Genomic DNA, 72089 nt, shown 5'->3' with positions numbered 1-72089 from the left:
AGTTTAATGTCTTTAACCATCCTTTCTTATTTTCAACTCATCACTAAAGTTAATGCTTGAAGTATCTAACCACTTTTGTTCGTTTTACTTTTTAAACTCATTGTTATGGATTTAATTTCACAATTATAATAATTAATTTCTCCACCACGGATATTTTTAATTTCACTTAAGTTAATTTTGTCACTCATCCAAAGGAAACATTAGTATTTAATTTAAAAAATTTTGAATAAAAATAGTAGATTTAAAAAGTAAAATTAAATGCATTTAAAATTATAAAAAATCATTGAAAGAAAACATTAAAATTTTAAAGTTAAATGCTAAATTTGGACTTAAACTTTGCTTGTTAAATCTTTCAAAATAATTAAATAAAAATCAAATCTTTAGAACATGCTTAAATTATTCTAAATATAATGACTCATAATATATATAACAATACTATTCAGTTCAATAACCATGAAGCTAAGGTAAAGTGTACATTGTTGATTTTTCACACCATTACAACTAAAACAATACAACATAATTACAATCAATATTAGAACAAGTTTAAAAAAGTTTGGCCCTTATTTGATCACTTTAAAAGATTTGATCTTTATGTGAACAATGTTTTGAATATTTATACTTAAATTGAGTAATTAGTAAAAATTAAAAAAAAGATAAATTTATTAAAAAGTAAATGTAAATAATATATATATATTAGAAAAAGTAACGTGAGCAAGCCTAAACAAGTTTTATACCATACATTTATAAATATAAATGATTCAACCCAAGTTGAGTAGTGTTAATAGTATGGACGTAATGCCAACTTAATCTAATTAACTAACCCAACTTTGTAAACATGTTGTGACATTTGTTCTTTTCAATGGCAGCTTCAATGTAATTGTCAATGGCATCGATCATTGGTCCCAAAGCAATAATTTTGGATGTAAATGTGTTAGGCAACTAATTATCTTACTGTCTGGTAGCTAACCAATGATCCTCATTCAATTATCATAAAGCACAACACGTTTTTGTTAGCCATTATAGTTCAAATTCATATTCTATATAGTTACCAAGTGCGGTCTAATTCAACTTCATTTTCATAATTTAGTACCCAAAGAATGAATCTTCTTCATGCCATATTGATAGCAAAGGAATATTAGAATGGACCAGCAAAATGAGTCGACACACGGTAACTAACATGTATTCTTTGGTAGGCTTCACCTTCATTAATTTGCAGGGGATCCTTAATTAGTTCAGAGATAAAATGTACAAAATCATTTGTTCATATTGAAGTTATAGTAAAAGTCAAAGTCTGCTAGCCTTAAGGATGAAATTATAAATTGATTGCGCCGTTATACGCTTGTTTATGAATTTATTTAATTATACTTTTTTCTTATGGGAGCATGTGAAGAGATTTGAGATTATCGTTTGGCAACATGCAGGCTGGAAGTTGAGTTTTAAAATAGGAGTCATAAAATTTATTAAAAAATAGTAGAGGTTATATAGTGGCCTCGTGCATGGTTTAAATTCCTTGAGTAAAAGATTCAATATATTCCCAAACATGTCTGCGATAAGTTAGATAGCATGTGAGAAGCAAAAGCATGAAATTAATTATTCAAATTGTAACATGATTTGTGGGTGTGTCAACTGCCTAAAAACAATATTTTAAGGATCGACTTTTGGGTTATTTAATGGAAACAAGTAGATTAGGAAAGCTATCTATGTCTAGCTATAGGCAACAAATTAAGTAAACAATTTCTTTATTTATATGGACTAGTATACCGAAGGTCGAGGTTGATACTGATTTCATGCATATATGATCTCCTGTTCAGATTAAACTGTATAATTTAAGTTCAATTATGTAATTAGAGAATGATTACTTTTCATACATGTGTGTTTCAAACATTGAAAACAGTGTCATTTGGGAATCGAGCGATGACCCACAAGGGCCAACCAACAATTTTGGTAGGTTAACTGTAATGTGTGTGTGTTTTTTAAATTTTACAATACTAATTTTTTTTACATTATCTTCAAATTTTACAATTTTCATACTAATTTTTTTTACATTAGTCTTCAAAATTTGCTAAATTTAATTCATATTATAACATGATATTTTGATATTGTGTCACATCATGACATAAAAATATATTTTTTCTTAAAAATTTTAGGTGATAACATAATACGATCTTAAAATGTCGTATCATCATAGGAACCAAAATTGATAAAAGCTAAAAGATAATTCTTAACACAGAAAAGATAGAGATAAACTTGAGGAATTCATCTAAAAAATAACTTCAACACCTGAGCCTTTATACAAGCTTACTTAGAAGGGAAAATGTGAACATAAAACCCACTAACTGACCATTGAAAAATAGAATAATCCCATGAAAGATTGAACAAACTATTTTTAACTGACTGACTTCCTAAAAAAAGGGACCAACAATAACAAACCAAACAAAACACTTAACGTAGTGTGGACATTGTCAACAATCCCTCCCTTAAACTGAAAGCAGAAATCCAAAACTTTCAATTTAAGCAACTCCATTGTGCAACCCCTCCTTCAATGTGCAAACACCCAGCAGCTTTTTCAACTTTATAAACCTCTCAACCTTGAGGGGCTTAGTGAAAATATAAGTAACTTAATCCTCACTTCTACAATAAACAACTTTGATAATTCACTTCTTCATAAGATCTCTCAAGAAATGAAACTTCACATCTATGTGCTTCGTCCTTCCATTCAAGACAGGATCCTTTGACAATTTTATGGTTGAGTTGTTATCACAATAAATTGGAGTAGGTCCTTCCTGTGGAAAATAAACATCTACAAGAACATTCCTTAGCCAAATTGCATGACAAGCACATGTAGTGGTTGCAACAAACTCTGCTTCAGTGGTTGACAAAGCAACAATTGGTTTTTTCTTAGATGACCAAGAAATAGCCCCAGATCTCAACATGAACAAATACTCCGAAGTGCTCTTTCGATCATTTATATCCCCTGCAAAGTCACTGTCAGTGAACCCAATAAGATCAAACTCTACTCCTTTCTTGTATAAAATCCCATAACTCGACATCCCTTGGGAGTATTTGAGGATTATTTTAGCAACAATAAAATGAATCTCTTTTGGATGTTCCATGAATCTGCTAAAAAGACTGACAAAGTACATAATATCAGGTAGAGTGGTTGTTAAATACATCAAGCTTCTCATGAGCTATTTGTACAGAGTGTTGTCAATCTTATTTCCTGCAGGTCTTTTCTCCAATTTCAACCCCAGCTCAGTAGATGTGGCCTCAGAATTGCAATTCTTCATCCCAAACCTATCCAAAATCTCCCCAACATACTTCTTTTGTGAAATAAAAATTCCACAATCTAATTGATATACTTCAATACCGAGAAAATAATGCATTAACCCAAGATCAAACATATCAAACTCATTCATTATTGATTGCTTAAATTTATCAAGCATTGTCTGATTATTCCCAGTATAAATCAAATCATCCACGTACAAGCACATGATAACCATCTTCTCCTCTTCAACGTTGCAGTAAAGAGTATGTTCATACAAACATTTCTTAAAACCTGCCAAACTGAAACAAGCATTTATTTGACTATACCAGGCTTTTAATCTATATATTTTATGTTCACTTCCGCATTTCACATAACCAAAGGGTTGATCGATGAATACTTGCTATTCTAACTCTTTGTGTAGGAAAGTTGACTTCACGTTGAGTTGTAAAATCAGCCACGAGTTTTGTGCTGCTAATGCCACCACTGATCTGATTGTCTCAAGCCGAGCCATTGGAGCAAATACTTCTTTGTAGCCAACACCAAATTGTTGCTTGTAGCCTTTAGCTACCAAACGTGCTTTATACTTGTCAACCTCGCCATTCTTCAAGCTTTTCCTTTTGGAAAACTATCCCGAGGCATCTTTCCAACAACACAATCTTCACATACTTCTGAAGGAGTATCAAATGCAATGAGACCAGCACCATCTTCTTTCATTATAATGTTGGCAGTCCTCCAAAACTCAAATGTCTATACCTGTAATGCAAAAGCCATGCCGAATTAGTCTCTCGTATTGAAAAGCAAGAGTGACCAGGTTCAATATCCTGAACATGCAGTGGAAAGAGCTTATTGGTTATCATGGCGGCTTTAGCGATCAACCCAAGATTGCAATCTTGAATCTTGCTCACTCCATGCTTGATAATCACCTTATAATCCTTCTTTTGGAGTTGACCCACATTAAGTAAATTTGACTTTAGACCTGGAACATAGAAGACATCTGAAACACTCTGGACAGATGTGAACTTTGTTTGGATCTTCACCTTCCCTCGTCCCTAGATAAAAACAAAAGAGTTTTTACCAAACTTTATTGTTGTTTGGAATGTCTCCTCTAGCTTAGATAATGTTGATTGGTTTTCCACACATATGCTTGTTACAACCTGTATCAAGATACCAAACATTCTTTTGGGTCTCCTCCTTCGGGTCACACACCATCAAAAGAGTAACTTCCTCCTCTTCCTTAGTTACGTTTGTAAAATTTATCCTTTCTCCTCACAGCCTCTCACACGACCTCTGTTCAGATTGACATATCATTCACTACGATAATGACTATATTTGTGGCATCGAAAGCATTCAATATGTATTTTTCTACAGCTTTCGACTTCCCATCAAATACGTGATGATCCCAACCACTCTTTCCCGTATTTTTCTCTTCAGCACCATTCAAGTTTCTTCCTTTCCAATTGCTGTTACTACACCCAAAATCTTTTAGAGTAAATACTGCCTGCAAAGCTTGCTTCTCCTTCTCCTTCAGAGTGAATTTTGACTCATAAATCATCAACGAGTTCTTCAACTCATCAAGGGAAAGTGTATCCAGGTCTTTTGCTTCTCCAATTGAACAACCAACAAAATTATATTTTGACAACAAGGATCAAAAAATCTTCTTAATAACAGCAACATCTTCAAGCTTGTCCCCATGAGTCTACATCATATTTACGATTTCCATCGTCCTGGAGAAATAGTCTGGAATAGTCTCTCCTGGCTTCATACGCAAGGTTTCAGAATCACCTCGTAAAGTCTGAAGCAATGCACGCTTTGCCATTGCATTAACTTGATACTTATTCTTCATGGAATCCTAAATATGCTTTATCGTATCCTTGCAAAGAATCGTTTCAAGGATTGAACGACTAGTTGCTTGGAACAGACAGTTCTTAGCCTTCAAGCCTTTTAGTTTCTATGCTTCCATATCCATCTTTTGTGCATCCGACAAATGGGTTCCAGCTTCCGGCTCCTAACTTCCACCCTCAACGATTGGCCAATATTCTTTTGACCTTAATAAAATTTCCATCAGCATGCTCCAATGATCATAATAACCATCAAAGCGAGGAATAATGGCTGGACGAATTTATCAAAATCATTCTGATGTTGCGACATTGTATTCGAAACAGGCTGCACAAACTCTCTCAACCTGACTCTGATACCACCAATAAAAGCTAGATGATAATTCTTAACGCAGAGAAGATAAAGATAAACTTGAAGAATTCATCCAAAAAATTACTTCAACACCTAAACCTTTATACAGGCTTACATATAAAAATTGGAAAAAATTTATCAAATTTAGAGACTAACGTGAACCAAAATTTTTTTAGAGACCAAATAAGAAAATATTATCAAATTTAAGAACTAAATGTTGGTTTATCACTTCTACAATTTCTAAATGGATATATTGAAATTTTTTCATTTTGGAAGTGGAGGCCCTAGGCAACTGTTGACCCACTCGAAGTTCAATGCATTTTTTTCTTTAGGTAAATTATATAAATGATCATTAAATTAGGTTAAAAGTACTTCTATAAGTTACATACACTACACCAAGATAGGCTTTTAGCGGCACTTTTAGTGGCGTTTTGTGGAAGAACGTCGGTAAAAATCGGGCATTAGTGGCGTTTGTGAGAAAGCGCCACAAAAAATAGGCCTTTAGCGGCGCTTATAAAAACACACCGCTAATAATATGCATTAGCGGCGCTTTTGCTAAAACGCCACAAAAACTCCAAACCCAACGGCATTGTTTGGTGACCTTCAGAGGGCTTTAGTGGCGTTTTTAAACAAACGCCGCTAATGTTATGGTTTTCAGTGGCATTTTTTTCTGAGCGCCGCTAATTTTAGGGCTTTTAGCGGTGTTTTTGATAATGCGCAGCTAAAGTTAAGGTTTTTAGTGGCGTTTTTTTATAAAGCACCGCTAATGTTGGAGTTTTAGCGGCGTTTTGATGGAAACGCCGCAAAATACATTTTATCTTAATTGATTTAATATTATTTAGATTAATTAAATAAAATTTAACTTAATTCTAGAATATGTAAAATATTCAATGGATAATATTATTTAATTTAAATTCAAGGTTGGAATAGTAATACTTTAATAATTCATGACAAACATTTAATTAAATACTTAAATAAATTTGTGAATTTGAATTGAAATCAATATTCAAATTAAAATATATGCATATACCTAACTCGCTATGATTCCTTTTGTTATCACTTCAATATTAAAAAAATGCCATATATATATATAGTTGTTCGTCCTTCTTGTTTTCATTTATCTAATTGAGAAATTAAGAATATAATAAATTTGTTAATCAGAGAAATTTATTCATTTATCAATAAAATAAAATATTAAAAATTCCATACTTTATATAAAAAATAAATTTTATAAAGATTAATATTGTTTATTGCTACTTTATGCAAAATTTTTAACTATTAATTATTGTTTAATCGATTTAAACTATATTTTATGATTATTAAAGATTTAGGGAATTTTTTGGAAGGTATTTTAAGGAGTAAGGGGTATGGATTAGGGTTTGGGATTAAGGTTTAAGGGTTAGGGGTTAGGAATTTAGGGGTTAGGGGTTAAGGGTTAGTGATTTAAGAGGTTAGGGTTTAGAGGGATTTAGGGGTTAGGGGTTAGGGGTTAGGGGTTAGGGGTTAGGGTGTCAAGGGTACTCAAGTTAGGGTTGGTTGCTTAGATTAATTAGTTTAATTAATTTATATATTAAATATGTTCTTATATGTTTGTAAAATATATAATGATAAATTTAATATATTTAAATTATGAGTATATATTACATCTTATCGGCCTTGAGTATGTGCTAGCAGTCGAGTAAGTATTGACTGCCCAGTTTTGTTTCTCCAATTTTTTGTCAGTACTCTACAAAATCTAGTTCACCCTTATTTATAGTAGAAAGGATTGTTCTAAATATATTTATTGATGAACGACGGGATTTGGATTGTTGGAAGCTAGAAGCCCCCTTTCGGTTTTTTGGCAGTGTTCCTAGGGCACCGATAGCACATGTTAAGAATCTTACAATTGGTACGTGGAGGCTCAGTGATCATTTAAGATATTTCAAATATGTATAGTTAATTTATATTATTTAGTTAAGAGATATAATATATATATTAGGGTTTAAGATATTTCAAAGATGTATATTGAATGGTTAAATTAGGGTTTAAGGTTTGTTTGAGACTTGTTAAATGATACAATTAATTAACTAATACTTTTATATTTAAAAATATTTAACCTTAACAATTCGATATTTTTTACATGGATATATATATAGGTAATTAATTATTGAATTTGGATAGAATCAAAATATTAGAAAAAACTAACAAAATATAAAAATGAAATAAAAAAACAAAATTTTATATTTTTATCAAAAACTTTTAAATATTACTTAAAATTTTAATAATTATTTAATTAAAATTTTAATGAAACATAGAAGAAATAAATAAATAAATAAAATATGTGAGATTTAGCGGCGTTTTTGCTGAAAACGCCGCAAAAGTTTTTAATAATTTGGAGAAAACGGTGTAGTTTTTGGCTGGGAATTTAACGGCCTTCACGGCATAACGTCGAAAACGCCAATAAATATGGGAATTAGCGGCAATAGGAAGAAAACGCCGCAACGTTGCTCTGTAGTCTATAATTAAAATGTTGACGTTTTGTGTGGCATATTAACGGTATTAGCGGCGCTCAGGTGAAAATGCCGCAATTTTTAATTTTATATATATATTTTAAATATTAATTAAAAAACAATGTTTTAAAATTTCTGAAAACGATGGCATTTCAATAAAAGAAATTAATGTACTAGTGGCGTTTTTGTATAAAACGCCACGAAAATTTGATTTAGCGGCGTTTTATTCATAAACGCCGGAAAATATTATTAGTTTGGGCAAAACGATGTAATTTTTGTTTGGAAACTTTTTTTCGGCTTTAGCGGCGCAACGCCTAAAACGCCACTGAAGGTAGGTTTTAGCGGCGCTATCAAATAAAACGCCGTAAATTTTCCGCCCATTTTAGAGAAATGCTGTCGTTTTACATGACACCTTAAAGGCATTAGTGGCGTTATATTAGAAACGCCACAAATGTTCATTCTGGTAAGACGCTGTCATTTTATAGTGTTTGTATTTCATCCCAAATAGTCTCATCCCTTAGCCGACAAATCACTTTTCCCCCCAAAAATTCCCCCCAAATTTTCCCCAAAAATCCCCCAAATCTAGAACCCTAGTCTGCTGTGCCTCAACCATCACTGCTACATTACCGTTTACTGACCCTTCTGTTGTTGCTCGTCGACCGTCGACCGTGACAGTCGTGTACCACCGCACTCTGCCGTCGCTTGGGTAAAACGATCGGTAAGGTTTTCCTCTTTCTCTTCTGCACGCAAATAGTTTTGCACCTGGTATAGGGTTTAGGTTACAACCTCACATACATTATTTTACACCTAATAATGTTAACTAAATGCACAAATTGTTGATGGGTTTCAGACAATTTTACAGTATCCTGTTTGGGACAGAAAAGACCGGGAATTTGTTCTTAGAATTTTATCTATAGCCTTTGCATAATTTAGTTCATGCTTTGTTTATTTCTTGCTTGTAGTTCCAAATAGTTTGGAACTGTTCATAATTTTTTTCATCATTTTCACTCTCCTGTTTGTATTATAGGAAATGATAATATTTGGTCCCATAATTGCTCTTACTGAAACCAAAAGTACCATATCTCATGTCATACGCATGAAAAAAAATTATTATTTTTAAACAAAAATCAAAGCAAACTAAGCAGTATATTCCGTCTTGTTGTACATTGTTATCCTGCTAATCATGAAAAATTTTGTTCATACAATTAATATAGTTGCAAGAAGGGACATACCATATAAGGATCCATTGTTGTCTGGAAGAATGGCAATGAGTAATTCAAGTTATTTTCCTTCAAGCTTGTTTGCAGCAGCATGGTATACGTATTTCAGTGCCTTGTTAACTTGATCTGGTCTAGCTGAATAGATAGGAATTACGGGGTCTCGATCGAATTCCTGCATTTAAAAGACCAAATTGATCAAAGGTTCAGGCACCAAACGACATCCATTGGAAGTTGTTATATAGATAAATTAGTTGGTTAGTGAAAGCAAAGGTTAGGAAAATTCACCATGCCAGAAATTTGGCACATTTGAACCAACTCTTGACAAAAACCTTGAGCAGTGCTCTCTTGAACACTTCGTTGGAATATACCTTATCAAATAATTGTTGTATTTGGTCCCATAGGCTGTCAAGTAATGCATTTCTAATAACATTTCTCGTTGCATAATAATTCTCACTCTATAGCTTATCAAATAATTCTTACTCTATAGCTTATAAAATAATATAAATCTAATAACATTTCTCGTTGCAAATTTTTGTTCATAATTTGTTTATATCCTGTTTGTAGTTTACAGTAGTTAGTAACCGTTCATAATTGCTGTTTGCGTTGTTGTGCTTAGCTTGCTGGGTTGGAAGGATAACGCTATTCTTTGGCGTGAAAGGTCAATTTTTTGCCGCTAGCTTGCTGCGTATTTCGCTGCAGAACTTGTCTACTTTTTTGCGTGGAAGGTAAATATTTATTCTTCTGTTGTAATGTATCAGCCTTAGTTTGATTGAAAGAACAGAATTTTCTGAAGCTAAATTTTCTGTTGCAAACAAAAGGTTTGGTAGTTAATCATCTTGCTGTTCGAGGTACTGCTATAGCCATTGCATTTAGTCACCGTCTTGACATGTATTATGCAAATCCCCAAATGGTTTTAAGCAAGTGGACTTTGTTTATGTGCTAATAGTTCTTTTAGCCAATGCAAATAGTATTATTTAATACTAGTATTATTTAATATGGTTCCATAAACAATACAATTTCACTATCTTTGAAATACATAAAAAATATTAAGATATAATTACTTGTTGTTCATAGTAATATATATGATTTACAATTGTAATTACACTTTGAAAATCAATGATTAGTTATAAAAGAAAGAAATGCTAGTATGAAACTGATATACTGTTATTTATAGTTTGAAGATAAATAAATTTAAAAATGATGAAAAGACCTTAGTGCTAAACTTGTAGAAATAAAAAAGAAAAGCATGCAACTTTAGAATCCACGGGTTTTATGCTTTTATATTAGATTTGCTTTTATCTTTTCTCTGCAAACAAAATCAGCAAACATATATTGCAGAAAGTAGTGTTTATTTTGTTGTCAAATCAGTAACACATACACCTTTCCATCCCTAATTCAGTGCAAGATTAGTTTAAAAGCAAAGATTGCTTGTAATATTATATTTTAACCTCTAATATGCCAGTTGATCTCGTTCTTTTTGGCTTAACCCTATTTTATTTTTCACATATATAACCTAATTTTCTAAAAAATTTTGAGAAGATTTTTAAAAAATCACGCAATAAATTTTCCGAGAAAACGTAATCAATTTGGGACATAAATTGATAACTTACATATGTATTACTATATTTTTAATATTATACATATATTAATTTACGTATATAAGCTATATTTAAATTTTATTGATAATAAATTTTTAATTTTAAAAATAATTGTAAATGTTATTTTTTAAATAATAAAACCTATATTTTCAATAATAATTTTTATAATTTTAGAAATAATTGTAAATGCTATTTTCTAAATATTAACATAATACATAACTTACATTAATATTATACATAACTTACATAATACATAACTTACATTAATAGTATACATAACTTACACAACTTACATAACTTAAATAACTTATATAATACATAACTTACATTAATATGATACGTAACGTACATAACTAAATTAATTCTTGGCGGACATTAAGTTGTCGGACTTACATAAATATTTAACTTACATAACTTACATAACTTACATAATACACAACTTACATAATACATAACCTTCATAACTCATATATACTTATAACTGAACAACTTACCCTTGTAATTTCTGGTGAAAAGCAGATTGCAAGAATTTAGAAATGGACCGTTCTTGGATGAATTTGTCAAGGGTAAGCAACGGTTATCGAAATGGAGTACACTATTTTCTAAATTTTGCATTTCAACATGCAAGTCAAGAGAAAATGATTCTTTGCCCGTGTAACAACTGTGTCAACACAAACTGGCATTGTCGTGAAGTTGTATATAAGCATCTAATTGTGGATGGGTTTGTTCGGGGTTATAAAAAATGGCTTTTTCATGGAGAATGGCCGCCTAGTACCTCCTCTTCAACGATGGATGTATCTTATCCTGGTACTGCTTACCATCAGTCCGTTGTGAGGGATGACATGGAAGGTATGTTGCGGGATGCATTTAATATGCACAATCATCGTTAGTAGTCGTTCTCAGCCGACTTTGTGGCATATGATGGTAGTAATCTTGGTGGAAATACTTTTACCAAACCGGGAACAAGTGTACCTCATGAAGAGCCGAATAGAGAAGCGGCGAAGTTCTACGCGCTACTTAATGACATGAACGAAGAACTGTATGAGGGATTAAAATTTTCAAAAATGTCATTCTGCGTTCATCTTTTTCAGTTAAAATGTTTGGGAGGGTGGAGCGGAAACTCATTAACAATGCTGTTAGAGTTTTTAAGAGAAATGTTTCCGTTTGCAAAAATCCCTCAGTCATGCAAAGATATGAAGAAAATGATAAAAGATTTAGGCCTTGGGTACAACAAAATCCATAGTTGCCCAAATGACTATATGTTGTATTGGGGCGATTGAAAAAACCAACAGTGCTGTCATGTATGCGGCCAATCCCGTTGGATTAGTAGAAACACAGAAGATGGGAATGACGATGTAAATGATGCACAGTCGAGAAAGAAGCCAGTAAAGATTTTGCTGTATTTTCCCCTGATACCAAGGCTTCAAAGGCTATTCATGTCGTCCAAGACAGCAGAGTCAATGACGTGGCACCATGATGGACGAACCGATGATGGATTACTAAGGCATCCAATAGATTCTTTATCTTGGAAATCATTTGATAATAAATTTCCAGGCTTTGCAAGCGATCCTAAGAGTGTGAGGCTTGAGCTAGCATCTAATGGATTTAATCCTTTCAAGATCATGAGCACTGCGTACAGTACTTGGCCAATAGTGCTTGTTCCTTACAATCTGCCTCCGTGGATTTGCATGAAGCAATCTTCCCTTATCTTATCTATGATTATCCCTGGTGAGAAAGGGCCCGGGAATGATATCGACATTTATTTACAGCCACTTATTGAAGAGTTAAAACAATTATGGGCTGGTGTAGAGACATACGATGTGGTGAGAAAGGAGAACTTTAATTTACATGCGGCTTTGATGTGGACCATTAATGACTTTCCCGCTTATGCCAATTTATCTGGTTGGAGTACCAAGGGTCGTTATGCGTGTCCTTGTTGTGCTACACAAACATGTTCGCAATGGTTGTACAATGGGAAGAAGTTTTCTTACATGGGGCATCGTCGGTGGTTACCAGAAAATCATAGATTTAGATTTTAGAGTTCTGTATTTGACGGCACTGAAGAGTTCAGAGAAGCTCCTTCCCAGACCAATGGCTTTGAAATCTTGTTCATGTTGGAAGATATGAATTTCATTTATGGGAAGATGAACCAACTGCCAAACACGCAAAGAAACAGAAGATCAAATGATGAAGCTGATGAAAGCTCCGACGAAGAGGACGATCCTAATGAGGCGGACTTGTGGAAAAAAAGAAGTATTTTTTTTGAGTTGCCTTATTGGGAGCATCACCTTTTACGACACAATCTTGATGTTATGCACATTGAGAAAAATGTCTGCGAGAACATTATGGGTACAATTTTGAATGTCGACGGAAAATCAAAAGACAATCTTCAGAGTCGACTTAATTTAGTCCAAATGGGAATTCGGCCTGATCTTCATCCCAATCCACTTCCGAACGGGAAATATCGGTTGCCGCCTTCTATTTTCTCAATGTCCAAGACGGAGAAAGAACTGTTCTGTATGGTGCTGAAGGATATGAAGGTTCCAGATGCGTATGCATTAAATATATCTCGATGTGTTAGTGTTAAAGATCGAAGATTATATTCGCTAAAATCACATGACTATCACATCTTGATGCAAGATTTACTGCCAGTTGCTCTACGATGTTGTATGTCCAAGAAGGTGACGTCTTGTATAATTGAACTATCCAACATAATAAAAGCCATTTGTGGCAAAGTTTTGGATGTTCAAGAACTTCAGAAGTTACAGGATCGAGCCGCTTTGACTTTATGCAACATGGAGAAAATCTTCCCACCTTCCTTCTTCACCATTATGGTTCACTTGATAATTCATCTCCCGCACGAAGTAATTCTTGGCGCACCCGTTTTCTATCGATGGATGTATCCCATAGAAAGGTGTTAGTTAAAATTTTTAAAATTTTCCTTCATTCACCTCTATGCCTTTAGTTACAACTTTTGATAATGTTGTATATTGTGTTTAGGTTCCTATCCAAATTAAAGTCTTACTGTCGCAACAAGCGATATCCAGAAGGATCAATTGCTGAAGGCTACTTAGCAGAGGAATGTATGACCTTCTGCTCAAAATATTTGGAAGATGTTGAAACAAGGTTGAACTGACCAAATAGGAATGCTGGACTCGTGGATCATAACTTAGCCGATACTTATTTGTTCCAAAGTTTTAGAGAACCAATCGGCAAATTTGAAATTGCAGCATTAGATCATTTATCGTGGGTACAAGCATATCGATATGTTCTGTTTCACCACGAATCATTGGAACCTTTACGGAAGTAAGTTCTACAAATTTGATAAATATTTATCAAACTAATAATTGTTTATCTTCTAACAAAGTGAACATTTTTTTTAACACAGTGAGTACAAACAAATATTGAGATCTCGTTCGTGCTCCCGAAGAACACAACATCGAGATATCAATAAGTTGTTTACAGAATCTTTTTATGAATGGTTAAGCCAAACGGTATGCAGTTGGAGCTTCCGCTTACAAATAATAATGTTTTTTCATAACATTTTTAATTACTCAGTTTACTTTCCATTCAATAGGTTTGGAGTGGGAAGAACGTAGACGACGAAGTTAAATGGCTCTCCCAAGGTCCAATTCGAGTGGTTAAAAGATATAGTGCGTTCCTCATCAACGGATTCAGATTTCATACAAAATATCGCGAGAGGTTGAGGAGAACGCAAAATTGTGGAATAGTTGTTAATTCTGCAATTACAAGTTATGCTAGTGCTAGGGACAATAATCCTGTCGAGGGAAATGTGGAATATTTCGGACATCTTACTGACATAATTGAGTTGGATTACTACGGCAAATGGAAAGTTGTCTTATTTCGAGGTGATTGGGCCGATGTTAATACAGCTCGTGGAATCAAGCAAGATCAATTTGGTTTTACAATGGTGAACTTTGACCGATTGATTCACACAGGAGAACAACTGATAGATGAGCCGTATGTATTCTCATCTCAAGTCAAACAAGTTTTTTACTCAAAAGATCCAACTGATGAGGGTTGGTATGTTGTACTCCGTAACATCCCTAGAGACTTGTTTGACATGGGCAGTGGAAGTAGAGATAACATCGACGACAGATCAGAAACTTTGCCATTTCCAGAACAAAACTTAAACGATAATATCCCTAGTACTAGTGCACAATTTTAATGGGTTCGTCAGGATACAGATGAAGATATTTACGAATAATGATGTAGTAGGATTTTACGATTGTTTAATTATATGTAACTTACATTAGTATTAAATCTTGGTCTTATTATATATTTCAACTATTTTATATGTGTTGTTATTGCTGTAATTAGTTACTAAGTTTAATTACATTTTATGTGTATTGCAGATAAAATGCCTAGAAGAAAAATTATAAGGGAAAGCATTGTTGAAAACGATCCAAACTCGACAGAAACAAATAATACTGAACAACAGACAGCAATTGGATCTTCGAATGTTCTGATTACACCTGAGGATCATACGGAAGTTCAAAGTAATTTTACATTTAATTTACATGCGTGTTGACTTATAATTGATTTATTTTTCAAATTCTTATATTATAATATACCATTTGTAGCTGAAAATTGTGGGATGCGCAGAGGTCGAGGACGTACGCTACTTAGAGAGTTATACGAGTTAGATCCAGTCGAGCGTGTCAAGGTATGCAGAAACAGTTTTGGTCAGCCTGTTGGATCAGAAGCTCGACTTTTAGCAGGATACATGGGTATTTTAGCATGAAATGCGAATATGTTGCCTATCAACTACGAGTCATGGCGTCAAATGCCCGATAGCAACAAAAACCAAGCCCTCGATAATATTAAGGTAACAAAATGTTAATGTCATCTGTAATGCTTGGGAAATAGTTTCATTTATATTTACTTTATTAACTTGTGTTTTTTGTAGGCGAGGTTTGCTTTAGAGGTCTCGGATGCTTATGTAAAGAAGGCATTGGGAAAAAGATGAAGAGACAATAAAAGTACTTTGAAGAAAAATTATTATAAGACAAAAACAACCCTCGATGAGAAATTGCAAAATGTCCCGCCGGGTATGTTGAGGTACCAATGGGAAGATGCGGTTAGGTTTTGGCATTCTCAGAAAGGCAAGGTACGACATACTTCCAAACTATTGTAATTATTTTGGTTTATAGTATTTACTATTTACATACTAAAAATTTTATAACGTAGGATCGTGAACGAGTTGGAAAAAGCAGTCGGCAGCAACAAAAATTCACTCACACAGCTGGGTCGAGAAGTTTTGCATGTGTAGCTGAGGCGAAGGTATTTTTAATTTTTTAATATTCTCAAATATGTATAACTTTCTATTAAATAATATTTTTACTACTATATTGTAGGAACGGTCGTCCGATCAAAAAGTTGGACGCCTTCAACTTTTTGAAATTACACATAAGAAGAAAGATGGATCTACTATGACTCCTGAAGCTGGTGAAATTATGGTACGTTTACTTAATACGATTTGACTTGTCTTAGTTATTTATAGTGTTTATTTTCTAATGGTTTAATTCATTGCTTGTAATGCGACTATTGTTATATTGCATTTGTTTTTTTTAATATATATTGCGTTCCTAACTATGTGATTTATTTATTAGGAAAAACTAAAGGAAAAAAAGACGGAGTACGAAGCGATTGCTTCTAGTGATAGTTCTGTTCATCTTGAAGACATTGATAACCGGATTATTACTGAAGTTTTGGGTCTTGAAAAGTATGGTCGGGTTCGATTTCAAGGATCTTTTATCAGCCCAACCCAATATTTTGGATCCAGCTTGCACCAATACATGGCTTCGGGGAGTCAATCTCAAGCTGAAGTTCAGAGGTTAAAAGACCAGATGGCTCAGATGCAAGCGACCACATTTGAGGTTCAAAGGAAATATGAAGAACTTCAGCAACAACTTAAAGCAGAGGCGGCAGCGAGGGAAGCAGAGGCTACAGCGAAAGAAGCAGAGGCCGCAGCGAGAGAAGCAACGATAGAAGCATAGGTTCAAAAGAAATATGAAGAACTACAGCTACGACTTCAAAAAGATACGGCATCGAGAGAAGCAGAGCAGAGCAAAAAGTACGACGAACTTCAACAGCAGCTTCAGATTATGATGAAGATGTTTCAGCAGTCGCAACTCCCGCCGTCATAGTGTATGTTGCATAAATATTTTTATCATTTTAACTTTTAACGTTTTTGTAAAGAAAAGTATGAATTCACTTTTATTTATATCAATTAATATTATTTGTCATTTAATTTGAAATATTATATAAATTTATTGTTTTTGGTTAGTTTAGATCTGGTTGTTTTTGATTTGTTATTGCATGAGGGCTGAAAAAAATAGAAAATTTTATTTTAAAAAAATCCCAAAATTAGTGGTGTTTTTTAAAAAAGCGCCGCTAAAAGTCATATCAAATAGTGGTGTTTGTGAAATAAGCACCGCTAAAGAACACTACTTTTAGCGGCATTTTTGACCAAGCGCCGCTACAGAACATTACTTTTAGCGGCGTTTTCTTCCTAAGCGCCGCTAAAGAACATGATCTTTAGCGGCGTTTTTTCCCAAGCGCCGCAAATGCCTTTAGTGGCATTAAAAAGCGCCGCTAAAGGCCTAAAAAACGCCGCTAAAAACCTGTTCTGGTGTAGTGATAATAATCATCAATGTTATCTAGTCGTAACAGTTTAGTCACTCATCCATTAACTTTTATTATCTCTTAACGAAATGATAGTGTGACATGTTGACTTAAAGAGTTAATAATTAATTTAACTATTGAATTATAGGTAAAATATTAATTTTGCACTTTTCAATTATTTAACGATAATTATAAAAAAAATAAAAAATAAAATGTATAATGTATAAAAAATAATTTATAATTTAATTTCTACAATTATAAAAAAATACTTTAAATTATAATTATGTGAAAATTTAAAAAATTATAAAAAAAATTAATCAAATTCTTAACATTTATTATTAGGCATAATAATAAACTTCACCCTTAATATATTTTTTACATTGTGGTCCTTTGTTTTCACAATGTAAAACCTTACTCTTTCAATTTTTGTCAAATATATCCAATTTCAACAGAAAAATTGATTTGATCGTTGCTCAACTAGAGGTGTCCATGGGCCGGGCCGGGCCCAAAAAAATTTTCAACCCGAGCCCGAAATATGGGCCTGAGATTTTGTCCAGGCCCGGCCCAGAGAAAAAATATGAAACCCAAGCCCGGCCCGTTTTTTAATTAAAATTAAAATTATATTTTTATTAAAATTGTATCAAATTATATTTTTTTTGTACCAGTCAACTTTTTGTAAAATCTAACATTTTACTAGTAAAATTATTAATTGTTAATTGTATTAATTGTTACTAAAATTATCAAATTATATCAAATTATTAATTATTAATTGTTACTAACATTTTTTTAGTAAAATTATTAATTGTTAATTGTATTAATTGTTAGTAAAATTATCAAATTATATCAAATTATTAATTGTTAATTGTATTAATTGTTGTAACAAAATCTAACATTTTGTAACTTAAAACTTAAAATAAAACTAAACCTAGTATATTTTAAAAATAAAAAAATATATTTAATATATTTTCGGGCCGGGTCGGGCCTAGGCAAAAAAAAATTTACTCGAGGCCTGGCCCATTTTTTAAACAGGCCTCATTTTTTACCCAAGCTTATATTTCGGGTCTATATTTTTACCCGAATCCTCCTATATTTCGGGCGGGCCGTCGGGATAGGCCAGGCCGCCCGGCCCATGGACACCTCTATGCTCAACTAATGGTAAACCATTTCCATAATGTGGCATGACACCTTATTGATGACTCCGATGACGTGACATAATATGACATTATATATAATTTTTTAAAAATTACAAATTTAAATTTTATAAGAATTAAAAAAATAATGAAAATATAAAAAATCTGACTAAAAAATTTTTAATATCGTGTTTTAGATCCAAACTCAAATTTGTTCTTTCTTTTTCTTTTTGCGCGCGCGTGGGGGGCGGGGGGAGTCTTGTCTAAAACTTTGGAGCTGACAACATTGAAACCAACATTGAAATTGTCAAAGCTTCAAAACCAAAAACACACTTGGAGATATGCACTCCTAAGGATTTACAGTGTTGATGGTAGCAAGGCCTTTAAGTTATAATTAGCTTCTTTGTCTTCCTTACGTAACCATGTTGTTTCAGGTCTAGCATTAACTTTTAGTAGGTGGTTTTTACCTTGCCAAAATTGTATTCCATGTCTTCTTATTAATAAACTTTGTAAATGTTCTTCTATATGTCTTCTAGTATGCATAGCTTGAGCCGTCAAGCATAAGAAGCTTGGAAAATGAGATCCTCTATGATTCAACAACTAACAATAGGATCTCTCCAAGTCCGTCTAGTATTTAGTTTAATACCAGTTGAAAATATTGAACTTGTTAAGTAGTTGTTTGTCAAGTTGTAACTTAAGGAACAACTAGAACAGAAATCAATAAACAAAGAAAACAAGCAAATGTTTATGTAGTTTTGGTTCAGTTTTACATATACGAGCTTTGTTCGGAGAGAATTTAACAACTCAACTAATTTCACTCATATTCAAACTTTACTGCTAAATATACTCTCCAAAATAAAAATTTTCAAAAAAAACTTTAGAAATAATAGAAAATTTTAATACAATAAATAGAATTTGTGCTTGTGGCATCCAATACGAACGGGATAATCGAAAGGCCAATATATAGAAATCGTAGTCCCAAAATTGCCTGCATGAAAAGGATCAACTCTTATCTCCACGACATCATAGATTTTTATAACTGTTATCATGTTGAATGAAGGTCAAAGTGTTGACTTGTTTTGGGCCTAACGAGTCGGAAGCCCAAGAGAAAAGGAGAAGATAAGGCCTGTATAAAGTTACTGAACTACGTGTGTGGGGCTAAGAATTAGACTTTGATTAGAGCAATGCTGGCCCATATACTTACCAGTGAAACAGAAAAGAAGGCCTGTTAAGTTTAACTATATTTTGTAAATAGATAGTTTAAAATTCGTTTTAAGTTGGTGCATATTTTTAATTAAAAATTAATTTCCGTTCTTTTTAATTTAATATTTGATTATTATATATTTTTTCTGTTATTAAAATTTTAACATATACAACTTAACATATTTTTTTAATATTTATATTATATTATTATATATTAAAGATTTAATTTTTTATTTAAATTACACAAATAATAAAAAATATAACAATATTAAGTTGGGTCCGTATTTTAAACGAACCTATATGTTATGTCTAAACTAATTTTCTAAACCTAATATTTTTATACAAACTATCTTATATATCAGGTATAATCACAAGTGACACAGTGACATCGACATTAAGATGAGCTCAATACTTAAGCTTCAAAGTAAAATATGATATCTTGTTATTTCATGATATTATGACTTTCTATTTTAAACCTCTTCAAACATACATTTTGAAAATGGTAAGATTTATTTGTCGTGGGTTATTATTGTAGCTCTAAATGATGAACTCCTCTTTAAAATTGTTGAATGCGATCTGGCTGTTGCTGAAGTTGGTACACAACTTACACTAAATCCTTCAAAACCGACACTTTATTTCTAGATCTAGGCCAAACGACAATTGCCCTTCTTACAGGTGATCGGAGAATCAGCAAGTACTCAATAGTCGTATCCCCAATATTCATGGACATCATTGTTTATGTTGATACCTTAACTGGAACGGCATACTTAAGCTACAACCACACCCTTCCCTTTATTCCAACTACCATGACCACCATACCTCCTATAAACACCACTTGGATGACATCAGTTTCTACCAAATCTCTTCGAAACCTGAATTCCAAAGAATATCTTGCCAATGTCCCTTTAACGATTGATCATTCACTGTTTTTCACCGTTGGTGTTGGGATTAACCCTTGTGTTACATGCTCTAATGGTTTCAAGGATGCTGCAGCTATTAACAATGTCACTTTTGACATGCCAACCACTACTATCCTTGAAGCACATTACTGTGGCATAAAAGGGGGGTTTTACAAATGATTGTCCTAGGAAACCCTTGATGCCTTATGATTATACCAGTGTTCCACCAACCAATCTACGAAAAATGCATGGCATCAGGGTTTACAATTTGGTCTATAATTCAACAGTTGAGTTAGTGATTCAAGGGAATTCTATATTAGAGCTAGAGAGCCATCCAACCTATTTGCATGGATTCAACTTCTTTTACAGTTGGAAGAGGGTTAGGAAATTTCAATGCAATGAAAAATCTCAAGAAATACAATTTAGTTAATCATATTAAAAAGAACACAATCACTACACCAGAACAGGTTTTTAGCGGCATTTTTTTAGGCCTTTAGCGGCGCTTCTTAATGACACTAAAGGCAAAGCGCCACAAAAAATGCCGCTAACGACAACGTTGCAAACTTTTGCGGTGCTTACAGAAAAAAACGCCGCTAAAGATCATGTTCTTTAGCGGCGCTTAGGAAGAAAACGCCGCTAAAAGTAATGTTCTATAGCGGCGCTTGGTCAAAAATGCCGCTAAAAGTAGTGTTCTTTAGCGGTGCTTATTTCACAAACGCCACTATTTGATATGACTTTTAGCGGCGCTTTTTTAAAAAACGCCACTAATTTTGGGATTTTTTTAAAATAAAATTTTCTATTTTTTTCAGCCCTCCTGCAATAACAAATCAAAAACAACCAGATCTAAACTAACCAAAAACAATAAATTTATATAATATTTCAAATTAAATGACAAATAATATTAATTGATATAAATAAAAGTGAATTCATACTTTTCTTTACAAAAACGTTAAAAGTTAAAATGATAAAAATATTTATGCAACATACACTATGACGGCGGGAGTTGCGACTGCTGAAACATCTTCATCATAATCTGAAGCTGCTGTTGAAGTTCGTCGTACTTTTTGCTCTGCTCTGCTTCTCTCGATGCCGCATCTTTTTGAAGTCGTAGCTGTAGTTTTTCATATTTCTTTTGAACCTCTGCTTCTAACGCTGCTTCTCTCGCTGCTTCTCTTGCTGCAGCTCTGCTTCTCTTGCTGTAGCCTCTGCTTCCCTCGCTGCCGCCTCTGCTTTAAGTTGTTGCTGAAGTTCTTCATATTTCCTTTGAACCTCAAATGTGGTCGCTTGCATCTGAGCCATCTGGTCTTTTAACCTTTGAACTTCAGCTTGAGATTGACTCCCCGAAGCCATGTATTGGTGCGAGCTGGATCCAAAATATTGGGTTGGGCTGATAAATATCCTTGAAATCGAACCCGACCATACTTTTCAGGACCCAAAACTTCAGTAATAATCCGGTTATTAATGTCTTCAAGATGAACAGAACTATCACTAGAAGCAATCGCTTCGTACTCCGTCTTTTTTTTCCTTTAGTTTTTCCTAAAGGAACGCAATATATATTAAAAAAAACAAATGTAATATAACAATAGTCGCATTACAAGCAATGAATTAAACCATTAGAAAATAAAGACTATAAATAACTAAAACAAGTCAAATCGTATTAAGTAAACGTACCATAATTTCACCAGCTTCAAGAGTCATAGCAGATCCATCTTTCTTCTTATGTGTAATTTCAAAAAGTTGAAGGCGTCCAACTTTTGACCAGACGACCGTTCCTACAATATAGTAGTAAAAATATTATTTAATAGAAAGTTATACATATTTGAGAATATTAAAAAATTAAAAATACCTCCGCCTCAGCTACACATGCAAAACTTCTCGACCCGGCTGTGTGAGTGAATTTTTGTTGCTGCCGGCTGCTTTTTCCAACTCGTTCACGATCCTACGTTATAAAATTTTTAGTACGTAAATAGTAAATACTATAAACCAAAATAATTACTATAGTTTGGAAGTACGTCGTACCTCGCCTTTCTGAGAATGCCAAAATCTAACCGCATCTTCCCATTGGTACCTCAACATACCCGGCGGGACATTTTGCAATTTCTCATCGAGAGTTGTTTTTGTCTTATAATAATTTTTCTTCAAAGCACTTTTATTTTCTCTCCATCTTTTTCCCAATGCCTTCTTTACATAAGCATCCGAGACCTCTAAAGCAAACCTCGCCTACAAAAAATACAAGTTAATAAAGTAAATATAAATGAAACTATTTCCCAAGCATTACAGATGACATTAACATTTTGTTACCTTAATATTATCGAGGACTTGGTTTTTGTTGCTATCGGGCATTTGATGCCATGACTCGTAGTTGATAGGCAACATATTCACATTTCGTGCTAAAATGTCCATGTATCCTACTAAAAGTCGAGCTTCAGACCCAACAGGCTGACCAAAACTGTTTCTGCATACCTTGACACGCTCGACTAGATCTAACTCGTATAACTCTCTAAGTAGCGTACGTCCTCGACCTCTACGCGTCTCACCATTTTCAGCTACAAATGGTATATTATAATATAAGAATTTGAAAAATAAATCAATTATAAGTCAATACGCATGTAAATTAAATGTAAAATTACTTTGAACTTCCGTAGGATCCTCAGGTATAATCGGAACATTCGAAGATCCAATTGCTATCTGTTGTTCAGTACTATTTGTTTCTGTCGAGTTTGGATCATTTTGAACAATGCTTTCCCTTATAATTTTTCTTCTAGGCATTTTATCTGCAATACACATAAAATGTAATTAAACTTAATAACTAATTACAACAATAACAGCACATATAAAATAGTTGAAATATATAATAAGACCTAGATTTAATACTAATGCAAGTTATATAAGTTTAAAAAATCGTAAAATCTTACTACATCATTATTCGTAAATATCTTCATCGGTATCCTGATGAACCCATTGAAATTGTACACTAGTACTAGGGATATTATCGTTTAAGTTTTGTTCTGGAAAGGGCAAAGTTTCTAATCTGTCGTCGATGTTATCTCTACTTCCACTGCCCATGTCAAACAAGTCTCTAGGGATGTTACGGAGTACAACATACCAACCCTCATCAGTTGGATCTTTTGAGTAAAAAACTTGTTTGACTTGAGATGAGAATACATACGGCTCATCTATCAGTTGCTGTCCTGTGTGAATCAATCGGTCAAAGTTCACCATTGTAAAACCAAATTGATCTTGCTTAATTCCACGAGCTGTATTAACATCGTCTCAATCACCTCGAAATAAGACAACTTTCCATTTGCCGTAGTAATCCAACTCAATTATGTCAGTAAGATGTTCGAAATATTCCACATTTCCCTCGACAGGATTATTGTCCCTAGCACTAGCATAACTTGTAATTGCAGAATTAAAACTATTCCAAAATTTTGCGTTCTCCTCAACCTCTCGCGATATTTTGTATGAAATCTGAATCCGTTGATGAGGAACGTACTATATCTTTTAACCACCCGATTTGGACCTTGGGAGAGCCATTTAACTTCATCGTTTACGTTCTTCCCACTCCAAACCTATTGAATGGAAAGTAAACTGAGTAATTAAAAATGTTATGAGAAAACATTATTATTTGTAAGCGGAAGCTCCAACTGCATATCATTTGGCTTAACCATTCATAAAAAGATTCTGTAAACAACTTATTGATATCTCGATGTTGTGTTCTTCGGGAGCGCGAACGAGATCTCAATATTTGTTTGTAGTCACTATGTTAAAAAAATGTTCACTTTGTTAGAAGATAAACAATTATTAGTTTGATAAATATTTAACAAATTTGTAGAACTTACTTCCGTAAAGGTTCCAATGATTCGTGGTGAAACAGAACATGTCGAAGTGCTTGTACCCACGCTAAATGATCTAATTCTGCAATTTCAACTTTGCCGATTGGTTCTCCAAAACTTTGGAACAAATAAGTATCGGCTAAGTTATGGTCCGTGAGTCCAGCATTCCTATTTGGTCTGTTTAACCTTGTTTCAACATCTTCCAAATATCTTGAGCAGAAGGTCATACATTCCTCTGCCAAGTAGCCTTTAGCAATTGATCCTTCTGGATATCGCTTGTTGCGGCAGTAAGACTTTAATTTGGATAGGAACCTAAACACAATATAAAACATTATCAAAAGTTGTAACTAAAGGTATAGAGGTGAATGAAGGAAAATTTTAAAAATTTTAATTAACACATTTCTATGGGATACATCCATCGATAGAAAACGGGTTCGCCAAGAATTGCTTCGTGCGGGAGATGGATTATCAAGTGAACCATAATGGTGAAGAAGGAAGGTGGGAAGATTTTTTCCATATTGCATAAAGTCAAAGCGGCTCGATCCTGTACCTTCTGAAGTTCTTGAACATCCAAAACTTTGCCACAAATGGCTTTCATTATGTTGGATAGTTCAATTATACAAGACGTCACCTTCTTGGACATACAACATCGTAGAGCCACTGGCAGTAAATCTTGCATCAAGATGTGATAGTCATGTGATTTTAGCGAATATAATCTTCGATCTTTAACACTAACACATCAAGATATATTTGATGCATACGCATCTGGAACCTTTATATCCTTCAACACCGTGCAGAACACTTCTTTTTCCGTCTTCGACATTGAAAAAATAGAAGGCGGCAACCGATATTTCCCATTTGGAAGTGGATTGGGATGAAGATCAGGTCGGATTCCCATTTGGACTAAATCAAGTCGAGTCTGAAGATTGTCTTTTGATTTTCCGTCGACATTCAAAATTGTACCCACAATGTTCTCGTAGACATTTTTCTCAATGTGCATAACATCAAGATTGTGTCGTAAAAGGTGATGCTCCCAATAAGGCAACTCAAAAAAAATACTTTTTTTTCTACAAGTCCGCCTCATTAGGATCGTCCTCTTCATCAGAGTCATCATCAGCTTCATCATTTGATCTTCTATTTCTTTGCGTGTTTGGCGGTTGGTTCATCTTCCCATAAATGAAATTCATATCTTCCAACATGAACAAGATTTCAGAGCCAGTGGTCTGCAAAGGAGCTTCTCTGAACTCTTCAGTACCGTCAAATACAGAACTCTGAAATCTAAATCTATGATTTTCCGGTAACCACCGATGATGCCCCATGTAAGAGAACTTCTTCCCATTGTACAACCATTGCGAACATGTTTGTGCAGCACAACAAGGACACACATAACGGCCCTTGGTACTCCAACCGGATAAATTGGCATAAGCGGGAAAGTCATTAATGGTCCACATCAAAGCTGCACGTAAATTAAAGTTCTCCTTTCTCAGCACATCGTATGTCTCGACACCAGCCCACAATTGTTTTAACTCTTCAATAAGTGGCTGTAAATAAATGTCGATATCATTCCCAGGCCCTTTCTCTCTAGGGATAATCATAGATAAGATAAGGGAAGATTGCTTCATGCAAATCCACGGAGGCAGATTGTAAGGAACAAGCACTACTGGCCAAGTACTGTAGGCAGTGCTCATGATCTTGAAAGGATTAAATCCATCAGCTGCTAGCCCAACCCTTACACTCCTAGGATCGCTTGCGAAGCTTGGAAATTTATTGGCAAATGATTTCCAAGCTAAAGAATCTACCGGATGCCTTAGTAATCCATCATCGGTTCGTCCATCATGATGCCACGTCATTGACTCGCTGTCTTCGACGACATGAAAAGCCTTTGAAGCCTTGGTATCAACGGAAAATACCGCAAAATCTTGACTGGCTTCTTCTGTGACTGTGCATCATTTTCATCATCGTTCACATCTTCTGTGTTTCTACTTATCCAACGGGAGTGACCGCATACATGACAGCACTGTTGGCTTCTCCGATCGCCCCAATACAACATGCAGTCATTTAGGCAACTATGAATTTTGTTATACCCAAGGCCTAAATTTTTTATCATTTTCTTCATATCTTTGCATGATCGAGGGATTTTTGCAAACAGAAACATTTCTCTCAAAAACTCTAACAGCATTGTCAACGAGTTTTCGGTCCACCCTCCCAAACACTTTAATTGAAAAAAACAAACACAGAAGAACATTTTTGAAAATTTTGATCCCTCATACAGTTCTTCGTTCATGTCATTAAGTAGCGCGTAGAACTTCGCCGCTTCTCCATTCGGCTCTTCATGACGTACACTACTTCCCTGTTCGGTAAAAGCATTTCCACCAATATTACAATCATCAGAGGCCACAAAGTCCGCTGGGAACGACTGGACACCATGATTGTGCATATTAAATACATCCCACAACATACTTTCCATGTCATCCCCTCTATCAGACTGATTGTAAGCAGTATCAGGATAAGTTACATCCATCCTTGAAGAGGAAGTACTAGGCGGGCATTCTCCATGAAATAACCATTGTTTATAACCCCGAACAAACCCATCAACATTTAGATGCTCATATACAACCTCACGATAATGCCAGTTTATGTTGACACAATTTTTACAGGGGCAAAGAATCATGTTCTCTTGGCTTGCGTATTGAAATGCAAAATTTAGAAACGTCTGTACTCCATTTCGATAGCCGTTGTTTACCCTTGAAAAATTCATCCAAGACCGGTCCATTTCTTAATTATTGAAGTCTGGCGTTGACAAAAAATTGCACGGGTTTAGGATTTAGGATTTAGGGATAAGTATAACTAAGTTATGTAAGTTATTATGTAAGTTAATATTTTTCTCAATGTAAGTTATGTATTAAGTAAATTATGTAAGTTATGTATATAGTATAAAAGATATGTAAGTTATGTAGTATGTAAGTTATGTAAGTTATGTAGGTTATTATAAGCTATGTAAGTTATTATGTAAGTTAAGATTAATATATGTTGATTATGTATTAAGTAAATTATGTAAGTTATGGAGTATGTAAGTTATATAAGTTATGTAAGTTATATAAGCTATGTAAGTTATTATGTAAGTAATGTATTAAATAAGTTATGTATTTATTTAAGTTATGTATTATGTAAGTTATATAAGCTATGTACCATTTATTAAGTTATGTATGTATGTGACTTTTTAAAGTTATGTGAGTTATGTAAATTATGTATTAAATTAAAATACAAGTTTTGATATGATATATTTTTGAGCTTTTATTAATTCAAAGATCAAAATAAGTTAAAATTTATCAAAAAGACTTTGACTTGGCATTTATATTTACAATTAATTTTTTTATATTTATCAAAACAACTTTTGTTATTAAAGAAATAATACTTTGATTTGGCATTACAAAATAAATATATTTGGACCAAGTATATATATTTTACTAGCATATATAGCTTAAAATTTAGGGTTAATCTGCCTTTAATGCTTTTAATTTAACAACAATTACTGTCATTTCACAAATTGTTTCCTTTGGAATGGGAGAGTTAATTTGTTAAATAAATTATTTAATTAGTATTTATAATGATTGATTTTAATTATGCTAGTTCATATAGTTGTAAACTGAAATTAAAAAAGTGAATATAACAGTGCTAGTGAGGTGTGCCTTTGACATTCGCACAACATGGTATTATCCCTAAATATTTGATTTAGATGATCACTATTGAATATAATTATTTTTAAAAAGTATGTAGCCGAAATTGCCATCACATTATCAACTAAAGAAGTCTCAATGAAATGTGACCTTATCTTGTATAATGTAAAAAAGATTTCGATTTACAAGGTACATGGAAAAAGATGTCTCAACATCTGAAATTATATTGCAAAGCACACCATCTATTGTTGCACCAACAAAATGTATAATTTAATTTTTACAAGAATGACAGCAATTTGATAATACATGACAGTCCATTTGGGTTCTCTTAAAATAAGCCATTACCTATAAGCTCAACTGTGTCATTACATAACAATGTTCAAAACACTCATATTTTACAATGAACCACTAGCAATGGCTACTACTATCAACAAACAAGGCTCATCTTTTTTTTAACAGTAGGCCGTATTTTTTTCTTAACCATTTGCCTAAAGCTTCATGTTTTTTTAAAAACCACATCCCCTTAATTTGCAACTTTTATCATAAAGCAAAGCTCAAATTTATCATAAAATGATGCTCAAATTATGCAAGTTATGAAAAACGATATTGCATAATGTAAGAACAAAAAGCAGAAAATTGATATTATACTTGATAACTTGTTATTAGAATCTAACCGCAGCTTCGAAAGTGGTCAATTTTTCAATATTTGATGGGCTTTCACCTAGAAATATAAATAAATTGGTCAAAATAGCCCCATTCTATTGCTTTCTGTCCAACCTAATTCTAAGCTTATTCTGGCTAAATTTTAACAACACTAAATTCAAATGGCAATTTTAGGTAAAATTCCAATTTTAATCCCTCTGCAGTGTTTAACATTGATATTTAATATTTAATATAATTATTTGTATTGCTAAAATAAATAATTAACACCGTAAAATACCGATTAAAATACTTTGGCTATGATTTTCATCGAAAGCCATGAAATTACTGCCATGTAAATGCAACTGAAAAAAATCGTCAGAAACTAATGTATCATTTTTTACGGATGCAAGAGTTATACATAGTTTATCTGTTACATAATGCACACTTTAAAATTAATTAAATTAAATTACAACAATTTAAAATATCGTAATTGGGGCAGGAAGAAGAAAAAGCAAGTACGGATGGATATTTTGCAGCAGAAGATTTCACGAAAACTTACCGATTGTTGCGGCAGAGGAGACCGACGGAGGGAGACGGTGATGCGCCAGAGGAAACGGCAACGTTGCAAGAGGTCGGGTTTGGGGAAATGTGGATTAGGGGAAATTTCTCAATATTTCAAGGAGAAATGGATTTTGGGGATAAGTCACAATAGTTGGGGTTTAAGTTTCGGTTAAATGTATGGGGCAGAGGAGACCGACGGAGGGAGACGGTGATGCGCCAGAGGAAACGGCAACGTTGCAAGAGGTCGGCTTTGGGGAAATCTGGATTAGGGGAAATTTAGGGATTTGGGGGAGAATGGGATTTTGGGGGATAAGTCACGATAGGGGTTTAAGTTTCGGTAAAATGTATGGGAAAAAAACGATGACGTTTTTCTATGAAATTGAAATCATTTGCGGCACTTAACAATAAGCGCCACTAATATCAGTACAAACGCGGCCGTTTAACACACATTAGAGTAAAACTTGTGGCGCTTAGAGTAAAAACGCCACTAATAACACGGACAAAACGGCATCGTTATAAGATAACATTAAACATTTTTGCGGCGCTTTAGCTAATAAAAATAGGAAACAGCGTCGTTTCCTCAGCTCGTAATAAATATTTGTGGCGTTTTTAAAATGCGCCACTAAAAGAAAACAACAAAACGGCACCGTCTTCGTTACAGTTAAAGGAAATTTGTGGCGTTTCTTCGTAAAATGCTGGTAATATATCACCTTTAGCGGCGTTTTTCAAATGCGCCACTAATAACACGGACAAAACGGCACCGTTATAAGATAACATTAAACATTTTTGCGGCACTTTAGCTAAAGCGCCACTAATAAAAATAGGAAACGACACTGCTTCCTCAGCTCGTAATAAATATTTCTGGCGTTTTTAAAATGTGCCACTAAAAGAAAACAACAAAACGACACCGTCTTTGTTACAGTTAAAGGAAATTTGTGGCGTTTCTTCGAAAAACGCCGGTAATATACAACTTTTAGCGGCGTTTTTCAAATGCGCCACTAAAAGAAAACAACAAAAATGGCACCGTCTTTGTTATAGTTAAAGGAAATTTGCGGCGTTTCTTCACAAAACGCCGGTAATATATCACCTTTAGCGGCGTTTTTTCTGAAGCGCCGCTAATGCCTTCCTACAAGATTGAAGTCAATTTGATCCAAAATTAAAACAAAATTTATAAAATGAAATTATTAATTAATAAATAATGGGAGAATAATGCATTTTTAAAAAATAAATTCATGTTCTAAAAAAAATTTTACATCAATATATTTTTATATTGAATAAATATAAATATTTATGTATGCAATATATAAATGAAAAATGATGTTAATTGTATCAATAATTGTGTTAATATTTTACAATATTTAGATTAAACTAAAGTTCATGTATACAATTGAACATTAAACTGTTGTTCATGTACGCTTTTGGGATTTAACCCATTTTGATATATATATTTTTGAATTAATATTTTATATTTATCTTATTTACATTTATATTCTAAAAATCTAACCCCTAAACCCAACAACCAAACCCCAAAATCCGACCGTCAATATACCATAAACCTTAAATCATAAATCCTAAACCCCAAACCTAAAACTCTAAATCGTAAACCCTAAACCGTAAACCTAAACCATATTTTTTAGAATTCGTGTGGCCAGTGTTAGTGTAGTACAAGACATATATTTTATATTATTATATTATATATATGGCTGTAGTACAAAATGGCATGAATCCGAGTAAAATCCAAATGTTCTTCAATTTCCAAACTAAACCCTAAAACCCTAAACTCAAACCTTAAACCCCAAACTCAATCTCTAACACATAAACACTTAACCCAAATTAATAAACAGTATACCATAAACCCTAAACCCTAAACCATAGACATTAAATCTTAAATTTTAAACCGTAAAACCTAAAATAAAACGATGGATTTTGCTCAACACTTTGATATGCGTTGAAACCCTAACCGTAACCCCTAAATCCCCTAACCCCTAACCCCTAAAACATAACACCTAACCCCTAAATTTTAAATCCCAAACCCTAAATCCATACCCCAGACTACTCCTTAAACTCTAAACCGTATACTATAGAGATAATTAATTCAATATTTTAAAATTAATACTATCTCTTTTACGATTATATAAGAAATTATTTAATATATAATCTAAAAAAATGAGTAATGTATCCAAAAAACTTTAAAATTATTTTAAATAATAGTATTTTAATTTTTCCTTTTTTAACGAATATTTTAAAATATTTTAAACCCCTGAGCATTAGCAGCGCTTCCCAAAAAATGCCGCTAAATCCCCAAAAAGCTCCAAAAACGGCACCATTCGGCTTAGTTTTATTGCGGCGCTTTCCGAAAAACGCCGCTGAAGGAAGCATTAGCGGTGCTTTCTTAGAAAACGCCGCTAAATCCACTAAAAGTTAAGAAAAAGGTGCCGTTGAGCACCCCCAAGCATTAGCGGCGCTTCATTAAAAATGCCGCTAAGGCCTCGAAAGATCTAAAAACGATGCCATTGGACATATGTTTTTTTGCGGCGCTTTCGTCAAAGCGCCGCTAATTCCACGAAAGCTGAGAAAACGACACCGTTTGGCTTAGGTTTTTTAGCAGTGCTTCCCCAAAAACGCCGCTAAATCCCAAAAACTACGGAAACGACACCGTTTGGCTTAGGATTATTAGTGGCGCTTGATTAAAAACGTCGCTGAATCCTCAAAAGCTTGGAAACGGCGTCGTTGGGCTTTGGTTTTTGCGGCGCTTTCTGGAAAACGCCGCTAATTCTTATTTTCAGCGGCGTTTTTCGTTTTGCGCCGCTAATGATCTAACTTTAGCGGCGTTTTTCATCTAAACGCCGCTAAAAGCCTATATTGATGTAGTGAATAAGTGTATCAAGTATAAAATAAACTGCAATCAGATTCAGGACAAATAATCTAGATACCACCAAACCATAAAAATTATTTAATGCTTATTTGGATATTCATAATTACAAAAGAAAAATAAAACACATGTGGGAACATCAATGATTTGGTGGTTTTGTGTAGGGGTGCCTTTTGGAAGTTCACAGAACATGGCAGTCCAAGTGGAGGATAGGAAGGGTCCGAACAAGTCAATCGAACCACCCCCGAGTGATCTTCCATAGTGCTAGAGATAAGACAAACTTCTCCGGTATCTGTGGGAATCAAAGTTTAAAGTTAGAGATATAAGTTTCTGTTTCTTTTTGAGATTGAAAAATAAAGAATAAAGAGATTTCAGGAAGCTATTAGACAGCAGTAGAGGTGTTCATGGGCCGGGCCGGGCCGGACCCATAAAAAAATTTCGGCCCGGCCCGGCCCAAAATATGGGCCTAGAATTTTGCCCAGGCCCGGCTTGGGAAAAAATTCATAAGCCCGGGCCGGGCCCGGCCCGGCCCGTTTTTTAAATAAATACCAAAAATTTATTTTAAAAATTAAAATTAAAATTTTAAAAAGTATTTTAAAAATATTTTAAAATTAAAAAAATTAAAAAAAAGTATTTTAAAAGTATTTTAAAATTAAAAAATAAAAATATTTATTATTCGGGTCGGGCCAGGCCAAAAAAGTGGTGTCCGAGGCCCGACTTGTTTTTTAATCGGGCCTCATTTTTTTGCCCAAGCCCATATTTCGGGCCTATATTTTTAGGCAAATCCTCCCATATTTCCGGCGGGCCGTCAGGTAGGACCGGGCCGCTCGGCCCATGAACACCTCTAGACAGCAGCAACGATCAATAGTAAACTTATAAAATAATTTAAATCCCATGTAATAATATTATCTTATATCCGCGCCAGATAGGGGTCGAACCTATGACTTTCTGCTTAGGAAACAGACGCTCTATCCACTGAGCTACAGGCGCTTTTGTTGCCAATTTACTTTTACTTTTTTGAATACTTATTTTTCACTTTAACTATAGCCTTAAGTTACTTGTAAGATTGATTTTGATATAAGACGAATATGCATGGACAAAACCGACTATTTCCATTTCATTCAGCAGAATTAAGCAATAGTAAAGCGTTTGGAAATTTTAAGGGCGAAAGACATGAAACGTGAGACATGCCCTATTAAAAAATTAAAGAGACAGGGTACAATACTTTTATAAACAGGAGGTATATATATATTTGTTCAATAAAGACATGAAACGTGAGACATGTATATAAGTAAAGGTTTTTTTTAATAAAAATGACCGCCATCAATTATATGAGCAAAACTTGATTCGACTCGAAAATATCGAAAAAAATTTTAAATTTTGAATTAAACGAATCGAGTTATTCAAGTCTAACTCGAATATTTTTCGAATTTCAAATTCGAATCGAGTTGAGTTTTCAAATTCGAATAACTCGAATAATTCGAATAAACCGAACATTAAACTATAATATTTTATATTTTTACCCCAAATATTTTTACTTTTTCCCTCAACTTTTTCTCTTTCTCACTTTCCCACCAAACTTTTACTCTCCTCACATCCCATCCCCCTTTTTTTTTATTGAATATTTTCCCTTCAAAATTTTACTACCCCAAACACTCTCAAAACTTTTTATTTTCCCCCTAAAACTTTTACTCCCCTCCCATCCCAAACTCATTTCCCCCCCCTCCCCCCCCAATTTTTTTGAATATTTTTCCTTCAAAATTTTACTTCTCCATTTACTTTTTCTCAAAATTTTACTCCTTAAAAACCCTCTAAACTTTTACTTGTCACCTTTTACCTCTAAATTAAAAATCAAAACCATCCAAAAAAATTCCTAAATTTAGATAGTAATAATTTTATTTTATATAATATTTATATTATTAAATTAAATTTCACATTTTGTACTATTTATATTATTGAATTTTTAACCATAATGAATCTTTATATTAAAATTAAATTATTAATGATGCCATAAAATATTCGTGTTAAAATTTTATGTTGGTATCAATTTCACATTTTATCTTTAAAATAATTTTTATTAAAAAATCACATTTTTACATTTAATTTTTTTTAATTTCAAAATGCATAGTGACAAGAATCAGAAGATAATTGAAGTAATTAGCAAGCAAAGAAGCTAACCCGTATATAAAAGATTAATAAATAAATTATGAGGTGATGAAAGTTAATAACAAATTTGATTACGGTGGAACCCAAAGTTATTTTTTAAAAGTTAACTCGAAAAAATATATCCGATTCGAATTCCATCTCACTCGACTGGATTCGAGAAAAGTTCAAATCGAGTTAGGATGATAAAATAGGATTCGTCAACTCGATTAACTCGAATTTTTTTCATTCGATTCGATCAAATGCTCACCCCTAACTGTAGGGCATAAAAAATTATTTCTTTCGGTTACACCAATGCTTTTGGCATCACCAGTATCTGTACACGTCCAAAAAAATATATTATGAAGGGAGAATACAAAAAAAAAAGGTGGCACCAAAAGCATTGCTATCACCAATTTGATAGTGGTGCCATAGCATTTGTCGTCACTAGTGTCAAGGAATTCAACAATATTCTTGGGGTGGCACCATAGAGGATGGCGTGACCACCCTAGTGGTTCCATAGAGAATGGCATCACTAGCTCTAAATATATTGATATTTATTTAACATGGTGTAATTGTTCAACTGAAAGAGAAGAAAAAAGAGAGAAATTGTTGTGTTTAGCACAAAAGAGACCGTAAATTGTTTTGAAGGTGAATAACCTAGTGTTTTTGGTGTACATTCTTTTTTATGGAGAAATTGTAGAAAGTGGCGTTGGTTGTATATTTCATGGTTGGCAGAGAGTAGGGATACAATTCAATAAAACTGTGAAGTTGTATAAATGAAAAAAAATAAGGTTAAATATAAGATTGGTACTTGAACTTATCCACTTCTCCCAGATTAGTATTTAAGGTTTTTTTGTCCCAGATTAGTACTCGAACCTTTTCTCCGTCAACTAGTTTGGTACTTTTTTTTAACGTCGTTAAATCTGAGACAAGTGGCACAATAAGATTGTGACACATGGCATGATGATATCATCATGATGTCATAATCTAAAAAATATATTATAAATTAATAAAAATTATTTTCATTATTTTCTTATTTCCTTCCTTTTCTCGTATTCCTTTATTCATTCTTCCTCTTGTCACTTTGCCTTTTTCTTTTCTGGGTTCTTTCAACATTTTTGAATTGCTTTGAAAAGAAATTTAAGAACATTTCTAGGTTCATTTTTTTCTTATTCCTTCTTTTTTTTGATAATTCATTAGAACACAAAATCCAAAACATCACAAACACATTAGAGCACCCGTCATTGCATTAAACAAAAATCACGAAAATTAACATCACAAACAAAATCCATTAAAAAATTAACATAACAAACAAAAATCCATCAATCTATAAGAACACAACCAAACAAAAAGAAAATGATGAGAAACAAATCAAAACCAATACCCATTTCAAGTTTTTGGGTTCTTAAGATTTAGGCCAGGGTTGATAAATCCAAATGGTCAAGACGTTGGACGCGGTGAGGAGAAGCCACAATCAAAGTTCCATGATTATTCAACAGTGGTAGCTCGGTTTGATGTTGAAGAGTAGTGACAGTGAAACAACGACCAGAGACTTTGAAAACAAAAATAAAGTAGAAAAAATTAGGAGTAGAAGAAGTAAAGAGAAAGAAAAGTCATTCGATACTTCTCCAATTGGTAAGGGAACTAAAACAAGTGGTAACGACATTGGAGCAAGGTGATAGCAATGAGAGAACAAGGAGTTCTCTGTAAAAACAAATCAGAAATAAAAGAGTAAGAAGAAATTTTTTACTGATGCCATTATTTGGACTGGAGAATGAACGTCGATGATAGCATTAGAGTGCGACTGTGGTGCATGCCGACGACGACTAGGGTTTGGAAAAAGGGGAGGAGAATTAGAAGAAAAGAAAAGAGAAAAGAGAAAAGAGAAAAGAGAAAAGAAAATGGAAACTGGAAAGGGAAAGGGAAAGAATAAAATAAAAGGGAAAAAGAAAAAAAAGTGAAATAGAAAAATAAATTATGACATCATGATGATGTCACAATCTTGTTGTGTCACTTGTCTCATATTTAACGGCATTAAAGAAAAGTACCAAACTAGTTGAGGAGAAAAAGTTCAGGTACTAATATTGGACAAAAAAACCCTTAAGTACTAATCTGGGAGAAGTGGACAAGTTCAGGTATCAATCTTATATTTAAACCAAAGAAATATCAGTGCAAAAATAGCTCTCCGTTTTGGAAGAGGGATGTCAAGATTATTTTACAAGTTTCCAATCTCTGTAGATCCGTGGAAATGTACAGAGATACAACTGTTAGATGATGATGACTTGGGCACTATGATGGCAATATGGTGCTTGACTAGGACCAAAAAACCCTAACCAGTTGAGTTGTTCACTGAGCTTGTCGATTTAAAGTCCATTGAGAATGTCACTCCAATAAGTTAGTATTGCTGGTTTGACTTTGATCTTAATGTTGGATGGATAGATCAATCAAGCTGTGGAGGGACATCGCAAGTGTTTGAAAATCTAAATTATAGTGGGAGTTCGTATAACAACCATATCCCAGGTCCCCATGTACAGATATATCCGGAGGTGATAGGCACCAATGCAGATGGTGAAGATGGGTTTGATAATGATGAAGATTCTCATCATGATATTGAAGATTATAGTGACCCCGATCTAGATGAGGTTTCAGATGATATCGACAATAAAGGCTCGGAGAAGGAAGAAGATGTGCACCCCCTTCTTTCAGGAACCCAAGTCATGGCATTGTTGTACAGAATAACCTTGGGATATAACAACCCCATGCTTAACCCGATCATCGGATCCAAGTATGGAGAGTCACAGGTTGATCCGATTAGAAAACACACCTATTTACTTTTCTTTAAAGAAAAGAACATTATCCTTTTGGTAGGTACCCCATTCATCAGAATGGCATTCCCTTAGTTCAAGACCATTATTTATTTGGAAACGCAATTTAAATAAAAAAACCACTGCATTGAGGATGCATAGAATAACCCCTTGGCGGCCTCTTAATTAACATTAATAAGTCACATTAGCATTATGCCGTTAAGGCTTCCATTTAAAATTCAACGTGTTCAGAATATCATTCAATACAAATTACAATTTTGAAATTGGCAGTTTCTAACAATCAACCTAACACCCCCATCAAAATTCATACTAACCCAAAATTAAAAAGGCTCTCAAATGGCCATAGATCTAGCTGTATCCTTTCAATCACCACGCTTGACCTAATAACTTGAAAGGAAGAAAAAATTGGGCAAGCTCATATGAACTTATTGAGTTCTTGGGAAAAATGATCCCACCTTAGTTACTATCAGACATTAAGAGAAAGGGACTTGACTAGTTCACCATATTTGGAGAATACATTACTCTAGCCTGCAAAGTAACTGGTGGATGCTACCATAAATCAACTCAGCCTATTGGCGAACAACACTATTTTCTATACTCATATATGACAATTGTAACACCTCTAACCTGTATCCGTTGCTGGAATAGGGTTACGGAGCATTATTGTAAAAATATAACTCAAATCATTCATTTCCAACGTTTCATAATCATTGAAAAATCCAATTAAACACATACATAATGTCCCTAATTCGAGCCTTCAAGGCCTTAGAAACACTTTAGAAATGATTCGAGACTAAATCAGAAACATCTAAAACTTCATAAAAAAGATGGAAAATTTCACATTGCAGGGGTCACACGGTCGTGTGATTCACAAGGCTGAGACACACACTTGTGTCTCAGGCCGTGTAGGCATTTCAAGTAGGGACACTCGACCGTGTCTCAACCCGTGTCTGTGCCCGTGTAACTCTCTGACTTGGTTCACACGGCCAAGCCACACACCCTTGTGCCAGGCCGTGTAACTCTCGTAATGCAACATTTAAAAACCTACAGAGGACACATGGCCGTGTCGCATGACCGTGTGGACAAGAAATAAGTTATTTTCAAGCAATTTCTCTCACCCAAAACATGTTCATAAATATAATCCATTTGCACCTATTTCAAGCATTAAAAAATGTACCTAACATATGCATAATAAAACTAGATCAATATGGAATTTTTGCGTACAACCAATATGCCCAAAATGCACCTCAAACATAAATCTTAAAATCAACCTAAACACATACATGTTTTTGCATGAATCAATATACACAACCACAAATTATCATGCCAAGACATAGCACAATTGACCATATGTCAAACCTTAACAAAATATACCAAATTCATCATTAAAAACATACATCTACTTGACTATTTTAACATTAACCATTTAAGCACCAAAATGTCAAAATGTCATCACTCATAAATCCAAATATATATATATGCCAACACATACCACTTTGGCCATAAAACCATGCATCAATTTGCTCATATTAACCACAACTAACAAAACATCAATAGTACCTTAAGTACCTCAAATCCAAGGCAACATTTCATGCCAATATCATCAACCAAAATGGCATATACATGCCAAACTCATCAATTAAACATTAGACATAGTCCACCTATACATGCCATTATAACCACGATTAAAACATCAAAATCTACAGATAAATTTGATGGATAGTGTGATGGGTCTCCGACTAGCTTTCAACCCGATTGAGCTTCCGATAATCTATCAAGTAAAGGAAAATAACTACGTAAGCAATGTGTGCTTAGTAAGTTCGTATAAACTTTAAATATAATATTTCATTTCAATAATAGAATTTATAGAATAAACATAAATCTATGTCAATGCCATAAGATTCATAAATTGATATGATCATCAACCCACAAATGAGTAAGTTCATTAATGTCACATACATGTATGATTCATAATATGATAGGATTTATGGGACTTAATAGATAATCATCAACTTTTCTATAAGATTATACACTTTTCAATCTACTTTCTTTTCATTCCATTCCCAATGTCTATCATAAGCCTAAACCACATTCTAAATTCTCGACTTAGTGTATTTATCCATGATATAGTTATATTCATTCATAGCATACGTAAACTTCTCACATATAGTACATCATTCAAACTCATTACTCCCTTTTCATCAAATTTCATTTCAACTATGAATTTACCATTTCATTACCTTTCATCACCCGTTTCATATACATCACACACAAGATATACGCATAATATCAACCATGACTACAGACTAGTGCATTTAAACATAACTCGTTTGGAATCAACTACATAATCAACCATTGCGTAAAAAATTACATACTTTGATTTATTTCCCTTTTTCATGGACATAAGCACGTTACCAATTGAGCACTTTCCGTTTCAATGTATTTTATTAAGATTAAGCATGATATAATTCAACCATAAACTTAGCACAAGCCTAAGCACCAACAACAACAACACATGATAGGATAATTGAATATAATTCAGGTGAACTTAACATAGATAACCATTATACTTGAGCATGATCCAATTGGATCTATTATCCTTCATAACATATCATGTTTTCTATATATCATCATTTCAATAAGTTTCATACACACATGTCTTGGTTCATATTGAACACTTACCATTGTCACAGGCTAGTGATTAAAACATAACTTAGCAATATCATCACATGGTAAAATATGGTATATAAACATAACATTACTTAAATCATACCTTACAAATCATGAATATTCATACTTTGATCATTGATACATCATACCTTTCCATATTTACCGCAGTGAAGTTAATCGGAACCCTTACTGAAGCTCACACAAGTGTGCTAAACGAAAGTCGAAACCATCATTTTTCTTTAATCGATGGTCGAAACCATCCCTTTTCATATTGATGAACACTGTAAAGATGATTGAAACCCCGGTATACGTTTCATATTGTGTCATAGTCCAACTATGGTCTTATGCTCATAGTGTCATCATCCGGTTATGGTCTTATCATTAGAATGCCATAGCCCAGCTATGGTCTTACATATACATATACATTAACATGGTCCAACTATGGTCTTACATCTAAAAAACCGCCATGTCTCGCTATGGTCTTACATAATATTGCCATGGTTCAACCATGGTCTTGCGTCGGAAAAACTGACATAGTGTCTCATTCGTTTCCTTGAAGCTGACAAATTTGATTCACATATATACAAAAATAGATAATAATTTATCGAAATATTAATTAATTTAACTAACCAAGTTACGAACTTACTTGGCTAAATTGCAGAAATGACAAAGTATAGGGGTATTTTGGTAATTTTTTATTCTCCTCGATTTTCCACTCGATCTTGATCTAAATTAATAATTTATTCAATCTATTAATTTATACAGTAAAACAATGTATTTATGCAATTTAGTCATTTTGAAATATTTACAAAATTGCCTATAATATTTTACTTTTATTCAATTTAGCCTCTGAGCCTAAAACATGCAAATTAACCATTTTTTTGAAATTTCATAACAGTCGAATATTGTTAGCTTCCTATACAGCCCAATTTGCAAAAAATTTCACATCAAATCCTTGTACTTTTACTATTTCAATAATTTAGTCCCTAATCAGAAAATTCATCAAAATTACTTAACAAAATACTTTTAAATCCCAACCAACATTTCATATTCATCATTTAACATCTAAAATCACAAGGTTCATCAATGGAAACATTCAAAATATTTAACAGTTTCAAAATCGAAGGTACGGGCTAGTTTGACCTAGTTGCAGCGATATCAAAAATATAAAAATTATTAAAAACGAGGCTAAAACGAACTTATATGCATCATCCAAAGCATGGCCGAATATTAAGCTCTAGTTATGGCTTCTTTCTTCAACAAATTCGGTGGAACCAAAGTTAAAGAAGATGATGTTATTTTTTTATTTGTTTTTATTTTTTTAATAAATAAATTACTAAATTAATCTTTGTTATAATATCAAAATTCACCTATTTAATGTCCACCTTTGTCCATTATTTATAATAATGGTCTAATTACCATCTAGGCCCATTTTCCTTTATTCAATAAGCTATTTAATCGCTATAATCAAATAGTGATCACATTTTACACTTTTTACGATTTAATCATTTTTTTACTTAATTAACTATCGAAACGTTAAATTTTTCAATGAAACTTGAATACCACCTTAATGACACTCCATAAATATTTATAAAAAATATTTACGGCTCGGTTTATAGAAACGAGGTCCCAATACCTCATTTTCTAAAACCACTGGATCTTAGGGTCTTACCACTTGAACTTAATTAATCATTTGAATAGCATAAATTATCATATCAAAATTTTTTTTAAAACCATATTTGACTCGTAGATATTAAATAATAATATTTACAAACTTACTCGTCAGATTTGGTGGCCCCAAAACCACTATTTCTGACACCATTGAAAAACGAGCTATTACAACAATCATGGGCACATCTGCTCCGCGAATACGCTACTTGTGTGGACTATCATTTATGACTGATTGACTTACTATTCATGCTTTCATGCAACGTTCAATACCACATACATCCTTTTTCTACGTACTCGCTTCCTTGTGCTAACTTCTGATCTAGGTTCCTAAATAACCAAAATTTTCATGTATCTTCAAATTCGTTCATCTGAGCTATGTAACAACATCACCTTCGTATCCTTCTAACCCCCATCCTTGTATGAACACATAAGTGTTCTCCCACAAGGTCAAGTTTTCACCAATCACGGTTTGCATCTAAGTGCCATACGAGATGCAAAACTTATTTTCCTATATCTTCTTATTCATTATATACAACATTCCTCCTGCACCTCCTCATACCTATATAGATATGGAGCTTCTACATTAAGGAAGGAATACTCATACTGTATATATATATCAGGTTTTTCGAACCTATTTAACCATGTTTAACCATGCATGTACAGACTCCTTGAATGGGACTTCTCAGACATGAACTTCAAAGACAAATAACTAAGCCATTTATCTGGCTATACAGAGTTTCGAGGTAAACGAGTTAACACATATACTAGACACAAAGTACAAAGGAACTCATCAAAATACTTTACTTAAAGCTTTATCTACTCTATCGGTTCTTTTTTTTAGCATTGGGACCTTTTTCCTGTTTCTTTAGCTAAACAATAAAACTTCTTTAATTATCGAATATAACCAAAAACTTAGGATACAACAAGAATTTATATACATGCTAACGATTTCTAAATATGAGTTTTCGTCCTACCTAGTATTCCAAGAAATCCTACCAATCTTTTCTTAAGCCAGTTTCTACCTATCTGGTAAAACTTAAAGGAAGATTTAAGAATTTACCAATAGACAATTAGCACAGAAGTTCTCCTAAACTTTTATATTTAACACCCTAGTTAGCAAAGAAGAACTCTCCTGGTTTATTCGATGATAAAAAAGTTTGGTGGAGATGATGAATAAGAAATATTCTCTCCACTATAACGCTATCCTATTTATAGATAACCCACGTCCAAATTCTAATCAGGATTATCTCTAATCATTATTTTTTCTCGCACACTTCCACTAATTAATCATATCATACGAGGCTCTACAAGTGTCATAATTATTGACACGTTGACTCCACTAGGATGCCAAGTGACTTAAACGTATCCTACAAGTCGTCGTACTTACTTAAGTAACGATACTAAAACACATGTTTGAGTTGTATTTAGATAGAAAATTCAACAGTGGAAAATCTAAAAATTAGAAGGGCCCTATATATGCACTGTCGCACATATGACACAAAACCATTGAAAACTCGATGCTAGGAGTATCTGCAACTACATCAATCCGTTGGTGAAATATATGCCCACCATTCCTGTATTGGTCCTAATTGTGGACATGCAAGCCTAGTTCTAGTATAGGGTATCATACAGGAAATCATGGTGGGCAAAACAAATGGCCATAGAGCAATTGTATGATGACTGGGATGCGTCATACAATCAAATTCAGGGGTGGGTTTGAGCGTTGCAGGAGAACATTCCAAGTACTAACGTGGACTTACAGACATTGTCTTACAGGGGGACAAATGGTAAACTACAACCGAGAAGAATAATTTTCACCATTTTTTTGGATGCTTCATCCATGTCTTAGGGTCTTCTCCCACTACAAGCCACTGGTGTAGGTTGATGGTACGTGACTTTATGGAAAATACATGTAGATACTTCTGATCACAGTTGCAGAAGACGATAATCGAAACGTGCTACTAGTCGCCTTCGCCATCATAAAGTTAGAGAACTTTGAATTGTAGGGATTCTTCATTAAGAACTTGCGGAGGCATGTTCTCAGGCAAGAAAAATTTACATTATCTTTGAAAGATCGAAGGGACTACTTGCTGCAATTCGATGTTCTGAGGTTCCGTGGAGGTTCATGTACTGCACTCGCCATATTGCTGTCAACTTCCACAATGAGTACAAGAACAAATATTGACGCAAGCAACATGTGAACATAGGTAAAAAAATCTCATTTCAAATTGTATTTGTAAATATTTGAATCACTTTACTAAAAGGAATGGTAATGTGTTATATCGGGATACATACGCAAAGTATGAGCTGGAACCACACCGATTTAGGCATATGCTGGCGAGGTTAAAGACTAATATATATGGTGGGGGTCCCGACTTCTCTCAGACAGTGGTTGGGTAGAATGGAGTCGTGGACATGGGCTCAAAGTTTCGATGATGGGTACTGATATGGTCAAATGGCTCAAAGCGCGAGTGTAGGAAGTTCCAAACACTTTAGTACTTTTGTGATCATGTCATTGTAGCGTGTACAACTGCCAATCTAAATGTCGAACAATATATTGACGATGTGTACACATTGCAATGTACATTGCGTATTTGGGGTAACAAGTTCCCTATACTGTGGGATGTCTCTGTTGGAAAAACGGGTTTTGAAAGCGCAGTGGAAAATAAATTTAAGGAAAAACCAAAGTTTTAAATTCTTTTTCCAAAATAAGATATTGGTTGTGATATCTAAAGTAATAAACACTTAATCAAAATTGTACCTTTCTGATTCGTCTAGGATGAGCGTTTCGACCGAGTAGTCTTTTTCGCTACCCTCAAGTTCACGTCTGCCAAGTGTGAGCTCACTTCGAATCAGAAATTTTTTCACAAAAAATACAAGTGAGTTAATTTCGCAGTTTCTCTAAACTTTTGGGTCAAGTAGTAAATCAAAAAAATATCTCTAGAAATTTTTTGGAATAATCTCTTCAGAGAATTTTCTCTCTACAAATTTCTCTTGAATTTAAGTGTGTGTAAATAATGACCCAAGGCTCTCTTTATATAGGGAGAGTTTAAAGAGTTCAACTATGATTAAACTTATTCACTTTAATATTAAATTAATATAACATTTATCAAGATAAATATTAGATTAAATCTAATATTAAATCTTATTAAAATAATAAAATATTTATCTACAAAATAAACATTAAATTTAATTTAATATTAAGATAATCACTTTAATATTAAATTAATAAAATACTATTAAGATAAGTATTAAATTTAATTTAATATTAAACTATTAAAACAATATTATTTTTAGATAGTTAATCTAAAATCAAATTCTCTGGTAGAATTCTAGTAGAAGTGTAACTCTTCTATTGCTTAACCACCGATGACCAACCGCTGTCGGCCACCGGGACCTCGCCATCGCAGCCACCAGCACTACCGTGTTGCGTGATGCATGGCAACACCCTTACGGCACCCCAAGCTGGTTCGATTGCTATCAATTCGGTTCGGGCAATGACGACCCGACCGGTCCGGTCTAGCCACCGGTTGGACCATTGGCCCAATTTCACATACCAGGTTCAGTTATACTAGTTTTTGGGTCTTGGTCTCGGTTTTAGGCTCCCAAACCCATTTATGATTTCAGGTCTAATTTTCAAGTTCAATTACCCATTATGCCAATTGTCTAAGTTGAAAATTAACTTCAAAAATATCATATTAATTTTAATTGATTTGATCAATTTAATTTTACTTGATCAAAATTAATTTTACCAAAACTCAGATTTTTCCAAATTAATTTTTCAAAAAAATTATTTAATCGAATTCTCTAGTTGAACAATTCTTACAACCACCTAATTTAACTCCACATCGAATAAATCGACTCAATTAAATTATTTCCAAAGTCGTAGAATTTTTTTCTAATTCAAATGCAGTCCGATCGAGCTTTTGTTAAACTAACGGAGGGACCAATCGAACATATACATTTAGGCTCTAGTGATTGCAATTATGTCCAGAAGCATCGTTCCAATAATTCACAATTACTTAATCATGGAGTCAATCCACAAGAAGTACCATGATTGAAAACTCATTGTTGTATACTCTTTACTAAAGCAATTCATCCAATTGTTTTGTCCAATGACCTTGTCATGTGTGTGTTACCCTCATATGATATCCTTAATTCCTTTGAGTTAAATCTGTTCACTCAGTACAATAATATTTTATCTTATTATCACTATTGTGTCTTCTTAATGATTAATATGATCTCTGTCAACAAATGACTGTGATAAATTGCTCGTTTGAGAACAAGCAACCCGTGGTCACATTCCATATTTATCAATCCACACAATGTCAATGAGAGGATATCATTAACTCTTTAATTGAACTATGAATTCCACTGTTGCTAGTAAAGCCATGCCATACACAAGTCATGTACCCAACATACCGACAATGGGTTCGATCATATTTGGAGCATAAGCCTCCACTTATATCAAAACACATGAATTACATATGCATGGTCAGTGACTAACTCAAAATTTAGGTAAATCACACCATAAACATCACAAGTGATTTAATTCACAAATGGATTTAGAATTAATTCATCTTGGGTCCAATCTAATGTATCATTCTACCAATGAATACATCTATGTCCCTACTCGTGGAGTTAACTACTCCAATAGTCAAGACTGGTCATCTCCCCAATTGGAATTGTAAACAACATAATAATATTTATGGTGACATGGACGTCAGAGGGATGGTCGAACCAAAGTGTTGCAGGCTATGTAGAACAGTCGGTCATAGTTGGAACAAGTGCTCTCATCGAAACTACCATGCTGACCAATCTTCACGGTCGGAAGGAAATTGAATGATGTACCTAATGTTATTTTATTTTATGAAATTGAAATTTGTAATTATGTTCGATTCTTTTATTTTTTAATTTAAATTTGTAAATATATGGATAGAATATTGTGTTATTTCATAATTACAAATTATGATGTAGGAATAATTTTTTAAAAAAAATTAATTCAACACTTCGGGTTTAAAGTTTTCTATAGTTTTTATTATAAAATAACATATATTTTTAAATGTGCTCAAATTCATATTGTTTAATTATTGAAAGTCTCAATATTGAACACCAAGAATTCAATGAATTTTTATCTTCATTACGTTTAAAATTTTTTTTCTAACATCTAGAAAAATCAAATTCTAAATTGTTCATTTATTTACATTTTTTTAATGATCAAAATTAATTTTTCTAATAATAAGTTGAATGAATGTGGAAGTATAAATTTATTCAACAAATAAAAAATTTTAGTGGTACAAATTTGATATTACATATGAAATTTACAATTATGAAAACTATTGGGAACCGAGAGTGGTATTGTCTTGGGGGTGTATGGAACGACAGAAATGTGCAAGTGTACACAATCGCAACAAGTAATAAAGTGACAAGTAAATGTCGAGTTATCATACTCACAGGGACTGTGAAAAGAATTATTTATGAATGCAATTTTAAAAACACTTTGGTGAAGAAAAATATTTTGATTCGAATAAGAGATTAAAAACTAGGATTTAACAAAGTAAAATAAATAAAAATAAAATAAAAGTTCCAATGCATGATTTCAAAAGATGATTTTAATCAAGATGACATAATTGTGTTAGATTAATTGCATTTATTAACTTAGAATTATTAAACTCATGATCATGTTGTTACGAATAAATTCACGGCAACTCAGTAATTTGCTAAGTGATGAACATACTTACCTACCAAAATCCATTTATCTCTTGACTATATCTCTTTGCCAATTCAACCGATTAAACAAATTCTAATAAGCAAATGTGTTAATGCACATACATACTTTTGAAATTAAAATAATCTCTTGTACATATCTCTATGCCAATTCAGACAATTAATTCAATCTCATAAGCACATAAAAGATTACGTGAGGTAACTATGTATTTCTACCTTGAAACAATTTAATCACAATAATCTTGCAAGTTATGCAATGCTAATGTATTGCTAGAAACTATTGCTAATTTAACCCTCAGCTACCTTAGATGATTAAACATGCACTGATTAAGTATCTTGTCAATTAATTACAATTTCAATCCGTTTAAATAATTAATTCATTAGTTACCTTACAATTGTAATGCAAGAATAACTTAGTCATGATTTTACTTAATCAAACATCTTACCGAGGCCTATAACAACACAAACACAATTTTAATAAATTAAGTAGACAAAATGCAATCAACCTAACATGAATTAAATTTAAGCCATATTAATTAAATTAAACAATTCAACATCAGAAATATTCATAGACATGTTCATCATAACAACAACAAAATTAAAAGAATAGGGAACAAGAATCAAATCCAGTGTCTTCTCCGTGGCTTAACCAGTTTGCTCCACTCCTTCTTTGCTTGTTCTTGTCGAACCGAGGCTTCTACAAACAATTGGATGCTGCTCCAAATGGTGGTTGATTGAATCTTTTTCAAGAGGTGAAATCGGCAAGGGAATGGCGAAGAAAATGAAGAACAATGAAGAAAGAAAAATGAGAGAGAAGTGAAGGGATGAGAAGGGTTGAGATGTGTTTGAACTGAGCAGCCAAGGGGGTATTTATAGGTTGAGAAGACTGCTAAAAATAGTCAAAATCAGTAGCCAAAGACTCCCCCCATGGCCGGCCACACATGTGGCATGTTTGAAGATTTCAAACATGCTATTTTAAGGTAGGGGCAAATCTAGAAAGGCATAAATAGTGGGGTTTGAATGCAATTTGAACGAGTCTTCAAGGGCCATTTTGCAAGCCAAATAATAAGCCAAGCAAGCTGATTGTGTTAGAATGTGGGACGGTTTTGGGCTGCCTAGTGCTCGGTTGGATCGGTTCAGCTCAACTGGGCCCCTTTTCATAATTAATTAACAATATTTTATTTAACCTAAATTAAATTGGATTAAAATTAAAATTAATTATATTATGAATTACACATAATTTGGACCGTCTTAGGCTGAAAAATTAAGTCGCCTTGATCCTTCAAAATTGCTTCTCGGTTTTGCGCTTCTAGTAGTGTCTACTGAGCCATTTTTCGCCCTTTACGCAAATCTGTCGAAAATAATCAAAATTTGATATAAAATTAATTAAAATTCAACATGTTCATAATTTTGGTGCAATTTAATTATTTTATGAATATTATTTATTTTTTGACACAAATTTTATCAAAACTGCATGAATTTGAGTTTAAAATGGCATGAAAAGTGTATATTTTTGCATTTCCAATGTACCATGGCGGTGGCCTCTGTCAGTGGTGTGGTTGTTGGTTATGGTCCATTTTCTCCTCCCCCGACCCGTGCTGGTCATTATTCATGTACGTGTTGGAACGCCGGCAACCCTATGGTGCAGCGGAAAATTAAAATATTCGACGATCCTAACTATGGATCCATGTGTGAGGAACGAATCAGGGTGAAATAAATGTTTCGAAAATACCGAATCTTTATTCTGAGTAGACAGCAACGCCTCAGCAACGAGTAATATGATCTACTATCGAACCAAGCCGCAATCTATTGAGACTCCGGCCTCTACGTAATCCACCCAGTTGACAATGAACGGAAGGAATCCCCAAAACTGTTTTGGAAAAACTTTTCTTTGACTGCTGCTAGACCCCAAGCAAAGAAAAAATGGGATTTTTATATCTAGTTTTAGGGTTTCTAGAAATTAAATAAATATAACTATGTTTTAAACCGAAAATTATAATTACATTAATTATAATAATGATTCGGTAAACTATATATTTATTTGAATTTATATACTAATCAAATTCATGTTCTCATTATGCTTACAACAACCTTGTACATAATGTGTTCGATATTTGATTATCCAATTAAATTAATTCTATAATTAATTTAATTCAAGCGACAACCAAACACAATACCAACTATGTTTTATTCCGTTCATTTCAACTATAGGGTGTGACTTTGTAGGTTCTTGTAACGTTAGTAGTAATACTAGAACGATTCCAATGTTACAAACAATGAGTGGCACCTAGCAATGCATCATTGCTACCTAAGTCACAAGAAATCATGATTCGACATAACCTTTTTATAATTAACCTTTCATGTAATAATCCTTAAGTCCTTTATCTTTGGATTGGACACAAGTCATGGAATAGTCACACTTGCATAGTCCATTCCATGTTCCTTGATATCTTAAGTAGACTATGATATACAAATAAGTATGACATCTCATATTAGCTTATTTGAGCATGACCATGCATTTCTAGTCTCACTCAATCAAGTGGCCTAAGATATTACTCCAATTATGTAGGAGGGACTTATCCTATATCGATCAACCATATCCCTCTACACAGATCGTGGTATATCCAACATCAGCCTTTATAGAACAACCAGTTACAGTGTACGTTTGACTGTATCAAAATATACAACTCACGATGTTGGGATTATGATGATCTCAAGTCTGAGGATCATATACATATTAATCACTATGAGTAATTTTGTGACAATTACATAATAATCCAAGAAACATACTCATAACGGGTCAGTCCAATATGTTGTTCTCTAACACACATATTCATGCATTGATTTTGACATTCCTTATCAATAACAACTCTTTATCATCAATCAACTACATGTTAGTCTTAATGCATTATTGTTGTCCTATCCAACAATAATAATTGACTAAGGACCTTTTAAGAATAATCATATTACTCTCAGGACATTATTATAAAACAGTTTATTTATACACACAGAAAATAAACTGAAATAATAATGGTAATGCCTTATATTAAAAAACATGATAAATCAAGTATGTTATTACAACCATCTCATGATTGATCTTTGGGCATACTCTAACAGTACGACCCTTAAGGTGTATTCAACACATCAGAAAAATCGTACGCCGGGTTGAAGCTTTGGTCGGGTAAGGTAGAGTACACAGAATACAGGGGTGTCGATCCAAACATATCAACCATCATTGATGATTGCGGTTGCTGGTAATTTGAACTGCAATCGGCCATATCCGGGTGATATGCATAGCTTTAGGAACTCTCCCCAAACGTGTCAACCCACAACTCCAGGTGGAAAGAAGTAGTCACCGATGAAGTGTGTGGGCTCGGAGGTTAGGGCTTCGAGTTGGACTCCGCCACAGGTTGGGAAGCACTAGATAGCTGACCTCAGTGGTGGTGTCGTTCAGCCGTAGGTTTAGCCCCTCATTTATACCTGTGATTCGGTACTACCAAGACCCCTGTTTTTACTTGAAACCATCACCACATATGAAATTAAGGAATCAAATCTACACTCGCGAAAAAGACCATTAAATTTTTCAATGTCCGAGCTCCACCAGATCACCATTAAATAAAACACACATTCAAATTATAAAATTTTCTAAATAAACAGAAACAAAAAAAAAACTAGTCTTGAACTCCTCATTTTCTCAACACTAAAATTTTTTCTCTTCTCTCCCTTACAACTAATCAACAAACTTTCTCCTTCACATTTATCCTTCAACATAATAAAATAAAATAAAATCCTTCACCTTATCTTTCATCGGGGCCATGGGTATATATAGCCTTATGGTGCCACTAATGTAAACGTCACCAACCAAAAAAAAAAAACATTTCCCTCATTTGACAAAAGGTGGTCACATCATTATCTATGGCACCACCAAGATGGTTACGCCATTCTCTATAGTGCCACCTCAAAAAAAAATTTGTTGGATTCCCAAACACGGGTGACACCACATGCTATGGCACTACTAACAAATTGGTGAAGCCAATGCCTTTGGCGCCACCTATTAAAAAATGTTTTTTTTCGTATCCTCCCCTTAGAATATATATTTTTAAGACATGTACAAATACTAGTGACACCAAAAGCATTAGCGTGACCCAAGGAAATATTTTTTTATGCCCTATAGCCAATTATTGGGTGAAAGTGATAGGTGACACCTATGTTTACGGTTCAAAATAGGTCATTTACGTACATAATTTTTAAAGTGAGTCATATTCGTAAATAATCAAAAATTTTGAATCATTTTTATAAAAAAGCCTAAAAGTAAACCAACAACAATTTTTTACCACTGTGTAACTGTTTACCAGCTAAGCAGCTGGAATTCAGTCACTTTAACGCTTATAATGACTGCTTCTGTCTGGTATGGTTCACGTTTATACATGATACTCGTCTTTATTGAACAAAGGAAATAAATAAACTAAAGACCCTTTCAATTTGATAAAAGGAAGCAGGTGACATACTTTAACATTCAATAGTTTCCTTGCCATGCCCCGTACCCAGACTCCCCCCAGTAATGGCTTCGGAGTCATTCTTCTCGTGGCTATGTGTTCTTTTGCAACCATGGATTGTGCAGATGCTGCTGTAAGTTTCATCATTTTTCTCAAGCTCCATTTTTGTATCATCATCTTTATTCATTATCTCATAAATTTCGGCCCTGAAACAAAGTGTTTAATTAGTAACATAAAGTTCTGCCATATGATTCTCAGTGGATAAATCATGGAGGTGACTTAACTAACAGAAGGTATGCTGCTGGAGAAATACTTCTCAACCCGCTAACTGTCAGGAACTTAGCATTAAGATGGTCATTCTTTGCTGGCAAAGACATATCAGCAACTCCAGCTGTTGCAAATGGAGTAGTCTACTTCCCATCATGGAATGGATATTTGTATGCAGTGAATGCATTCAACGGTGCTCTAATATGGAGACAGAATCTCAGCGAGTTAACTGGACAATCTGGCACTGGAGTTGTTGTAAATGTTACGGTCTCGAGATCGACCCCGACAGTTGATGGGGACCTGTTGATTGTAGGGATATATGGACCAGCGATAGTGATTGCTGTTGCACGATCAAATGGGAGACTTGTTTGGTCTACTACACTAGATCCCCGTCCCAGGGTTCTGATCACAGGATCTGGAACAGTTTACATGGGGTTAGTCGCCTTTAGATCTGTGTTTCCAGTATTTCTTGTTTGCTAATGATTTTATTTACCTGATTTGCTTGCAGGGCCTACTATGTAGGAGTTTCATCTCTAGAGGAAGGATTACCACCAGAGCAATGCTGCACTTTCAGAGGCAGCGTTGTAAAGCTAGCCCTACGAACTGGGGCAATGTTATGGAAAACCTATATGCTTCCCGATAATGGAGGCAGGTTGGGAGGATATGCGGGAGCAGCTGTATGGGGAAGCAGCCCTGCAATCGATACAAATAGGAGATTAGTTTATGTGGCCACTGGGAACCTCTACACAGCTCCTGCTGAAGTTTTGAAATGTCAAGAGGAGCAAAACAATCAGACAGCTAAACCAAGTCATCCTGATCAATGCTTAGGCCCTGATACAAACTACAACTCGATTGTAGCACTGGATATCGATTCTGGAAGGATCAGATGGTCCAGGCAATTGGGGGGCTATGACATTTTTTATTTCGCTTGTTTAGCTCCAAACAACACTGACTGCCCTCCGGGTCCTAATTTAGATGCAGACTTTGGAGAAGCTCCAATGCTCCTCACTATAAGGTCTAATGGAACATCTCGTGATGTTGCAGTTGCAGTGCAGAAGAGTGGCTTTGCCTGGGCTTTAGATCGTGACAATGGTGATATAGTCTGGCTTAATGTAAGCATGAACAAAAAGAGATTCTAGTCATATGACACATTGGATTTTTTTTTGTTAACTTAAAATTTGAGTTTCTCAGCTGGCAGGACCGGGTGGGAAGGAAGGAGGAGGACTATGGGGTGCAGCCGCAGATGGGAGAAGAGTTTACACCAACATAGCAAACAGCGACCGCAAAAGCTTCGCGCTCACACCTTCTAACCAAACAACAACAGCAGGAGCATGGGTAGCTTTAGATGCCAACACAGGAGAAATAATATGGTCCACAGCAAACCCAAGCAATGACACTGCCCAAGCACCTGTTATGGTGGCAAACAATGTCCTTTTCACAGGTTCCGTAGCTTCTAACGGACCCATATATGCCATCGACACCAACACAGGGAACATACTATGGACATATAACACTGGTGCTACAGTGTACGGTGGAATATCAGCTAGCTATGGGTGTATTTACCTGGGAAATGGGTATACAGTCGGTCTGGCAAAGTTTCACCCTACTTGGACTCCAGGAACTTCACTTTATGCATTTTGCATTGTCTAGGCTAGGCTATGCCAAGCTAAGCTGTGACTGACCTTGGCAAAGCTTGCCACTAAGAAAGAACTAAGCAGAACCAACAGAAAACAAACAATTAGTTCAACCTTAAAAAATCATATTCATTCAAACTCATTAACAACGTCAAGTATAGAGTAACTGCAATAGTAATAATACTAGTAATAAGCTTTGCCTTTGATAGCAAGTACCAAAGGCAAGTGAGGACAAAGTGCTTTCGAAACTTGGCACTCCAATTCCACATCCTGATCTTTAAATTTCAAGCTCACATTCAATAAAGTACTACACCCTCTTCCTTCAATAATTTAGTGCATGTTAAACCCTAAAACATCAACTTACCGTAACCAAACATCCATATTTATGATAGTGAAAGGGAACACTCCATTTAGCAGATCAAGAACACTGTATTCTTCATGGTATTAAATGGAAAGAGATTATCATGTTTGAACTTCGATACTGAAAGGGTGAAAAAGCGGGAGCTAAAATTATGCATACAACAACAACAACAAAGTAGAAAGGATGAAAAATTAAAGCCCCACCTTGGAAGGAATATTCATATAGCAAAAACGATAAGCAAAGATCTTAAACATCATGCAACAAGAACTAAAAATGTTGATATGTTAACAAAGTATTAAGGAAGTCAGACTAGTTTGGCGGCACAAGAATGAAATTTTAGGAGCACTAAAACTATCCTATAGGCCAAACATCATGCAATCTCCGTAAGCACAGAACTAAAAAATAGCAGTATCGGAAAGAAAAAATTAGAAAAAAGACTATACCTTCAGAACAAATGCATTATTTGATAAATTCTTCAGCCGAGAAGATATGCTCGCTCAGCAAGAAACCAAGCTTTTAGAACCCTGCTGAAATCTATAACAACTAACTTAGAAGCATGATATTTTGCAGTTAGCTACTTAGAAAGCCATATAATGAAACAAAAAGGACGTATATTTTTATTTTATATAAAACCCTGAACTAAAATAATCACTTATTACAAATGCATGGATACTATCATGCTATATTCAGTGTCCATATTAATACTGATATAATCATAAATATGCCTTTATTCTCAAAGGCACTTTCACATAAACATAAAACATAGCTAGAACATAAAACAACCAGTATTTACGATTTGTTTTTCCTTTAGAAAAGCAAGAAAAGACAAGCCACATAACACACAGGTCTGTATAAGAAGATTACCAGTAGCAGTCTTAGATGTTTTTCCTGAACTATAATGACAATATCTGCACGCCTGACCTTTTTGACCACGAGCTAGTATTGGGAACTTAACAATTCCCCATGTACAGCATAAAGTAGCAATAGCCTTTGTTCTAACCAAGTGACCACAAATAAGTGCTGCCTTGTAATGCCCTTGAGGGATCCAAATGCCCTGTGAGCCTTCCAACATATAAAATGGCATCAATAAAAGTACAATACTTTAGGGAGGATAATAATCCTAATCTAAGATCATGCAAACATTTGAAAGCAGATTCTGTGATTTTATTACACTTTTTGTAAACCCATTCTTACTGAATTTGATTTAGAAGTTTACGTGTAATACAAATCAGCAGGTAGTCGGATATTTTCAAACTGAAAGATCTAAACAAGAAGATACTGATAGGAAAGTAGAAGCCATAAACTAGTTTAATGTGTAGCAGACCACTCAAGTTATTGTAAGATACGGTCGTAAAGAGTTTTGTGCTCACTATCGATAAGTGGTTGGAAGAAGTCGCAGTGAACTTTTTCCCCAAGTATTTAGATTTAGTTCGGATCTTAGATTTATCACTGTTGAGAGGATTTTACTCAAATACCATCTGATCCAAATTAAGGTTAAACTCAAAAAGTGTAAAACGGATGAAGACACATGTAGTTATACCAAAAAGGTTTTGTGCTGACTTGCTTGTATTAATTTCTTCAATGGCAATTGCTTATACTAGCTTCTTCAAAAGAAAGAGCCTAAATCTAATATACACAGTGTCGAAACCATTTTTTTGAAAACAAAAAATTTTAGGTTGCTGACTTTAAAAAATGAAAATTAGGAGTCGCCACAAATCTTTTATTAAGGTGTGATTGGGTCACCTAAAACGACTTTGGTCTACGAATTTTAGAAAAACGGGTTCGGAAGTCGGTTACGTATGAGGAAGGATTAGCACCCTCATTACGCCCAAAAATTGGTACTTAGTTAATTAATTAATGTCTTAAGGTCGAAAATTTTAAAAATATAATCTTTAAAAACTTAAAACGTTGCATATTAAGACCCTTTTCAATTCAGAGAAGCAAAAATGCCACACCCAATATGTTAGGGCACAACATTCTAATTTCCCCCAAAATGAATTAGGTCAGAATATTTATACAATAAAACTTTAAAAGAACATCCACTCATCCAAGATTTAAGAAATCACACCCAATACGTTAGGGCACGATCCCTTTAGAATCCCAAACTCGGAATATTTCCTTTACTTTAAAAGAACATCCACTTATCCAAGATTTAAGAAATCACACCCAATACGTTAGGGCACAATTCCTTTAGAATCTCAAACTCGGAATATTTCCTTCATGATTTTTTAAAAAAAATCTTCATTTCGAGAAATCAATGCGTCACATCCAATACGTTAGGACACAACGTGTTGAATTCCCAATAATGAGTTTTTATTTTTTTGATTGAAGAGAAATGCTCGATTGTCGGATTTAACGAAGAAAATCGGAACCCAATACGTTAGGGCTCAATTCCCTTGAAAATCCTAAATACGAACATTATCTCAATTTTAAAAAATTTCTATCTTTAAATTTGAGTAAAAAAATGATGTAACGTGATTTTATACATACAAATGCTATAATAATAATAACAATAATAAATACATCATCGACATAAAAATAATATAAGCAAATGAATAAACGAAATAATAAAAAAAGGTAATCCATGACATGCAAAATATTAAATGTAAACACAATTATACAATGGATGGAATAGCAAACAAATAAATAAGGATCAAAAGACGTATAATATACACATGAAAATTATGAAGATTAAAAATATACATATAATTTACAAATAAAATTTTGGGTTATAGAATTTATATATAAATACAATACATAATATACTTATGCAAATAAAGAAAAAAATATAATTATACGCACATATATAAAATAATAAAAAATAGGTATATTTTAAAAAAGAAAAAGTGAGTATTTAATCATTAAAAAAAACGTAAATATATACATATAAATATGAAAATATTCATTAAAAAATATAGGAAAATATTCGTTTTAAAAAAAATATATACATGTACATATAAAAGGAATATACATGGATAAAAAAATTAAATAATGAGTACATTATCAAAATTAATTTTTTAAAAAATAAATATACATATATATACATATATAAATGTGAGAAAAATATAAGTTAAAAATATGTGCATAAAATATACATGTATAGATTTTAAAAAAAATAAAAATAAAAAAATGATTACGTTATTAATTAATAAAATAAATTAAAAGAACAAAAAAAGAAAAGAAAAGAAAAACTAAATTGAATTGCAATAAAAAAACTGGGGTAAATCCGCAAATAAATAACAGTAAAATGATTAATTTGAACGCGCGAATTACATAGAGGGGCTGGAAGGGAAATTTTCTCTTCTCCTCTAAAACGACGCCGTTCAACTTAGACCCAATTGAAATAAAAATAAATAAAAGGGTAAATTAAGAAAAATAAAAAAAAACTTAATTACAAAAACATTAAAAGGCGGAGGGGCTAAATAAAATAAATAAAATTCGCAGTGGTATCACATTCTCCCCTTTTTTAAAATCATAAATAAGTAAAAAAGATAATCGAAAGAAAAAAATAGTAAGCCACCTTTAAAAAAACTGCCAATCGTTCTCTTTTTTATTCCTCTTCCCCTTTTCTCTTTTTTTTTTCAATGAAAGGAGAGGCCTCTATTTATAGTTGAGCCTCCCCAAATCCAACGGTACAGATCAGTTACATCAACGGCTGAGATTAAAAGGTATCTACAAATTAAATCTCTAAGATTACAAAATCATATATTCTAAGATTGCATATCATATCTAAGATTATATATCATATCTAAGATTGCATATCCTCAAAAATTATATTTCCATATGTGAGCCCGGCTAAAATTGAGTATTACACACAGAAATAGTAATGAAAGTATGAAATAACCATAAAATACAGAGCCAGCTGTCATTTGTACAACTTGACTTACACAAGCTTTTGAACCAAGAACTGATCGAATAATTTTACCAAAAAATAAAATAAGGGTCTAGATCATATCATGAAAGAATGAAGGACCAAATATATCTCATTCAATCTCTCACATAAATTTACCTTCAATTCAAATATGACCAATCATCAACAACAAACACAAGGCATGATGTAGAGTGAGAAAGGTCCAACATTACCACCCAATGGCAACTCAAACAAAAACAGCAGGATTCTTTGGAAGGGTATACCTACCTAATTGCGAAATTCTGCATATGGTAATCCAACAAAAACTAGAATATGCAGCATTGCCAATCTTCATCGTATGAAGATAACCAGTACTTTCTTACCAGCTTCTGTCTTCCTTCTGAGAGACTGGATTTTGAAGATTTCTTCCCAAGAAGCGACGTCTTTAACTAGTAATTAAAATCCCAAGTTTCTAAATCAGGAAATCTGCGACAGTCCCCATTTTGTTGGTTTTTTTTTTTTTTTGAGCAAAAACCTCCGGTAATTATTACACAAGTTCCAGCATAACGTATAATTTAGAAAAGCAACCGATGTAATATCTTAGTAGAGCTTGCCATTGATGGTAGTTAAAATTTTACAACACTACATAATTTAAAAAAAACACACACACAAAAGTGATATCCAACAGGTTAGCTACTGATAATGTGAAACCAGGATAAACAAAATACTAGAAGCAAACAATGTTTAGAAATTTTACCAGCATTTGCAGATTTCCTTCACAGACTCTTTGTTGAAGTTTTTGATTGAGTTAGTTGAATACCATTACCAACCCAAAAATAAACACTTTCTTCTTCTTCTTTTTCTTTTTTCTTTTTTTTTTTCTGATTTAGTTTTTCTATTAATTTTTTATAATCGTTTTTATTGGTTTTTTTTTCTGATTTAATTTTTTATTCATTTTTTAAAAAAATTATTAGTTAAATAATTTTATTTTTATATTAATTTAATTTAGAAAAATTAGAAATAATAATAAATTTAGACTCAACCTTTAAATTTTTTTTTGTCAATTTGATCATTATTTGTTTTTAAGCTAAATTTGACTTTCGATTTATTAAAAAGAGTTAAAAAAATTTTAAACCAAAATGTTGATTAAAATATTAATTTTATAACCCCTCATATCCGGCCTAGATGTTAAGATCAAGTCTGGAGAGCTACATCAAATAATTTCAGAAAAATCCAACCTTTAACCATTCAAAGTTTAACAGTTGAAAATCATTTAAGTAGTTAAACCAAACAAGAAAATCCAAACTTAGAACCAGTCATCTGAAATAAAAACCCACGATAATATAAGTCTAGATAAAACAATAGATAATTAGAAGAGAGATGACCGAGCTCCTGCCGCGCCGACCTGCGTAAGCTTGTATGTTACCTGTAGACCAACAAACAGACTAAATGAGTTTACAACTCCGTGTGTAGCTTACATTTACGATTAATCAATAACGTAACAGATGTGATTTTGATTTTCATTAACCAGTCAATTCTCGAAATCAAATACAGAAATAGAAACAGAAGACATCAGATACAATTGCAGAACATTTCAGATTCAGATGCAGAGTCCTACCCCAACTGCTATACACCATCTCCATCCATCCCTACACACCACATAGTGACTGTGTGTCACGTTATAAAACAATTGCAGCCTATTTGTCAGATCAGAATGCAATAAATCACCAAAGTCAGATATATGTTTGTGGCTTAGCCACCAAATTCGACAGTTTATTAAACTGCCTACACTTCTTCCTTTTCACAATCTCAACCCAATGCAGATACATATTTAACAAATATCATATATACGTATATAGTAGCACAAATTCAGATCATGCTTATGTTATGCTATCACACTTACTTATAAAATTTCATATCAAGTATTTATATGAAATAACAGATTATTCAGTAACAGATTGTCAAATGACGGTTATATTGTCTAATTCAAATCATATGGACCCTACGTTGGCCGACATTCTATTTGAACGACGATTACAGCCCTAAGGAAAAATCCTAATTTTTGGCCCACACACTTGTGTGGATTCACACGGGCACGGCTTAGGTGGCTGGCCTGTGTGGTCTACACGGCCTAGCACACACCCGTGTGGCCTACCTCAATGTCGTACATGACCTATCACACGGCCTAACACACACCCATGTGGCTCAAAACAATGAGTTACACGGTCTAGCACAAGGCGTAGCACACACCTGCGTGGCCTACCTCAATGTCGCACACGGCCTGTCACATGTCTTAACACACGCCCATGTGGCTCAAAACAGTAAGTTACACGGTCTAGCACACAACTCAACACATGCCCGTGTGACTCAAGACCCAAAATATATCTCACACGGCCTGGACACATGTCCGTGTCTTTGGTCTGTGTGTCTCTAATTCCAAAATAGTGAGTTACATGGCCTAAACACACCCATGTGTCCTTGGCCCGTGTGACTCTAATTTCAAAGTGACTCTAATTCCAAAATAGTGAGTTACACAGCCTGGACACACGCCCGTGTCCCTGGCCCATGTAACTCTAACTTTAAAACAGTGAGTTCAACAGCTATGGTTCCCGGCCTCTATTGTTCACAAGATTTCGGGTTTTCGTTAGACACCTGTTATGGATTTGATGTAGAAGCAGTACAGACAATTCCAAAACCTAAAACGACAATCAATTAACCAATTCAGACGAATTATCTGAATCAAAACGCTAATTAACCTCAAATATCCAAACTAGTCAAAGAACTTCAATAAAAACCCCAAGTCGAAATTAAAACTTACCCTCGCGCAACAACGCAATTACACAAATTCTACAACTCTGGAATAACGTTACTCCTGAGAACTTCTTCTAACAAGAACTTACACAAGTCAAAATTTCATTTCAGTGAAAAGACCAAAACCTTGACAATTGTCGAACTCAAGCAAAAAGAACAAAATATAAACACTTACTTAATCTGAGTGAACAATTGACGGCACAAACGAAACTTAGAGCAGAGAAATGAACAGATTCAACCACCATTGATATAACCAACGAAATGTGAAAAACAATTGAAGCGAAAGAGTAAAAAGGGAAAAGAAAAGAAAGGGAAAAAAATAAAAACAAATAAAGAAGAAGAAGACGTTTTGGGGAACGGTAAGTTTTGGGAAATTAAAAAAAATTGTTAATTTAAAATAAAATTAACTTTACATACAACATAAAAAAAATATTCCTTATTACCTACGCAGAGATTCAAACACAAATTAACACAAATTAATGTAGACATAAGCTTAATTCGAAAGTTCAAGAATAGTGGTTAAACCAAAATAAACAGTAAAAATTCAAGAAGGAAAACTCAAACCCCCAATCTGCAGTTAACCACAGATACAAATACTTAATTATAGCATAATTTAGCAATCAAACATTCAATTTTTTGGGGCATTACAAATTTTTGGTGATATTGGTATGGCAACTTACATGATAGTATATGTGTATTCCATGCTAACATGACATTATTTATTTTATAAATCACATCAACAATTAGTTTAAAAATTATAAAATATACCAAAATTTTCAAAATTAAAAAAATATTATAAATAGCTCATAAAAATTTTTAAAAAAGAGAGCATGAAATACACATGAATTGCCATGCATGCTACTATGTTAAAATTTTAACATTTTAATAATTTTTTTGTTCTAAATAACAATTAGACTCATTTTCGAATGGTCAAATTTTAAATGTTGATGGTTAAATGTTAAATTTTTTTTTTAAATATTGAGGACCAAATTTAGCTTAAAAAAAGAAAAGAAAGATCGAAATTGATAAAAATGTAAAAACTAAAAATTAAGCTTGCCATTATGCCTAAAAAAAATACTTGAAGTTTAAAAAATAAAGTATAAATGTTTATTTAGTACAAAAAGGTTTAAGGATATAAAAATTTAAATAAAAAAATCAATTAAATTTTTGTTGATGACAGGTGATGCGAGTCTCAAACCCAATTTCAAGTCCATGAATGTGATGGGCTTACATTACCTCAAGGTTCGATAATAAGGTCAAAGGTCAAGCAAATCAAACCAAAATTTGATAAAAAAGAAATATGTGAGAATGAACCTTTTCGAGGAAAGGGGAAAGATACATACACGAAATGGGTGAAATTTATTAAAGTTAATTCAACTAAGCTGCCAATTTTAAAGCTAAAAAGATTAGTCAACTTACGATGAATTTTTGGATGGGCTCCAGACATTCATGTGCTTAGATGTTTGCATAGCATTGGAAGAGTTATCTCTTAGCTTCGAAATGCACTTTGAATTATTCGATTTCAAGTTCGAGAGCTCAAGTTATAACCTTTTTAATGAAGACTGCACGGACAAAATTCTTGGACAGGATTATTACAAAAAATTATGAGTTTCGAGCTTTTTATTCGAGCTTAAATCATATTGGATTCAAGTTTCAAGCTTAATTTTATTATATACGAACCCAATATTATATTTATTAAGTTTTATTATTTTATTATTTATTTATTTCAAATTTTGGATAATTTTTAAGTATTTTGAGTTATTTAGGAGTTTTATGTCTATAAGAAAGTTACTACTTATTGTTTAGATTAACTAGAGTTTTAGTATACTTGAGAGTTTTATTTAGATGTACTTAGCTAGCCTATAAAAAGGTCTATTCATTGTACGAAAGCAATTCATTCATTATTCACTTTGAATTAATAAAATTTTATTTAAGTTTTCTTTTTAAAAATTTCTCTTGTGTTTTCTTTTAGAAAAAGTTTTAACAATCTTTTTAGATTGTGGGGATCATCTTTAAGCTTTTTTTTCCCAAGTTTTTTTTCTTGGAGGGAAAATTAGAACCATTTGAAAGGGGTTGTAGATTCTTCTTATTTTCAAGGCTCCTTAGGACTTTTACACGCCACTTTCCAACTTTTCCATATATCTTCTTTATTTTCTTCTTTATTTTGTTCTGTTCTTGTTTAATTGTTCTAACCTATAATTTATTTAATTGTTCTTTTTTCTATATTAATTATCTATTTTAATTACTTTCTTTAATTTGTAAATTCTTAGATCTGAATTGGATTTGTTTATGTTCAAGTTGTATTAAAATTCAAGTTCCTTTCTAATTGTCTAGAGCTTTAAGTCAAATCTACTACTTGGACAAACTTATGATTTTGTTTCGCTCTCATCTTTATCATTTGGTTACATAAAGATACTTAAAACCCCCAAGAAACTGGTACCAAATGATATGGAATAAGGTCCAATGATAAAGATGAGGTGTGTGGAAGATAATAGCAAGTTTGTTCACGTCGCAGATTTGATTTAAGGCTCTAGATAATCGAAAAGGAACTTGAATTTTGACACAATCTGAAACGCAAACAAATCTAAGTCAAATCTAATAATTTAAAAATTAAAGGAAGCAATTAAAATAGATAATTAAGATAGGAAAAAAAAGAACAATTGAATAAATTAAAGATTAACATAGTTAAACAAGAACATAACATAATAAAGAAGATAGATGGAAAGTAACATGTAAAAGTCCTAAGGAGCCTTGGAAACAAGAAGAATCTAACACCCCCTTCAAACGACTCTAATTTCTCCTACAAGAAAGAAAACTTGACAAAAAAAAAGCTTGAAAATGATCCCTACAATCTAAAAACATTGCTAAAACTCTTTTAAAAGAAAACTCAAGAAAAATTCTTAAAAAGAAAACCCAAAGAGAATTTTATTAATTCAAAGTGAATAATGAATGAATTGATTCCGTACAATGAATATGCCTTTATATAGGCTAGATGTACTGCTTTCAAGTATACTGAAATTCTAGTTAATCTAAACAACAAGTAGTTTTAAACTTAAAAATTATCCAAAATTTGAAATAAATAAATAATAAAACTTAGTGAAAACAACAAGGAAGATTAAATGTAGATAGTAAGTGCTCAAAGATTATAACAGGCAAGAAAATCCCTTGTCCTTTTGTTACAGGCCCATTTTGACCCGGGGCCCAAACCCTCTACCCATTTACAACCCAAATCCTAGCAGGCCCAAGACCCAACAGTCTTTTACAACAACAAACCCAAACAAAAAAAAATCAGGCCCAAACCCAATGAAAAAGCTAGGGTTTTAGAACCCTAACCCTAGGTTCGCCCACTTGCACCTGCCGCCGTCGCCCACCTGCTCTGCCACTACTGTAGCCACCAACTCCACCAACTCCTTGCAAAAATGGCAGTAAATGTAATAAAAAAAACTTGTAAATTAGGCTATAAAGGCCACAATTCCAATGTAAAAGGGGGGATTTTTCGAATAGAAAATGGGAGAAACTATTTCAAGAGGAAAAGAAAAGATTCAAAAAAAAAGAAATAAAAGTAACTTTCTTATTTTTATTTTGTTTTATTTATTTATTTATTTATTTCGAAATAACACTAAATAAAGAAAAATAGTCCTTTTACCTTTGTTCGCCATCATCGGAGTGTCTAGAGGTTGAGGATCTGCATCGGAGGAAAAAAAGGAATTTTTTTGGACTCTCTGTCGCCGCCCACGGCAGCGCTGACGCCGGCGACCGACGACCGGCGACCGGTGTGACAGCCGGTGCCCGGAGAGGGAGAGAGGATTTTGAGAGAATTTTTTTATTTTTTTTGAGAAGGAAAGGAAAGTGAAGATTTTAAATTTTTTTTTGACTTATATAGCTAGGCCAAACGGCGTCGTTTTGGCCGGTGCGCATAGGTCCCAAAACGGCGTCGTTTTAGCCTAACCCGATCCAACCAACACGACCCGCTAGCAGGATCCGCGTGTTTTTGTGGAAGGGTCTATTTGCGCATTCAGCCCTTCCTTTTTTTAATTATTTTGCAATAAGTTTCCTTTAATATTTTTAATTTGGCCCTGGAATTTCTTTCGGATTTCAATTCGATCCACCTTGAAGCTGTGTGTTTTGGAGGGACGGGATTATTGCCTATTTGGTCCCTCATTGTTATTCGCGCATTCAATGCGATCCTTCTCCTTTAATTTATTTGCGATTTGTCCCCAAATTTTGTTTTTTTAATTCAATTTAGCCCTCTGTTTGTATTTTGGTTATTTTATTATTAAAACTAATAAATTATTATTATTATTATTATTGTTGTTGTTGTTGTTGTTGTTGTTGTTGTTAGTGTTATTATCTTTTTGTTTCCATGTAGATTTACTTATGTAAATTTTAAATATATGTGTCTTATTATATTAGTATTATTATTGTATAATTACTTATATATATAGATATCTACACATATATATATTTTAAAAAACTTTAGGTTATTTTGTTATTCTATTAGTAACATTAATATTATTGTTGTCCTTATTTATACTTTCTTTTTCTTCAAATTTAGTTATATATATATACATATATACATATTTTTAATTTATATATGCACGTATACATGCTTATATATATATTTTTGTATATTTTCTAACTTGTTTACATATCTATATATATATGTATTTTTATAAGCATATATCTAAATACATACTTATATACATAATTTGTATACTTTATAATTTTAATATACATATATGTATTTTATATATTCTTTTTTATTTATTTTATTTCTTTTACGGTTTCGTTGTTTCACGCGATATTTATTTATTTTTTTATTTTTATCATGCCCATTTTATTTGAATAGTTTATCTGCTTATTATCTTGTGTGATTAATTTGTCTTTTAACTTATCTTCGTTGCTATTGCCCGTACTATTTATGCTTATATCGTCGTGTTCATTTTTGTTTTGTTACACATATTGACACCGCGTTTCATTTCTATGATTCTGTGTTAGATTAATTTTATTCAATGCATAAAGTATGATTTTTGAATAAGCGAAATCTCGTGTTTAGATTCAAGAAGGTCGTACCCTAACTTACTGGGTTTCGATTTTCACGATGAATCTAAATACACGAGTCTTTTTTTCGAAGCTAAGCTTTAAACGACTTCAAAAATTAAGAAAAGATCAAGTCCTAACTTACTGGGCCTGATCCCTTTTTTCTAAAATCTGAGATAACTAAATATCTTTTTAATAAGTAAATTTTTGACATTCATTCGCGCATCGGTAATTCAAGACATGGTGTCCTAACTTACTGGATATAATTCTCTTTCTCGATTAACATGAAATAGGCCCTTTTCCCGCAAATTTTCAACATTTCAATAAATGATCATATTTTAAATTTCCTTAAAGTTTTCAATCTTCGACACTAAGACATTAATTAATCAACTAGGTACCAATTTTGGGCGTTACGAGGGTGCTAATCCTTCCTCGTACGTAACCGACTCCCGAACCCATTTTTCTGAATTTCGAGGATCAAAATCATTGTTTTAATAAAATTAAATTGTTTATTAGAAACAACCACTTTACGATGTGACCCGATCACACTTCATCAAAAAGGATCGGTGGCGACGCCCATTTTCATTTTCAAAATCCAAGTCGACCCCGTCTTATCAAAAAATGGTGTCAACAGCTTGGCGACTCCGCTGGGGACCCAAAATAAGAGAGTCAAGCCACGAGTTGATTATTTCTTGTCTTTTTTTCGGAAATTGATAATATGGTTTAAATTTACGATCCTCTCATTGCATTTCATTTGTTTTGAGTTATAGTTTTCATCATGTTTTGTATTTTAAATTTTTATATCTCTACACATTGCATTGCATGACCGTTGGTCACACATTTTTAAGTGAGAGTGAGAAGCTACTCCTTTGTGAGGTTTTTACCTCCGTGCAGAATAGTGGATTGCTTTCGGGATACATCCGTACCTATGTCTTCGTGAGATTTTCATCTCCGTGCAGCCATAGGGAAATGTATTCCCCTGAACCGAACTCGGTCCGTATGAGCTTATAATGGGTGAGGATCGAGGAATCTGCTGGTTCGGGTACCTTTGCTTTAGAACCAAACCACATGTAGAAGACCTTAAGAGCCCACCCTAGGTAGAACCACTTCAAGCCCCTAGTGGTTACCCAAATAGGTACTTTATTTTTCTTGTACGCTTTTGCTTTGTACTAAGCTATTTCGTATTGTTTTGGTTATGATTGCATTGCATTTTCATCATTGAAAAGAGGTGTTGATTCAAATTTGATTGCTAAATAGAAAAGCTTGTTATGGAAAACGAATTTCTTGATAAAGTGGAATATAATGCGATTGCCCGAATATGGACCGATTAAACACAACGAGGGAAGGTTGAAAGTTCGTGGAGGAATATACGACTATACTTTGCTACCTGAGGATTCAAACCGGTAAAGATTATTCGAGAGCAGTCACGTCTCAAAGGAAACTAAAGAGCATTGAGGGGTGAGCAATGGGTCGTGGCTTGGAAGAGACAGAATTTGGAAAATTTGTAAGCTTTGATCCTAGCATCCGGATATAAAGGAAAATATCGATGTCTTCGCCAGGAATATGAGGGCAAAGCCGCATATGTAATCCGTTTTATGTAAAGAAATTTGTCTTCTTGAAAAGTTGTTCTAATGGAATTGAATTCAGAATCAATGCCTCTCTTTCTTTTTGCATTCATTCTATGCATTTGCGTTACATTACATCATATGCATTAGATTTTCACAAAATTACCCTAATTAGGTAAAATTATTTCAGTTGCCCTGGAAACCAACAAAAATCTGCCAACTAGATATCACTACAGTACTCGCCGCAGACTAAAGAATGGATCAGAGACTAGAAAGATTAGAGCAATTGCAAGAACAGATGCAAGAACAACTAGAAAATATCCAACACGACATGGAAGAATCCCAAAGAAATTTATTAAGTCGATTGACGCAGTTAATGGCTGGGGGTATGATAATGGGAAAAGCCCTACAGTCAATCTAGAAGATGATCATGAAGACCCTACCTATCCACCGGGTTTCACTCTGACTAATACCCAGGCACAACCGGAGGCATATCCACAAGGGGCACCCATTGGTATTAGACCCCAACAATATCAGGCCAGCACCTCGGCTCCGGTGAATTACCAAACAGGCTCAGGTTCTAATCTGGGGGACAATCCAACTAATCCTGTAGTTTCTAATTTAGATGAAATGGCAGAAATAGAAAAAGCAAGAGTGGAGCTGCCAAAACAGCTTGAGGATCGGTATAAGTGGTTAGAGGAAAAACTCCGAGCAATGGAAAATGCTGATTACCATCACGGGGTTGACGTTAGGGATCTGAGTTTGGTCCCAGATTTAATACTCCCGCCAAAATTTAAGACTCTAGAATTTGAAAAGTATAATGGGACTAGTTGTTCTGAAGCTCACATCACGATGTTCTGCCGAAGAATGATAGGATACGTTGATAACGATCAATTGTTAATTCATTGCTTCCAAGATAGTTTGATCGGGTCGGCTACCAAATGGTATAACCAGTTAAGCCGTGCCAATATCCACTCATGGAAGGACTTGGCACAGGCTTTTATGAAGCAATATGGCTACGTGACAGACATGCCACCTGACAGAATTACACTGCATAATATGGAAAAAAAGCAAAGTGAGCTTCAGGCAATACGGTCAAAGATGGAGGAAGGTAGCGACACAAGTCCAGCCACCTCTTTTGGAGAAAGAAACCATGATGCTTTTCATAAATACTCTAAAAGCCCCATTCATTAACCATATGTTGGGAAGCGCTACCATGAGCTTCTCAGATATAGTAATGTCTGGCGAGATGATCGAAAACGCAATAAGGAATGGGAAGATAGATATGGGCGAAAGCGTAAAAAGATCAACCCTAAAGAACAAAGAAAATGAAGTGAATAACTTAAGTCTGTATAATAAAGGGTATCCCAAACGGGTCACCGTAGGCCAACCAAGGGTTGTGACTACTTGTTATCAAGACCCTTCAAGACAAGAATCCAACTCGAGGCCAAACACAGAAAGACCCCAGTTCACTCCCATATTGATGACATATAGAGAGTTGTATCAGAAGCTATTTGATGCGCATGTGGTATCTCCGTTCTACTCAGAGCCCGTACAACCTTCGTACCCTAAATGGTACGACGTAAATACACAATGCGATTATCATGCTGGAATTACTGAGCATTCCATAGAAAATTGCGTTGCCTTTAAAAAAGTGGTTGAAACGTTTATTAGTATGAGGTTTGTCAAATTTGATGATTCCTCCAGTGCAGAAAATCTGCTATCCAATCATGATTGATAATGGAGTGAATGTGATGTATGAAGAAGTGTTGGGAAACGTTCACATCAATGTCATACATGAAAACAACTAAAAATGTACCTCATTAGATATTCGCCCTTATAAACTTGGGAGTGTTCTAAATAATTAGAATACAGAAGAGATCCTTGTAGTATTTAGAACTTACTTAGAGTAATATTTAGAACACACTCGTTACTTTTAGCCTAAAGGCAATAAAAACTCTTTTGTGGAATAGGCTCATGTCTGAACGTCATTATTTTAATGAAATGTATCTTTGCGATCATTTTTGAGCCAATATTCTTTCATTCTTTACAAATAATTATTTTTGATTCTTTGGATTTTCTTCCAAATCAATATTTCATTCATAATCATACTGTACAAATAATTATTCATAAATTCATACATTCTTTGTATATTCTCATGTACCTACAACAGGTCCCTAAATATCAACGACATGAGTGATGCTGCTACAGACTCAGAATCTCCTTTTGAGCAAGACATGTGTTTAGAGGGATCTCATGATTTTGAAGATGACATAGATTATAGCCTATTTCCAGACTTTTTGTGGATGGTAAAACAGGAAGAGAAACAAATTTTACCTCATGAAGAGACAATGGAGATTGTGACCTTGGAGGAAGGAAAAATAGTAAAAATTAGAACATGCATAATCGAAAAACGAAGCAAGACCTCATTGAGTTACTTCAAGAGTTTAAAGATATCTTCGCATGGTCATGCTCGGGTTAAGCACCGACATTGTAACCGAAACAACAACACGATATTAGAAGTTTAGAGGCTGTTCAAAATTAACACTATGTCGCCCTAAAATGAATAGAGCATTGGAGGTAAAAAAAACCTACCGAGGTAATGTCTTTTTCTCGGGCTTATCACAGTTTTTCCCATTGAAGACAAGATTCTTTCTCTTTGAGTTTTTTGTGGATCTGATCTTGATTGAAGAAGGACGTTCAAAGTTACCCGTCATGGTCAAATGTGCCAAAAGTAAATGATACGAGCTCACAAAAAGTTTGCCCTAGAGAATTCCATGAGAGGGACCTGGTATTGAAGAAGATCCTTCCCATACAAAAAGAACTTCATGCTAAACTGGAAAGGACCTTAGGTGGAAGGCCTTATCTGGAAAAGCTTCGATCTTGATCGGAAGGGATAACAAGGACATGCCTAATCCTATGAGTTCAGATTCAATAAAAAAATATTTAAAAAAGAAAAAAAAAGAAAAAAGAAGAAAAAAGAAGAAAGAAGAAAGAAAGGAAGAAAGGAAGAAAAAAGAGCATAAGAAAAAGAAAAAGAAGAGGCCGATGTGAAAACTCGCAAAGGGCGCCTTGAGACCAAAGGGGATTTGAGTTGAAAACCCAAAAAGGACGGCTCAAAATTTGGCCAGAATAGGATATAATGTGATCAGAGCAGCTTAAATTTTGATCAGATTGAGGCATGTGGTGATCTTGCTATACCTGAATCAACAGAAAAGGGTAGGCGACGTCTTGGGGTATCGACAAAGTACTGTAGATCTCCTAAACACAGTCAAACTTAGAAAGGTCTTCAGAAAGTTTGTACAGAGAAGTTCAAGCTGCAATATTTGGGGCATCTAACTTTTATACTATTTATATTGAATTTGATGTTCTTGGAATACTTTATTCTTTTTCGAGATGTGTTCCCAATCAATTCCTTTGTTATTCTTACTCTCTTTGATAATTTATCTATTTCGAATCATGCTGCCAAATTAATTCTATTTTATCCGTCGTTATGATATTTTGCAGGTATTGGAATAATGATTAATGGACTAATAATACTTTTACAAGGGAAGTTTTGCATATTACTCTAGAAGTTTCTAAATAATATAGGAACCTGAAACAGGACTATTGTTTGGAACACACTAAGTTTAAAGGTCGAAATGTATAAGGAGGAAAATTCTAAATTAAGACTATCCTTTCGGATTTTGTTGTCCAAACATGGATTGAACAATATAACAAAATTTCTTGTTCGTGACAAAACTTCAATGAACAAATAAGCAATGGTCACCGAGTAATAAGAAGAGGTTTTCTCAGAGAAGAAAATTTTGTAATTGTGCATAAACATTTGGTGTGACACCTTGGGAATGGTGTAAGAGACCAAGGAGATTCAAATCTTGTACCCTTGAATTGCAGTGGGAGAGGATTGGGAAAGAGATTTTATACTCAGTGGGAGGAAGATGGTTCAGATTTTATATCCCAGAATTACAGTGGATTGAACACAGAATTACAGTGGATTGGACCTTGAAGATTACAGTGGGGGCAATCTGGTTAAGTAAGATATGAGCATTACCAACCGGACAAGATAGTATCCTGACGTGTTGGCAATAAAGCCTTATTGAACAATGGGCAATAACAACTCAAGCATTGAGGGATCATTTTTCATGACATTTTGCATTTATGCACTCACATTTAATTAGGATATTTTGATTCATTCTTTATCATAACATCCTAATCATTAGTCATAATTAGGTCCATTATACAGGTCATGTTCTCTAGAGAACAGATCGATGAAGCCATTAGTCCTATCTCCCTAAGCAGTAGTAGAGTAGGTTGAAGATTGCAGATATTGTCTCTCTAAGCAGTAGTGGAGCAGATCAAAGACGGTGAATCTTATCTTCCCAAGATAGTGGAGAAGCAGATTTAAGCCATTAGTCCTATCTCCCTAAGCAGTAGTAGAGTAGGCTGAAGATTGCATATTCTGTCTCCCTAAGCAGCAGTGGAGCAGATCGAAGATGGTGAATATTATCTTCCCAAGATAGTGGAGAAGCAGATTTAAGTCATTAGTCCTATCTCCCTAAGCAGTAGTGGAGTAGGTTGAAGATTGCAGATTCTGTCTCCCTCAGCAGTAGTAGAGCAAATCAAAGATAGTGAATCTTATCTTCCTAAGATAGTGGATAAGTAGATTTAAGCCATTAGTCCTATCTCCCTAAGCAGTGGTGGAGCAGGTTGAAGATTGCAGATCTTGTCTCCCTAAGCAGTAGTGGAGCATATCGAATATGGTGAATCTTATATTCCCAAGATAGTGGAGAAGCAGATTTA

The 72089-nt window shown here is 33.7% G+C and overlaps 1 protein-coding gene, 1 long non-coding RNA gene and 1 other non-coding gene across 5 annotated transcripts; 1 reads left to right on the top strand and 2 right to left on the bottom strand.

The window, feature by feature from the left end:
* Positions 1-33144: 33144 nt before the first annotated feature.
* Positions 33145-33217, bottom strand: TRNAR-CCU (transfer RNA arginine (anticodon CCU)). Its single transcript has one exon. It is a non-coding gene; the product is annotated as a tRNA-Arg (tRNA).
* Positions 33218-50311: 17094 nt separating this feature from the next.
* LOC121217376 (uncharacterized) lies at positions 50312-53721 on the bottom strand. 3 transcript variants are annotated; one of them, XR_005913480.1, is made up of 5 exons: positions 53592-53721; positions 52522-52721; positions 52046-52443; positions 51774-51967; positions 50312-50770 (listed from the first exon to the last, which is right to left on the bottom strand). It is a non-coding gene; the product is annotated as an uncharacterized lncRNA (long non-coding RNA). The 3 variants fall into 3 exon arrangements; XR_005913479.1 differs by lacking the exon at positions 50312-50770 and having other exon boundaries at positions 51578-51967; XR_005913478.1 differs by lacking the exon at positions 50312-50770 and having other exon boundaries at positions 51578-52443.
* LOC107904063 (polyvinylalcohol dehydrogenase) lies at positions 51753-53966 on the top strand. Its single transcript, XM_041092907.1, has 4 exons — positions 51753-51894; positions 52020-52462; positions 52537-53140; positions 53220-53966. The coding sequence occupies exons 1-4, from the start codon at positions 51799-51801 to the stop codon at positions 53676-53678; spliced, it is 1602 nt and encodes a 533-aa protein (XP_040948841.1). The 5' UTR covers positions 51753-51798; the 3' UTR covers positions 53679-53966.
* Positions 53967-72089: the final 18123 nt, after the last annotated feature.

This window comes from Gossypium hirsutum, chromosome D05 (assembly GCF_007990345.1).
Source record: "Gossypium hirsutum isolate 1008001.06 chromosome D05, Gossypium_hirsutum_v2.1, whole genome shotgun sequence".
NCBI lineage: Eukaryota > Viridiplantae > Streptophyta > Magnoliopsida > Malvales > Malvaceae > Gossypium > Gossypium hirsutum.
This window is presented reverse-complemented; position numbering and strand designations above follow the sequence as displayed.

Bases quoted from the DNA above. Each gene is read 5' to 3' on its own strand.
- LOC107904063 (XM_041092907.1), top strand. From the start codon at position 51,799: ATGCCCCGTACCCAGACTCCCCCCAGTAATGGCTTCGGAGTCATTCTT. The intron at 51,895-52,019 runs GTAAGTTTCATC...TATGATTCTCAG, and splicing joins TGGATTGTGCAGATGCTGCT to TGGATAAATCATGGAGGTGA. The intron at 52,463-52,536 runs GTTAGTCGCCTT...ATTTGCTTGCAG, and splicing joins TCTGGAACAGTTTACATGGG to GGCCTACTATGTAGGAGTTT.